Raw genomic sequence first — 71,315 nt, 5'->3', positions numbered from 1 at the left:
AGCTGGCCCTGCATGACGATCACACCTGTGGTCTTTCCCCATCACACCTAAGGGGGTCAAAGGAGCAACTCCCCATGTAATGGATGAGGTTATTCTGCCCTTGACTGCCGGAATGCTTCCCCAGCCAAGAGCAGGAAGCCCACATCTCAGCAGGCCTGGGTGAATAATGATTCCCATTTGGTGAGCATTTATTATAAGCCAGACATAGTGCCAAATGCTCTGCAATATTCTCTTTCCAAACTTTTGCCGAACTCCATGAAATAGGATTTTGAAGATCAACTTACAGGTGAAGAATGTCAGGCCAAGAGAAGCTCAGAAGCTTGCCCAAGGCCAGGGGGCTTGTTAAGAAAGGTCAGGGTTTGAATTCACAGCTCACTGACTGACTGACTCCAGGTGAATCTAAGGGCGATTAGAGGGCTGCCTGGCTTAGGGTGTCCACAGAGGCACTGGAGAGCAAGGACAAAACAACTTACAAGGGGACATGCTAAGAGACTAAACTCCAACTGGGAAGAGAGAGAGAGAAGGCTGAGAATTTGGCAGGTAAAGAAAAGGGTGGTGAGGGTTTTGCTGGAAAGGGTACAGTATCGTTCATCACTCTGCCTGCCCATGTCTTGTCCTGACTTCCAGGTAAGAAGAGGCGCTTCTTCTTTACTGAGACCAACTTAGGGGGCTACTAAGGAATTATCCAGAGAACATGGTCTGTGTGCATTGACACTCAGTGGGTATGGGGACTGGTCATGAGATGGAGTGCTTTGGGAATGGCCTAGATTCTAACTGAGCAAGGATGACTGGGGAGTTCCATGACCCAGATGTAGACCCATGGCAAGAAGCTCACAACTCTAGGAGACCTACTAGAAGGGCAGGAGCCCCCTTAGAAGGGACATAGGCATAACATCTGGCCAGAGAAGGCAAAGCCAAGTCCAGGGACTATAGGTGGGATATCCCTAATGATGAGAAAGGGCTGTGAGAGACCCAGGGAACTTCACACAAGACAAACACTAGTCATTGCAAGTGATCTTGAAGAAAGCCCATCAATGCCAAGTTGTATCTACAGCAGTCAAGTTAGACTTTGTCTGCTTCTTGTCTTTCCTTTTGCCTACCCGTCCACCTGAACCTGATAGAGGTGCTAGTGAGGAGATAACAGCATCTAGAGAACAGAGGTGGAGGTGCCCAATCCACCAAGGGGACCCTTAGAGGCCCCTGAGCTGGTTGCCACACCCCTTTGGGCATCGCACTCAGTTATTCCCTGTGATGCCAAGGGATAATCATTCAAAATGTTCATTTTCCTGTAGCAATAAAATATTCCACATCTGGAATGAGTTAGGCTATTTTTTTGTTTTATTTTGTTTTGTTTTTGTGAGGTTTCACTCTGTTATCCCTTTAAACATTGTCCTCCCTTTGCCTGGAATCAGGAGCAGGAGGTGCCTGTTGTTTAAAGCAACGTCTGGCTGCACCATGGCCACTCAGTTCCGTCCCTCACCTTCTATGAGCACAGATGTTCTTGAATGAAAAGCCCTGCTCTGGGCAGGAATTTCAACATGCTGATGACAGGAAGAGAAGGTGAGAGGTAGAACCCAACACTGAGCATCAGCTTTGTGCCAGGAACTTTCTCATATTCCTGTCGTTGAGGAATATGTTCTTCTGTGTATAAAGACATAAGGAGAAGTGATGCCCGGCTCCTGAGGCTGAGCTCATAGGTCTGTGAGGTCTCCAGGGCTTCTCACTGGCTTTGCATTTCTTGGGGTTCCCTGGTGTCAACCTGCTGGGTGACAACTGGGCTCAGGGGGACCATGCCAAGCTAACCAAGCCCAAGCCAAAGGAAGATTTCAAAATAAGCATCATTACTTTGGGTGCTTATTGCTTTGGATGGGGGTGGGAGGCATATTGCTCTTATAAAATATATTTTCATATTTGTATTTGTACTAATAACAAATACTTATTGGTAATAAATACTGTAGGCTAGGTACTGTGTTCCATTCTGTGAATAACTTGCATATTTAACAAGAGTCTTTTGGAAAAACACCATACACACACATTTACCTCACTAAATGTCAATTACCAAATACATTCCAATTTCAAAACATAACACAAAGAGCTCTGGAGGCTCTTGGTTGCGACTGCACTGGTGCCATCCTGCTCTCACCAGGCCTCTCTCCAGAGCTCTCTCACTGCACCTGTTCCCCCAGTCAGACCAGGAGCCAGTGCCAAAGCTGTCTGGAACTCTGGGGATCAAGTGCTCAGGACCCAGCCAAGGCCATTTGGCAAGCGCTGGATGACAGAAAAGGATGGGCTCGGTGTCTCCAGACAGCTCCTGTGACCACCTCAGTTTTTGCAAGTCATCCCTGAGCCCTTTCCCGTTGACACATCAGCTAGGATACCACAATGGATGACAGCAGAATTCCTCCTAAAATTTCTCTTTTTATTACTTAAGTCACATGTGGTCCTAGTTGAAAAACTATGGATAAGGCAAAAGTAAAATAGCTATAATTTCACCATCCAGAGCTAAGCACTTGTATTATTTTCATTTGTTGTATGAAAAACTGGCCCACCTTTACCCATCCTCCCAACACATACACATACACGCACACCACCCCACATACATGCACTCCCCACCCATTCCCCACAATACACACTCCTCACACACACATACCCAACCACACCACACATACACACCCCACGACATACATACCCCACAACTCCACGCACACCACACACCCCCACATGCCACACAATATACACACCACATAGATCCCCATACCACACCACACACACAAACCACACACACTCCCTGTACATACACCTCCCCCACACCGCACTATACACAGATACCCTACATCCCCACGTAAATACACATACCACATACATCACCCCCCCCATCACACACAAACACATACCCATCCCACATGTCCCCACACCACACCCAGGTATAACTCCATATACCCTCACACCACACCACACCCCTCACACACACTACATACATTACAATACACACATCCTGCCTACACACCACACCCACGCTCCACACACACACGGCACCGTACACATACACGTATTGCATGCAACACACCCACACTCCCCCATATACATCCCCACGTGCCACACACCACACATACACCCACACACGTCACACCACACACACATACCACACATATGTACCCTTATACTACAGCATACATACTATACACTCACACACCCTGGACCAGACAAACATATGCCACACTTACACACACCTGCATACCACATACCACACATACAAACCACACACACACCACGTACAACATGCCCCGCACCACATGCATCTGTATCCCCCATACCACAAAGATACACAGCCACACTCACAAACACACACACTATGAGAGCTAAAGAATAACATCCTTACAACATCCTTACAACATCCTTACAACAATGGTCATTCTGAAATATTCCTTTATTAGAGGGAAAGAACAAAGAGGCAGAAATTACGAAACCTTAACCAGCCTAAAAACAATCTAGAAATACCATTAACAGATTTCCGGTCTCACTCCAAGGATTCTGATTCAGCAGGTCTGGAGTAAGGCTCAGGCATTTTAGCAAGCACCCAGGTGACAGGGACACAGGAGCTGGGGTACCTCACCTACAGAGATGTATATTAAAGAATGATGGAGCACCTCTATTCTTCTGGGGGGCTCCCAGACAGAGCAGGCAATATACAAACCCCTGTCCACAGCCTGGAGTGGCAGGGCTTGCTGAACCCCAGCCTGCTTCTTAAATAAGAGCTGTTTCTTTTCAGTATTAATCCAGAAAGGTCAATGGTTAAAGACAAATGAATATGTATCGGAGAGGAAATCCTCCCCAGGGTTTCCCTTCAGGACACTGGGAAATGTCAAGACATGAACTCAAGCCCTGGATTTCTGAAGTCATTTCTCCCCAGCTGTTCTCTGGGAAATGGACGCTGACAAATATCAGCGGACTCAAGGCTGCCACTAGAAATTGTGTAGCTCCTGGGTGTTATGGTTTGAATGTTTGTGTTCCCTTCAAAATTCATATTGAAACTTACTTCTTAAAGTAACCGTCTTAAGAAATGGGGCCTTTAGAATTGATTATATCCTTACAAAAGAGCTGAGGGAACTAGCTGGGCCTATTTTGCCCTGGGCCCTTCCAGATGTGAGGACACAGCATTCCTCCCCACCAGGGGACGCAGCAACAAGGCACCATCAAGCAAGCAGAGATGAGGCCCTTACCAGACACCTGATTAGTCAGCACTTCCCAACCTCCCAAACTGTGAGAAATAAATTTCTATTACTTTATAAATTACCCAGTCTGTAGAATTTCGGTATAGCAACCCAAAAGGACTGAGACACCATGTGACAGCCCTGACTGGCCCACCTGTCGAGGGGAGGGCACTGGTTCTGACTGAAAGAGGCTGATATTGCCAGGTATTGGGGGTGCAGGGTGGATGGGTCCAGGAAGTGAGACCAGTTCCTCAGGTGGAGACTGGATTTCTGTGGGACTAGGATAGAGACTGCTGGAGAGACTTCTTGATTTTTTTATAGTATCACTCTGTCACCCTGGATAGAGTGCCATGGCATCACTGTGGCTCACAGCAACCTCAAACTTTTGGGCTCAAGTGATCCTCTTGCCTCAGCCTCCCAAGTAACTGGGCCTATAGGCACCTGCCACAACACCTGGTTAGTTTTTTTATATTTTTAGTAGATACGGGGTCTTGTTCTTGATTGGGCTGGTCTGGAACTCCTGAACTCAGATGATTCACTGGCCTTGGCCTCCCAGAGTGCTAGGATTACAGGTGTGAATCACATACCTATAATGGAGACACTTGAGAAAAGGCGGTGTCTTTCTCTTGGAGGAAGAGAGCTATGGCTCTCAGGACAAGAGAAGGGAGGCTGGAAACTGGGGTGTACCCTGAAGGGACTTCTCCCCTATGAGAGATCCCTGGGGTTTCCCTTTCTGTACCTGGAAACGTCAAGACAGTGTGAGCTTTAATCTTTCCCTGAGACATTGTAGCTCCTTTTATGATTGCCCCAATCCCCTGTGAAGAAAGGTTCATCCCCTTCCTAGTTGGCTGAATCTTAGAAAGACCAAAAGGACAGAGCAGTGAGCTCCTTCCTGTCTTTTCCAGGGCTTCTGTGGAGAAAGGTGGTCACCACTTCATGGAGGGGGCTGCAGCCCAGATCCCTGGGAGAAAGATAGGAGTGCTGCTGGGCAGACACTGCGAGAGAGACCAGAAGCCCAAGCCTCCTCTGACCCCTGCTTGTTTGGAAGAATTTCACTTTTGGAAGTGGGGGAGGAATATGTGGTGGGTAACCAGCCACCTGAAGCCCATCAGCTGCCTTGGTAGACATTAGAAAAAGGCACCCTTCTTCAAGACTCTAAACTTCCAGTGGACACAAATCATCATACTATTTTTAAGAAAACAAGCCCTTTACTTTTATCATAAGGAACTGTTTATAATGCCATAACTGTCGTAAGGAACATATTTAGTATTCCCATGCCACATGCTGCATGTGACGGTCCTACTAACTGGTGTCCGTGAATTTTACAGGTGAAGACATTGAACTGAGAGAGGATAAATAATTCAACCAGGGTCATGCAGCTGGTTAGGGGTGAATTCAGACCCAGTCATTGTGACTCTTCAGCCCAAACTCCTCACCTCTTCTGTGAGGCCTTCTTCCACCTCACCAAATCAAACGAGCCACTTTTCTCTCCGTTCCATGCTGCCCACTATTGTACTTGACACACATACAGACCTCTACTGAGGCCTTCCCCAACTGAAGGAATTTAGTAAGTTCCCAGTCTGTATCTACCCCCAGACTGTGAGCAAATTCCAGGGCTGTCAGGCTTGAGGCACAGGACCTGGCACAGAGAGGCAGCTTGGTAACGATGGATGAAAAGAACGGAAATGAATTTGCATATGAGGGGACTGGACCCAGTGTTCTCCCAGGACATGTTGAGCTCTGACCTTCATGGTTTCATAACAAAGGGTTTGATCCTTAGACCTCTGCCAATGCTGGGGGGCAGATGTCATAGTAACGTGGACCAGAGGGAGGCAGAATGAAGAGCGATTGCCGGGAAATGGCAATGACATCTGCTTAGAGGATGTCAGTGTGATTAGATGGGAATTAGTCTAGAAATTGTGGCGCTTCTTGGAAGGCTAATATGTGTCTATTAAGTCCCACCAAATGCCCAGGGGTTCCCCAGGCAGAGCCACTGAAGAAGCTGTCAAGGTCATCATCCACTTTGAAATCCCCCAGATGATCCTACATTAATAGGTTTTCAGGAAAGGAAGAAAAAAACAATGAGCTGTCATTCTGGAATTAGAGTGCATTAATAACACTCTCACTAGGAAAAGGCCTGGGGATTTTTGCCAATTTCAGTTGTATCCAAGGACACCCCATGTGTGCAGAACTAATGTAAGGAAGTGTGAGAATGAGCTCAGGGGAGTGACAAGGTGCAGCTAGTGAAGCCCCTGGTTCTATCCCTTTGTCTTCACTTTAACAAAACGTAACTGAGCTGGCACCATGGATGGGACCCAGAAACAGAGAAAAAGAGGAGGACCCCTCAGCTGCAGAACTCAGGTGAATCGCAAAAGGTCATTGCTGTCTTTTGCCACTGGGTCTTATTAAGACTGGGATCTACTGATTTGAGGCAGCTGATGTTGAACCTGGTTGGGTGGCAATGATATGCAATACCTGGCATTTGGTGTTGAATTTAATTTCTTTATAATTCTGTTTAATTAACTCATTATTTGAAAAAATAATTTCCAATATATCCAAAAGATTCAAAGTTGATCTCTCCTCTTCATTAATGAATTCAGTCATTCAATATATTCTTATTGAACATCTACCACATGCTCCTGGGCCAGCCCAACATCACCTTAACTCTGTCCTTTTCTTCATCTAGACTCTTGACCTTGGCAAGGTTGTCCTCACCCCCACCTGGAGTGAGCTCTCTGGACCATCCTAGGCCAGAGGTCCTGTTGCAATTTATTGGTGTTCTCTGTCCTGTCTGGACCAGAATCCAAGAATCAAGAGGGATCGTGTCATCCAGGTTCCAGAGAAGCTGATATTCAGCTGTTGCCTGGGCCCAAGGGGCTGCTTCCCCACATGACAGAACATCCAGGGCAGGGGAACACACATGGGGGCAGAAGTACCTTTAGACCTTTTGTCATTGTGCCAATAGATTATCAGTCCAGATTCGGTATCTTCATCCTAGCAGGGACATAGATAAGTAATAATAGCTGTTGTTCCTTAGAAAAAAATGAAGAAAAGATACACAGGAGATAGTAAAAATCCTCTATGATTCATCATCAAGAGATAATCACTTTTAAAATTCTGGTGTTGTTACTGCTTAACCAGGTTCATCTGCCTGCTGCTCAAGAGGAAACCAATAGCCAGAGTTTATAGGAGAGAACAAGTTTGTTCCGCATAGTGCTAAATGGGGAGATGGGAGGACTTTCTCAAATTCTCCTTCCAGAGAATTTGGGAGACAGAGTTTTTAAAAACACTTTGGTGGGTAGAGGATTAGGCAATCAAAGTCTGTTAGTTGGCTGCGTTTGGTGCAGAACCATCAGTCCCTTGGTATGGGTCACTGCCTGGGTGGGTCAGCCAAACTTTTGGAATGCAAGACCAGGTTCTTGAATTGGGGGCGGGGATCCACAAGACCAGTTGAGTCAGTTCCTTGATCTGGCTGCGTCAGCCAATCCACTGGAACATAGGGCCTGAAAGATCTCTTAGAAACTACCTTTAGTTTTCCAAAAGGTGGTTTTATCTACAGAGGAAAGTTAAGAATCTTTATAATCAACAACTGTGCTGTGGTACGTATATACCATGGAAAACTATTCAGCCATAAAAAGATGGAGACTTTACATCTTTTGTATTATCCTGGATGGAGTTGGAGAACATTCTCTTTAGAAAGTATCACAAGAATGGGAAAACAATTATCCAATGTATTCAATACTAATACGAAGCCAGGAGATGAACTAATACATGCCCACAAAAGAGAAAAATTCAATTTAATTCCAGTTGGGGGGAGGGAGAGAGGGGAGGAAGATTGGTGTGTTCTTACCCAATGGGCGCCATGTAAGGGTATATGGCACACCTCCTGGGTGAGGGGGACAACTATAACAGGACTTTACCTAACAAATGCAAACACAGTAACCTAATCTTTTGTACCCTCATATTAATCTGAAAAAAACAAAAGTAACTAACAACTATGTGGAGAAAATTAGGAATTGGTATGACCAACAGCTATGTGTGACTCCAGAGTAGGGATTGCAAAGAAGTAAGTAAGAGGATAGTGGCTGATTATTATCATTATTTTAGCTAAGCCAGTTCCTTCCCAGAGTTTTGGGGTCCTTATACTAGTCACGCCTTACACCCCTTCATCAATTTGTAAGGGCAGTTTCAGTATTGTAAAGGAAAATAAAAATTTCAAGACCATTACCGTCCCTAACTCTTTATGCAAAATGGAAGGTCAAGCCTGGAGGCTGAGTCATGCAACATCCCCATCTGAATGAATAACTGTTAATAACATTATGCATCAGCCAGATGCCTACAGAAAGGTAAAAGGCCCCAGGCATGGACAAAGGACTACCCTCACAGGTCATTCATAAGGAAATTCCCTCTAGGGCCTCCCATAAGCAAATACATGCAAAGTGTCACTTTGGGTCTGCAGGCTAAGTCTATCTTCTAAAAGTAAAGTCTATTGATGCCACACGAATATTGTAAGTTTATCTTCCCAGGTGTAGAACAGAGACAAGACAAGATCAATCATCTTCCACCGACCCAGGGACATGTACATAACTGATGCTTCCTTCCCTCTCTTTTTCTCTTCTAACAGTCCCCTCATCTTATGGAAAGTATAAATTTCCTGGGTTTCACAAGAACAAAACCATTTGTCTCACTGCCCCTCACCTGTTTCTTTCTGTGTGCTTTAAAACTCGATTTCCTAAATCCTTCTTCAGGAAAACAGTCACAGATGTGTCTGTGGCTTGTGTTTCCCTGGCATGTCCTCAGACTTGTGTTAAAGTGGAAAGCTCAGTAGACGCTCTGCACAGGATGAGAAAAGAATTTATCTAGAGCAAGATAAGAATATAACAGTATAAGTTTATTTTATCTTAGGGAGGGAGTGAGAGAAGAGATAGAGTGGGGGAAGAGAAAAGAGAGAGATGGCATGGGAGCCCAAAGAAAGAAAGAATACCTGCAGCTGGGACCAAGTGGCAGCTAAATTTAAGGGGGGCAAAGAGAAAAAAGTAATTGCAGCAATTTCACAAGGCACTGTGACTGTGAATGCTGTATGCATTTTTTTCTTTGGATAGGTTGAAGATAGACTTTATTCAGGTATTTCCGATCTTAAGGCCTGACGTTCCTATCCCTTTGTTCAGCCTTCTAGGATACCCAGAAAACCTTGAGGCTATAGAAAGAAATTCTCAATAACAGAGAGCTGGTGAAAGGTAAAGAGAAAGAACTTACATTTCCTTTCTGTCTGCTCTTTGCAGTGGTTTGTGAAAAGGGAACTCGGTAGTTGGGGGCGGGGGCAGTGTTTGCTAGTAAGTCTGCTAGACAGGTAGAGAGTGGGAAAGATTTTAGCCCTTACTGAAAACTGTACGTTAATAATTTGTCTATTATTTCACTATAATGACCAGGCATCCTTACACTGTGGCTTAATAAACCCCCATTGATTGAGATCTTTGCCTCAGTAATTTATTTTGGGTTGTCAGTGTTTATTATTTAAGTTTAAAAAAATTCATATATAGACACAAACATCTATTTTTATAAAAATGTAATTGTTCTGTCATTCTTTTCTATGATCCACTTTCAAAACAAATTATTGTACTTATCTCTCCATATCTTACGTTTTACAGTATCACCTAGTTTGGATTTAACAGTTTAACTTACCTCTCTGTTGACTTTTTATTTATAATTTTTTCTATTATGTAAAATGTGAATTGTTTAAAGAGATGGTGGGCATTTCCTGCTGACTCATTTTAGATCCTTCTCCCCTGGTTTTTCCTTCTGTTTTTCTTACCACCTACATATCAGCCAGAACTCTAGCATCATCCTTGACCTCTCCCTGTCTTTCATCCCTATAACCAGTCAGTCACAGAGCCTAGCTCAGACCTCATTTGTTCTCTCTGGACCATTACAAAGGGCTGGCCTCCTAGAGATTGCCCTCCAAATTCCTCTTCTCTCTGTTCCGAGTCAGCATGGAACCGGGATGATTTTCAATTTACACACCTACTGCCCTCAAGGGCAGAGAGAGAAGCCAAAAGCTCCAGTCTTGGCAGGGAGGAGAAGAGTGCTTAATGGGGGTCACTGTACTTGCGTTGTTAGGGGCCAGGTTTCAGGGAAATGGAAGAAATTGGTTACAAGGCATCAGAACTGAGAGGTTTAGGGGTAGAGTCCAGGTGCGGGTCTGTAAGAAGGAGAGGAGACCAGTCCAGGGATTAAGGAAAGGCTTTATTAGAAAAAAACAGAGTAGAGTCTGACCAGCTGTCAGCTCCCTTTCACACAGTTTCAAAAGACTTTTAATTAGTGTAGTTGGAATGCAGGTGGGGGTTGTGAGAGGTGACAGAAGTCATCTTTTTTCTGCAGAGTGAATGATGCTGTGTCAGGCACCACTCTTAGAATTACTCCTTTCCACAGAAGTGTTAATCTTGCGCTAGGGCCTTATCTCTAATGTCAGCCAGGACCAGGGTAGGAGATTGCTTATTCTAATGTTTCCTAGGAACACTGGCTCTGCAGCGTTCCAGGAGTGTGCTGTGGTCATGCCATTTGGCTTTTGACATGCTTTCTGTCAATAGCTGTCCTCCCAAGATGGCTGTACTTTTGTTGGGGTTGTGAAGATTTCTTCCCCACAAGAACAGGAAAAGATCTCTGTGTCCTTTGGGTGCTTAGTGGGAGTCCTCAGAAGCCCAGGCACTGTCTGACTGGCTCTGCTGCCAGGAGTTCAGATGCTGCCAGCAGCCCTTCCTTGGCCTTTCTCTAGCCTACACATTCTTTAACAGGTCTTTACTCAGATTGGAGGCCTGGGGCCAAGGCCCTCCCCAGGAAGCTTCAAATCTGATGCTAAGAGCTTAATTATGGGAAGATGAAGGCCTGCAGGCTCCTGGCAGGGAAGGATGTATGTGTTTAAGGCTGCCTGCCATAGCTCATAAAGGAGCTTAGGAAATTTCACTCCAAAATATGACTCCTTGGTAGAAAGAATGTTTCGAATTAAAGGTCCTTAGAGATCAATATGCATTGGAAGGGCTCTCCCTCAATCCGCATAAACCAGACAGACCCTTTGAAAAGAACAATTGAGTTCCCTTCTCTTCAATTGAGATAACAATTGAGTTATCTCAATATGTTGCAGGAAAGAAGATCAAGAATGCAACCAGACCTGGCTCAAATAATTTTAAACATAATACCTTTTTCTCAGGTTAATTTATATGTCAATCTATTTCCCTTGTCCTTTTATCTTCCATAGCAACCATTTAATGCCCCTAAATGGAATTACCCATATTCCTCATCTCCCCTCCCCTCTAAAAGGATGGTTTGTAAACTCCCGCACCCACCAGGATGTTGAATAATCATTCTGTGTTTCTCCTTGTGTGCAGGATTATTCATCTGCCTTAATTGTGAGTTGATCTTTCAGCAAACTTTTAGGGGAAAGGAGAACATATACAAATATATGCAAATCCCAATTTGCAAATCCCAATTGTGAGTTTTATAATAGTTTGGCTCATGATTTTTCTTTAGTCCTAAGATGTGGTACTGCCTTTTGGGTGCAGATGGGGAAAGATCAGATGTTTTCTTTCTGATCAGTATTAACTCAGAATTTCAAACCTAAGAAAGACCCAAAGGCTATTTATCAGGGTCGTGAATAAAAGGGTGGCACTTGACCAGCAGAGATCTCACAGACCACCAAGGCTTGTACAAAAGGTCTTTATTGGCGAGGGATGCTGCAGAGCAGCACCAAGGAGGAGAGAAAAGAGAGAGAGAGAGAGACCAAAAGAAAAGCGCACCTTTATATAGATTCAGTTAGGGAAGTCTCAGAATGGTGACGGGATGGTCGAATAGCCAATAAGGAGTTACTGCTCTGATGGGAAGAGCCATTAGGGGCAGGCTGTAAGTTTGAATTTTTCAGCAGGTAATTGGGTAAGTTTTGTGACTGGGAGATAAGGAGATGTCTAGTAGGCAACTCCCTGTGCTTGGAAAGGAACTGTAACTTTAAGAGTGAGACAGCTAGTCTTGGTCTGTTGAAAGCAGGAAGGGGCTTTCTAGGGAAGGGGCTTTTCTGGGGCAATTACCTAACAGTGAAGATTTCTTGGCTCTCCACTTAATGCTGAGAGTGTTCCAAACAAAGCCAGCTCCGCACATGCCCTTGCTTTCCAGGAAGTCTTTTCTGTCTTCACACCAATCTTTAGAAAGCTCTTTTTGGGATCTACCTTACACCATAAGGAGAGGATCTTTCTGCATCCATGCCTTTGCTTTGTAAGTCTGCTGTGTCCTTCCCCATCTTGTCCATCAGAGCATACTCCTTTTCCTTCTTCAAATCTTATTCCAAGGTCATTTCCCTAATGAACTCTTCCTTGTGTCCCATAGACAGACTTGATTCTATTTCTTCCTCCCCACCCCATCACTTCCATCATGGACACTCTTGAGGGTAGTACCCTGGCTGATTCATGTCTCCATCTCTAGTGCCTAGTCCAGGGCCCAGTCAAGAGAGTGTTAATGGAATTTCTTCCTCAGTAGGTCCTTGGTCTCAGGGATTCGAAGAATGAACCCACGGACCACAAATCAGTGGTAAGACAGGATTTTATTAAACAGAAAGGAATACAGAAGCAGTAAAAAGCACCAGAACCTCTGGCAAAGGGGAAGACCCAAGTTGGAAAATAATCACTCTCATGGGTGATTAGGTAATTGCCCTTTGTCCTGGGGTCTATATTGCTTGGAGAATTACATTTTGGCTAGCATTCTGTAGGTGGAAAAATATTTTTTCAAAGTTGAATGCAGTCCTGCCCCTGGGGCAAGGTCTTGGGTCTTCGCAGTTTTTGTCTCAGGGAAGGGATTAGGATGTGTGTTCCCTATTCAAGGTGGAACCACCCCCAAAATGTCTCAGGCTGCTTTTGTTCCTGATCTTGTTAGAGCCCAGAGGGTGTGGCCTGGAAAAGGCAGCCCATTTGTGCCTGGAAAAGGGGGTCTGATTTCTGAGCTCACCTGGGCCTAGAGAATGGGGGAATCCCTGTCCAGCCCTGAGTGGTGGAATCCTGTATCAATCCTCCCTCTCTGAATAGAAGCTCTAACTGCCGTTAGGGGAAAAGGGTGCTGACCACTCCAAACTGCTTCCTGCTGAAGATGGATGGTGATATAAGGGGGACAGTTAGAGGTTCCTAAGAGGAGGGCAACCCAGGGTTCACAGTAAATGTAAATCCAGGTTGATCCGTCTAGCTTGGGGCAAAATGTTAGGGTATATTTTTCAGGAAATTGCCCAGGCCCAGGAAACTGGGTCCCTTGTCCAGGCTTGAATGGGGGAACCCTGTATCAATGGAAGGGTTCAGTTAGGTTTTCCTGAGATGAAGGGTGATCCAGGAGTCCACAACAGAGTCAGGTCTTGGGCTGGAACCCTTTTCACTGTTTTTGGCCTGATGATGTCATCTCTTGCTGGCTTCTAAATAATAACTTCAAATCTTCTTTAGGCTCACAAGTGTAGGTGGGCTGTGGTTGATTCTCTTCATGGTCTGCTTCTGTAGAAGGTGATGGGTTCCAGGATTTTGCTGGTGAATGAGGTATCAAGGAATCTATTCTCATAACTTTAACAGCTGTAGAAGAAGACAAGATAACAGGAAAGGGACCCTCCCAAGTTGGGGTAATTAGGTGTCTTCCCAAAGTTAGTTTAATTGTCTCTGGAGTTAAGAGTGCTACAGCTGCTACAACTCTCAGACAGTGTGGCTATCCCTTGGCCATAGTGTCAATTTCTTCACTACAATAAGCTACAGATTGCAAAACTGGACACTGGCATTGAGTTAAGACCCCTAGAGCAATTCCAGTCCGCTCTGTAAAGTGCAGATTCAATTGTTGTCCGGTAGAAAAACTTAAAGCAGGGGCTTATAAAAGGGCATTTTTCAGCTGTTGGAATGCCTTATCTGCCTCTGATTCCCATTATAGAGTGATCAGGCTTCTTTGGGGGGCATTTTTAATTAAAGAATAGAGTGATCTAGCTATTTCACTATATCCAGGAATCCAAAGTCTGCAGAAGCCTTTAATTCCTAACAAGCTTCATAGCTGTCTGGGAGTCTGAGGTTTAGGGTGAGCCAATATTGGTTCTATTCTTTCTTTACTGACAGCTCTTTCCCTGTGAAAGTTGGAGACCCAAATAGTGCACTTCAGGCACACAAACCTGGGCTTTAACCTTGGAAACTTTGTACCCACAATCAGCCAGAAAGTTTAATAGAGCTTGGGTAGCTTTGTGCATTCCTCTGCATCTGGTGCTCCCCAAAGAAGGTCATCTACATACTGAGTAAGAGTCTCTGTGGGATATGAAAAATGACTCAAGTCTTGGGCTAAGGCTTGTCCATACAAGTGAGGGATGTTCCTAAATCCCTGAGTTATAATGAGATTTAAAAAAAAAACAACTTAATTTGGACCCATTGAGCATATTGTGCTCTTCTCATCTGTCCCTTGGTAGCCCCTACCGCTGTCTCTAATAAGGGAAGGCATAGTATATGTTCCTGTCCCATATTCAAATAAATGGTTGTTCCTGCTTTAGTTAATATGTCCCTTCCCAAAAGAGGAGCAGGACATTCAGACATGATTAGGAAGGCGTGAGAGAACAGCCAGTCACCCCAATTGCAGCTTAAAGGCTGAGAGAAGAATTTGGTTACTGGCATTCTAGATACCCCCTGTATAGTTACAGATTTAGGGGATAGAAGACCAGGGTCATACAGGAGTACAGAAAATGTTGCTCCAGTGTCCAGAAGAAATTCTGTCCCCTGGCCCTCCACTGTGAGGCAGACCCGGGGCTCTTGAGGGGTGATGACACAAGCTAGTGATAATCTGCCCTGGGCACCCTCAGGTCCAGTTTGGGGGCAGATGGAGTCACTGTCCCAGGATGCCTTCAACTCTGAGGACAGGCTGTCCTCCATTGATCACCCTTGCATTCTGGACAGGGGCCTGGTGGCTTGCCTGACAGATGATGTTGCCGGGAGCAATCTCTCTTGAAGTGGCCAGTCCAAGCACATTGGAAGCACTTGTTCTTAATTCCCCTGGCTTCCATCTGCTCCTGAATAGTGCCTGTTTGTTGGGGTGCTATTACTTGGGCTGTCATTCTTTTTTTATCCCTTCTTTCTTTTTTCTCCTCTTCCTCCTGATCTTGATTATAAAAGACCACTGTGGCCATTTTAAGAAGATTCTCCAGGTAATGATCTGGGCCTAGAGCCAATTTCTGGAGTATTCTTCAAATGTCTGGGGCCACCTGAATGATAAATTTATCTTTTAATATAATTTGGCCCTCTATAGAGTCATGTGTCAACTGGGTGTGTTTTCTCATCACCTCCCTAAGCCATTTAAGAAAGGCTGAGGGACATTTATTTTGCTCCTAGCAAACAGTAGACAACTTAGAATAATTCATAGGCTTTTTCTTCCATCAACGCAAACCTTCCATGATACATGTTCCACCAGTCACCTTGTTTCTCAGGGTCCCATTCAGGATCCTCAAAGGGAACTGCCCATCTTCCTGTGGGGTATCTGTCCCTTTCCTCAAAGGACATTCTGCTATCAGTATTGGCCATGAACCACAAATCACCCCACTTTTGCGACTTCATTTTTCTCATTTAAAGTTAAAGTTTGATCTAGTAGTAGCATTACATCTCTCCAAGAGAGGTCAAAGCTTTGTCCTAACCCTTGGAGAACATCTGTATACCTATGTGGGTCATCAGAACATTTTCCTAAATCAACCTTAATTTGTTTTAAATCTGCCAGAGAAAATGGAGTGAATACTCACGCAATTCCCTTCTCACCACCCGCAGTCTCAACCAAGGGAAACAAAGGATACAGTTGCTTTCTGTGGGTCCCAATAGGACCAGAAGAAATTCTTGGAACAGACTTCTTGGGTTTTCTAAATGCATGGAGGAAAGTATGGGAGAAGTAAATGGTGGGTCTGAACCAGGTGGTGATGGAATCCCTGGCCATTTGGGGACGTTACTACAGCCAGGAGAGCAGAATCTATCTCACAATTTTTACACAGTTGGGGGTTGTCTCTGAGAAGAAAGAAAGCTTGCACATAAGTAATTTAGATCATTTCCTCTCTTGTTTACCATAATTTAGAGTCCCCTCTGGTGGGGTTATTGTTCACCATTGGAGAGTCCATACAAGGGCCAGGCGTGGGTGCAGAAGAAAAGCATACGTTCTTTTGTCAGCCCGGGGATTGAACATGTCCTAACATAGGGTGTTCTGGCAGCACAGACCATAAAATCAGGTATCCGGGAGCCTGGTCCCACCTGATGAAAGTTCTCTTGGCAAGAGAACATGTACCTTAAGTGTTCTCTTAAGGTAGAGAACATTATCCATCTGTGGGAAAGGACAAACATCCAGTTTCATAATCAATCCCTCCTTGTGTTCCTGGGTTATCAAAGCATCCTCTGACCAACCTGGGAACCCTTCCAGCCAACAAAAGGAAGCGTCCCTCCAATGCTTGGGGAAGAATCTCTTGAGAGTGGCCTCCTCAGCCCCTGTACTTACCTGGATTTAGCCACAATTACCAGTATAGCACTTTGTCTCCACTGGTTCTCCTGTGCTTATTATTTGTGGGCAGCACAGCAGGAGAAATCAGGTATCAGGGAGCCTGGTCCCACCTGATGCAAGCTCTGCCCCTTTCTGTATCTGTTTTATACACAGTTGGGGGTCAAACATGGCCCAGTGCTTCAGAATACAGCCCAGTGGGGTGTTCCGGCAGCGGCAACAAAGGCCAAGAAATCAGGTATCCTGGAGCCTGGTCCCACCTGATGAATGTTCTCTTGGCAAGAGAACATGTTACTGGGTGTTCTCTTAGATAGGGAATGTTACCCATCTATGGGAAAGAGCAAAGTCCTGTGTCTTAAATCCCACCTTGTATTCTGGGTTGTCAAAGTGTCCTCTAACTGACCTAGGAAGCCTTCTAGCCAAACAAAAGGAAGTGTCCCTCCAATGCCTGGGAAAGAATCCCTGGGGAGAGTGGCCTACTTAGCCCCTGCGCTTGTCTGGACTTAGCCATTTTTACCAGTGTGGCACTTCGTACCCGCTGGCTCTCCTGTGCTTATTATTTGCTGGCAGCACAGCCTGAGAAATCAGGTATCCGGGAGCCTGGTCCTACCTGATGCAAGTTCTGCCTCTTTCTGTGCCTGTGGGGGTGAGCCTCGCCTTGGAGAAAATGGCTGTGCAGTGCTTGCACATTTAATACTTCATAACTTTTACAAACTTTTTCGAAATCCCCAGTAACAAAGAAAAGCAGGCTTTCTATCATAAGTGGGTCTTAAATGCTATGTTTTCCAACCTCCTTTCTTCCCCAAAAGTTGGCAAGGCAACAATGATTAAACTCAGGGTTGAGTTTAATCAACCTATTTAATCAATGCTATATACATGTTTTGCATTGGAATTATCTCCACTAGGTGAAGTCTTAGAGAAACCTAGAATTACTTTGAACCTTTCCATTTACACCAATAAACCAGAAAAAATCAAATATCCAGGATCATTCTCTTTGCCTTTCTTCATTTTTAAAGATTTTCTTTCTTTCCTCTTTTCTTTTAAAGAGACTAAAGTGTAGCCTAGGGTTTAGGGCCATACTTGCCTCAGGGAATTGCCCCGGGCTTCCCTTTGCCATTTTGCCCTTTGTTTGGAGCCAGTTTCTTGACCTCTTTAAACATTAACCTAGTTCAACTTTTTCTCAAATACTTAGAAAAGCCAATTGAATTTAATCTTGGAGGAAAAGGCAATGAAAAGGAAGTTTTGACTGAAAAATACCAGAAAGAACCAGTACCAATCCTTTATCAACATTCAAACAAAGTATGCAAACTACAGGGAGACAGAAAGCATCACATGTCTGTAGAGATAAGTAGAAGAGGTCTAGAACCCGGAAGCCATGAGCAGATAGTGAAAGAGCTGGGAGAGCACGTTTTTCAAAAGGCCCTCCAGTGCCATGGAGTCAGAACCATTGCTAAGTACCCGGGGACCTCTGCGCACTTCTTCTGTTCGGTTGACTTTCAAGCCTTCTAACATTTCCTTTGGCTCCTTTCTTTTGGAGTCAAGAGGAATTAGAAAGTTCATTCCCCAACAGCCTCTTTCCCATGACCTGGAGGTCAATAGTCACACTATGCACTTTTAGCGGCAAACAGGCATCTGAATTATTAGTCTCCATTATTATAATAATAGAGAAAAACAGGATACAGTTAAGTGATCCCATTGCTTACGACAGATCTTCAATCCCAGGTGACCCCCCAAAATATGTTGCCAGAATTTCTTCCTCAGTAGGTCCTTGGTCTCAGGGATTCGAAGAATGAACCCATGAACTACAGATCAGTGGTAAGACAGGATTTTATTAGACAGAAAGGTGGGGCCTGGAAAAGGCAGCCTGCTTGTGCCCGGGGTATGGGGGGGTCTGATTTTTGACTTCACCTGGGCCTAGAGAATGGGGGAATCCCTGTCCAGCCTGGAGTGGTAGAATCCTGTATTAAGAGGAGGCATGAGTGAATGGATGAATGAATGAATGAATGAGAAGGTAAGGAGTAAAGATCTCAGATCAGTTTATACAGCAATAGCTCCTGTGCCACCCATTGTTATCTGACCCACATCCCTGATTTTTCTAAGCCTTTCCCCATTTCTGATCTTACTGGATCCTTATGGCAGCCCCAATGTGGCTGGCACATAAGGAAGCTGAGGTCCCAAGAGGAGAAGTAACTTGCATAAGGCCACCTCAGAATTTCTTCAGGACACCGAGAACTGACTCCTTCCTTCTTCTCTTTCTCTTCCTTAGATCCTCCCACTGACTCATTTCCTTTGGGGTTATGGGAGTGGAGCTGGGATTCCTGATAGGATCTCGAATTTTGGAGTGCTGGAAGTAGCTCGGGGCCATGAGTTGTGTGGAGGGGGCATGTGCAGGCTAATCTATGTCTGTGTGTGTGTTGGGGAAGTTTGGCTCTGAGATATCTCGTATGTCCCTTTTCCATGTCCTATTCCTGAAAGAGAGATCCCATGTGTCCCCCAGTGTCAGGCAGATGTAGCCGTATCAGCAGAGTCAAGAGAGTGCTGTACCATGGCAGACATTCAGAAATAATTTGTTGAAACTGAATTTGAGCTTGCTCTGTGACCTTGGGTAAGTCACTTAACTTTCTGGACCTTGGGGTCTGGATCTAGAAAATCAGAAACTCAGCATCCGTAGAGGCCAAGGGAAAATTCCCCCTTCACGCTCTGAAGTTTCGCTGAGAAATCAACTCACAAGAGGCAGATAATATAAGAAATGGCACAGAAATTTATTAGCAAGGGGGAGAAGCATAGAGTGATGACCCCACCAAGCAGTAGAGATGGTTATATACCCCAGTTTAGAATAACAGCAGATGGGGAAGTGTGGATGATGTTACAAATGATCTTTAGTGGGATTCAACGGGATCAAAGAACATACAAACCATTTGTCCCATTGGCCTGGGGCAAAGTCTGTTTTAGGGAGAGTCAATGGGCTTGAGCAACATACAATCCCTTTGACCCTTCGGCCTGGAGCAAAATCTGCTGGACCCACAGAGCAGACAATTGATTGCGACAAAATCTGATCAGGTATTGACAGACTTCCCTTTCTTCCCGGAAAATAAATTTCGTTAATAAAAACTCAGGGAAAGAACTGGAGGTAATTGCTTTCTTCTCTGGCAGGTCTGGAATTTAAGCAAATAAGGAAACTCAGAGAACTTCATCCTGTGCTTTGGAAGAGACAGGATAGAGAGACAGGAGGCGAGGGAAGGTCAGAGAGACCTCGAGGCTTCTTCAGTCCATCATGTCAAATTGCCATATTTGGAGATATTGTTTCTGATCCCCAAAATGTCCTGCCCCTAGGAACTAGGGTTAGGGAAAGGATCGCTGTCTCCCAAGGTCTGCAGGACTGCCACAAGAAAAGGGAAGTCATACTTGTTTGTGTAGTCCAATGAAGGAAGGTGGAGAAAGGGGTGTAGATATGGGGTTCTTGGAAATGTTTAGTAATTTACTGAAAGTGAAAGCACCTCCAGAATGAAGGGGTGCTTTAGTAGGGAGTGAGCTCCCTATTACCAGAGGTAAGCAAGGAGGGGCAAAGTGGCCTTTTAGGGGTGTGATGTGGAGGACAGTGGAGTTGGACTGAATGACATGCGAAGTCCAGCTCAGAAAGCTATTATTTAATTTATTTATTTGGAGGCAAGGTCTTCTTCTTCTGCCAGGGCTAGAGTGCAGTGGCGTTATCATAGCTCACTGCAAACTCAAACTCAAGCAATTCTCCTGCATCAGCCTCCTAAGTACCTGGACCACAGGTATGTGCCACCATACCCAGATATAATTTTAGTTATCTTTGAAGGCCTCTCTGTGCCCAGCACAGTATTGCCCATGACAGCAAGATAGTGATGGCAAAAGCTCAGGAACAGAGCTGGGAGACCTGAGCGCTAGGTCTTGCTCAGGTATCTAATTTCAAAGAGACTTCATATAAGTGATTCCACCCTCTGGTGTACATTTTACTGTAAAATAGTAAATGATAATCTCTGTCCTGCTATATCTATGGTTATCAGACATAGATATCCTTGACTTACGATGGGGCTACGTCTCAACAAACCCATCATTAAGTCAAAAATTGTTAAGTGGACCCACTGTAAATTGGGAGCTGTCTGCACTTGTAAGTTTGGAAAGTCTATACATACAAATATCAAAGATTAGCCTGTAAGATAACTTTTTTGGTTGTCCCCTCCCCCTAAAGTAATATATATTTATCATAGCAAATATGGAAAATGCAGATGAGAGCAAAGAAGAAAATTTGTTTATTTATTTATTTATTTTTTGGAGACTAAGAGTCTCACTTTGTTAGTCTTGGTAGAGTGCTGTGGCATCACAGCTCACAGCAACTTCAAACTCTTGGGATCAAGTGATTCTCTTGCCTCAGCCACAACGCCTGGCAATTTTTAGAGAAGAGGATCTCACTCCGGCTAGGGTTCATCTCAAACTCCTGAGCGCAGGTAATCTGCCCATCTGGGCCTCCCAGAGTGCCGGGAATATAGGCACCAGCCACTGCACCTGGCCCAAAGAAGAAAATTTAAAACTACACATTATTTCACCATCCAGAGACAGCCTTTGTTAATGTTTTTGTGTATCTTCCTTTAGTGACTTTTTAATGCACATGCACATTTATATATAAGCCACATATGTATCAAGTGGTGATATGTATTATTTTATATCTTGCTTTCATTTCTACTTAAGATGTGTGTGTGAACTTTTTCTCTCATCTTCACTGAATTTTCATAAATTGAACTCATCTGTGTAACCAACGCCCAGAGCAGCAGACTATCACCACCCTTACAGAAGGCGCCTTCTGATCCTCTCCTAGCCACCACCTTACACCCAGGGATTTGCAGGTTCATTTATTTTGTTTAAAATGCTTATTTTGAAATAATTATAGATTACAGGAGGTTGCAAGAAAAGGTATAAAAAGGCCCTGAATACCCTTCATCCAGTTTCCACTAAAGGTGACACTTCCTATAACTATATCACAATATCAAAACCAAGAAATGGAAGTTCACCAGTTTTACATGTACTCATTCATGCCTGTGGGCGTGTGTGTGCTTCTATGCAACGTTGTCACTTGTACAGGTTCATGTAGTGATCACCACAACGAGAGACACAATTGTTCAACACCACAAGGCTCCCTGTGCTCTCCTTAGTCACCACAATCCCTCCCCGCCTCCCATCTTTAAGCCACCTCCACCCTGCAACTGATCATCTGCTCTCTCTCTTTATAATTTTGTTATTTCAAGGATATTATATAAATGGAATCAGACAGTCTGTAACATTTGGGATTGGATGGATTTCATAGTTCTTTTGAAGTATCAATAATTTGTTCCTCCTTATTGCTGCGTTGTATTCCACGGTATGGGTAGATCACCATTTGTATACTGTTCATCTGTTGGAGAACATTTGAGTTATTTTCTGGTTTTGGCTGTTACTAATTAGTATTATGAAAATTGGGGTACACATTCTGTGAGAATTTAAGATTTCATTTATCTGAGATAAATGCCTAAGAATGTGATTGCTGGGTCATCCGATGAGTGTATTTTTAACTTTTGTAATAAACTGTCAAACTGTTTTTCAGAGTGTCTATCCCTATTTGAATTTCCATCAGCAATGAACAAGTGATACAGTTTCTCCACATCTCGCCAGTAGTGATATCATTATTATTATTATTATTATTTTAGAGACAGAGTCTCACTCTGTTGCCCTCAGTACAGTGCCATGGTGTCACAGCTCACAGAAACCTCCAGCTCTTGGGCTTAGGCGATTCTCTTGCCTCAGCCTCCCGAGTAGCTGGGACTACAGGCACCTGCCACAATGCCCAGATATTTTTTTACTGTTGTTGCAGTTTGGCCAGGGCTGGGTTTGAACCTGCCACCCTCGATATATGGGGCGATGCCCTACTCACTGAGCCACAGGCGCCGCCTTTTTTTTTTTTTTTTTAATTTTTGCCATTCTCATGGGTATGTACTGATACATCATTATGGTTTTAATTTGCATTCAACCAATAGTCAAAAGATATTGAGCAATTTTTTTTTTTGTGGAGACAGAGTCTCACTGTACCGCCCTCAGGTAGAGTGCCGTGGCGTCACATGGCTCACAGCAACCTCTAACTCTTGGGCTTACGCGATTCTCTTGCCTCAGCCTCCCGAGTAGCTGGGACTACAGGCGCCCGCCACAACGCCCGGCTATTTTTTTTTGTTGTTGCAGTTTGGCCGGGGCTGGGTTTGAACCCGCCACCTTCGGCATATGGGGCCGGCGCCCTACTCACTGAGCCACAGGCGCTGCCCCGATATTGAGCATTTTTAAATGAACTTATTTGCCTTTGGTATATCTTTTTTTGGTAAAATATCTGTTCTTTTTTTTTTTTTTTTGAGAGAGAGAGCCTCAAGTTATCGCCCTGGGTAGAGTGCTGTGGCATCACAGCTCACAGCAATCTCAAACTCTTGGGCTTAAGCAATTCTCTTGCCTCAGCCTCCTGAGTAGCTGGGACTACAGGCACCTGCCACAATGCCTGGCTATTTTTTGGTTGTAGTTGTCATTGTTTGGCAGGCCTGGGTCGGATTCGAACCCGCCAGCTTTGGTGTATGTGGCTGGCACCTTAGCCACTTGAGCTACAGGCGCCACCCTAAAATGTCTGTTCTTTTTTGGTTCAATTCCAAATTAGGATATTTGGGGATATTTTTTGCTATTGAGTTTTGAGAATTCTTTATACATTCTAGATATAAGTTCTTGGTTGAATATGTGACATGCAACTGTTTTATCCCAGCCTGTTATCTTAACTTTTCATCCCCTTCACAAGGTCTTTCACAAGGAAAATTTTAAATTTTAGCCAGGTGTGGTGGCTCATGCCTGTAATCCCAGCACTTGGGAGGATGAGGCGGGTGGATTGCCTGAGCTAATAGGTTCAAGACCAGCCTGAGCCAGAGCGAGACCTTGTCTCTAAAAGTAGCCGGGTGTTGTGGCAAGCACCTGTAGCCCCAGCTACTTGAGAGGCTGAGGCAAGAGATCACTTAAGCTCAGGAGTTTGAGGTTGCTGTGAGCTATGACGCCACAGCACTCTACTAAGGGTGACAAACTGAGACAAAAAAAAAAAGAAAGAAAATTTTAAATTTTGATGAGTTCCAATTCATCAATTATTTTCTTTTGTGGATTCTACTTTTGAAATGAAGTCTAAAAACCTCATTGCTTACCCCTTGATCTAAAGATTTCCTTAATTTTTGTCCTAAAAGTTGTATAATTTTATATTTAGGTCTGTGATCCATTTGTGAGGTTTAGGTCAAGGTTTTTTAAATTTAATTTTTGTGTATGTGAAGCTAAAGTTTTAAAGTTTTCTCATACCCTTAGTTACTATCCTTAGACAATCAGCCACGATACTGATGAATCTTTAGATGGTTTTCAATATTTTTGCTCTTATAAATTAAAATAATGATATTCTTTTTTTTTTTTTTGGCTGGGGCTGGGTTTGAACCCGCCACCTCCAGCGTATGGGACCGGTGCCCTACCCGCTGAGCCACAGGCGCCGCCAAAATAATGAATATTCTTATAGCTAAATCTCTTACCTATACCTGATTGTTTCCTAAAAAGAGTACTGTAGAAGTGGAATTACTGTGGCAATTTTTAGGGTTTTGAGTAAGTATTTTTGGCCCATGTTTTTTCTGTTTCAGGCTAGGTATGAAATAGCTTACTTTTCTATTCCCTCCTCCAAGCTAGGGACCACCTCCTAAAAATAAAACAAAATACTCCACATGGTTTAAATATCACCTCACGATATTTAAATTTGTATTTTTTTGCTCACTAAGAGCAAGTATATGGGGGCAGCCACAAGCCCTGTGTCTCTCTGTGCTCCCACCTCAGGCCCTCCTTCCTGCTGTCTTCCCACCCACCTACTCTCACCAGGCCGGGGGTCAGGGACTGAGGATCTGCTTTTCTCTCTATCACTGACTGTGTGCCCCTGGATGAACCCTCTGTCTCCTCTCTGACTTCCTTTCCTTCATTTGTCAAGGGAGCTAACAAGCTAACCATGCAGCTTCCCCACACGTGTTTGTGGAGATCAAAGGTCTCTTGGACAAGCATTTGCTTTGAAACAGTGCTGTTCAGATGGTAGATAGTTGTTACTTGTTTTATTGTTACTTTTACAATAGTTCCTTCTCCTCCATCATTTTTGGCTACACTTTCCATTAGGTTAATTTGTTTCCTCAGCAACCCCCGCCAATGCCAATGAAATAATGACACGATCCCAGGCAGCGCCTGTGGCTCAGTGAGTAGGGCGTCGGCCCCATATACCGAGGGTGGTGGGTTCAAATCCAGCCCCGGCCAAACTGCAACAAAAAAATAGCCAGGCTTTGTGGCGGGCACCTGTAGTCCCAGCTGCTCGGGAGACTGAGGCAAAAGAATCACATAAGCCCAAGAGCTGGAGGTTGCTGTGAGCCGTGTGACACCATGGCACTCTACCAAGGGCAGTAAAGTGAGACTCTGTCTCTACAAAAAAAAAAAAAAAAAAAGACACGATCCCAACTTGGGCTGGGATTAGACCCTTACTATTAGGGACAGTAGAGAGAGAGTCAAAGGATTTAAGTACAAGAGGCACCAGTACCAACCTGTCAAAATGAACCCTGGGCCCTGTCCTGGGGTATGCTCCCAGAACCTCGGCCTTGGGAGGAAGGAGCCCCTCAGCGGGGTCCTGGGAGTCCCCAGATGGAGGCTCTACACTATCTCTTGGTAACTCTTTCAACGGGCTATGAGCTTATCGTAAATGGGTTCTGAACAATATTCATATCCACACTTCCGTGAGGAAACTGGAGCAGAGGGTCAAATGCCCTGGTGGAGTGATTCAGCTTGAAAGTTAACAGGAGAGACTGGAAGCCAAGGTGTCCCCAGATTTCCTTGCCACCCTAAGGCCCAGGTATCTCCATATAAACACAATTTTTCAGTTAAAGCTCTGAGGTCCCTGTTATGGGTCATTGCCAGTGACTCAGGAGGGGAATATGCTGTGCTGTCATCTGTCCTGAGCAGTGGCCATGGGATGTTCCTGGTTTTATTCTGTGCTGAGCAGGGCTTTGTGAGGGGCCTGGATGGAGACTTAAGCTTCTGGGAACTTTCTTGGAGGAGCTTCTGAGTCCTAGGGCAGCTGCCCTTGGCCAGGAGAGCAATCAAGCAGCTGAGACAAGTCGGCTGGTCGGGGCTGGATTCAGAATCAAAGTCCTTGGATGGCCAGTCTGCCGGGCCTTGAGTCCCTTCTGCAGTCCCTGCCAAACGCTTCTGTGAGTTTTAGAGCCAAGGAGGCTAATTAATGCTCTAAGATTGAACTCTGTAAGGTTGATGTTTTACTTTCTATTCTTCAGAAGTATTTTCATGGTTTCTGGAATCACACAGACTAGCTTTTAAAATCTAGAATCTGTCACTTTTCAGCTATGGGCCCTTGGGTAAGTTATTTAACCTCTCTGAGCCTCAGTTCTCTCCTCTGTAAAACAGCTTTATAATATAGTGAGGATGAAATAAATCGATACACATGGTCTGTACACCTCAGTGCCTGACACTTAGTAAACTTGCCTTTCATCAGCAAGTTTTATTTTATTTTGTTTTGTTACTCTAAAATAGATCCAATTCCCACATTTCTTCCTGTCTCCACTGCTACCACCATGTCACCATCATCTCTCTCCTGGTCTATGGCAACGACTTCCTCACAGGTCTCTCTGCTTCCACTCTGGCATTCACAGCCCTGGTGAACTCTGTGACACGTCCACTAGAGCCTGTCATGCCTCTAACTGGCCTCCCACCGCAGCTGGAGTAAAAGCCACGCCTCTGACCATGGCCGATCAGGCCAGCCTCCCTGACCTAAGTTCTCCTCTCAAACTCCTTGCTGTCTCACCATGGCCACCAGCCAGCATTTTGCCCTGCCTTGAATAAGCCAGGCCTAAGCATGCCCCAAAGTCTTTGCACTTGAAATTCCCTCTGCTGGACATGCTCACGCAGGTCCATGCAAGGTTGGCTTCTTCCTTCATTTGGGCCTCAGCTTAAACGTGAGTTCTGCCCACCCACGTCACCTCTGTTGGCACCACCGTCGCCTCCCCTGTGCTCCACTTTGCCCTCACCATCACCACCCTGTTTATACACCCAAGCATTCCCACTAGATGGCCACCTACATGAAGTCAGGGACCTTGTCTCTGGTCATGACTCTTTCCCCAGTCCTATCCCCTGGTCTGGGCGTAGGAGATACTCAAAACTATTTACTGAGTTTTAAAAACCTGAATAAATGTTAGTTTTAAAATCCCGTAAAACACAGAGGTTCAAAGTTCTTATATCAGAGGGGAAAGTGAGAAGGTGATGGGGTCCTTGGTGACTGCAGGAAGCCACAGTTCAGACTTCTGCATGAGTATGTCTTTTGTTTCCTTCCTGCGGAGAACCACCCTTCTCCAGCCCCAAGTCTGAATCTAGAAAGTCAAGCCAGGAACAGGGCAGGAAGAAAGGGTGCAAAGGGGCCCTCCAGAAAGAACAGCAAAGGCAGAGGCAATGCCCTCTGGTGGACACCAAGCTTCATAACAAGCCAGAGACTTGGGTTCCCTGTCTCCTCTCTGACTGCAACTCAATTCTTGGAAAATTTCCCCTAGTTTGCCTCTCTTGTCAGATGGGAATTCAAGTTTGGGTCCTGACTATGCAATCATTTGCTGCTTTGTATTGCAGCTGTCTGGCTTCTCCATGAGATGGGGAGCCACCAGGGTCAGGGCTGGCTTTAGTCCATCTCTGGGTGCCTCATGGCTAGGAATGGAGTGTCTCTGCCAAACACATGGCTTTAAAGTGTGTGTGAGCACCTATCCTGTGCACCGAGACCTGGGTGCCTAGGCTTCCCTAATCCTTTGAGTCACTCTCTCACCATCCCATTGCCTTTGTCCCAGAGTTTTATTATTCCTGTCATGTCTCACCCCATCCCCCAGGGAAAGGGCTTCCTACCAAATGATTTAACACCCTGCCAGGGCTAAGCAAGTTCCTTTGGCAGTTCTACCAATCAAGTAATTATATTCATCCTTTTTTTTTTTTTTTTTCTTCTTTCTTCTCTTTTCTTTTTTTCCTTTTTTGTCATTTCAACCCAAGTTACTCTGTGGAGAGTGAAAAGAGGACAGAGTTTAGAACGGGCCTCCAAGTACAAGTCCTAGGTTCTGCTGCCTACTCTCTGGGCATCCTTTTCCCCATCTGTGAAATGGGCTAATGATAAGCCCTGCCTGGCATTCCTCACAAGAAGTTTGCAAAGAGCATATGAGGTATGGGTACAAAATGTAAGATCTGTGTAAACTTGTAACGAACAGCAAGATCTGTGTAAGTGTTGTACAAACCTGATGATGTCATAGAATCATCTGGATTTGCTTGTTTTTAAAACTACAAACTACCACTGCCCCCGTTCCTCCCTCCGCACATGTGAAAGTTTAAAAATAATGTAACGTTAAAGTAAAATTCTGGGACATTGGGGGGAAATGAGATTTTGGGGGCATTTCTAGTACTTGGTGAAGGCTTGTGCCCTGAGTCTTCTTAGTAGTTTTCACAGGCCCTCTGAGCTGGAAGGAGCCTCGAGATCTCCTAGGCTGACTCATCTCTGAGCCTGCTGGGGAAGGAAGCAGGCTTCCCCCGTCATAGGCAGTGGGGCCAAGGTGGGCTGGGTGAGGTGGGGCAGAAGTCAGAGCAGGGGCAGGTCTGGGACGAGGAGCTGAAGAGGCAGGGTGGAACCTCCCCGGGAATTCCTGCCCCCTCCCACCTTTAGGCCTGTGGCTGCTGCCTGTGGCTCTTCATACTTGCCCCAAGGAGTTAAAAGAGAGGGAACAGGGAGGGAGATTCCCACGGAAGAGTAACTAGAACAAAAACTGGAAGTCTCAAGAGCTAGTTTCTGCCATGAGCTTGTTGTGCAGCCTTGGGAAAGCTACTGACCCTCTCTGGACCTCCTTATAACCATCAGTAAAATGGATCATTTATTGATTCAACAGATAGGTACTGACAGACCCTCTGAGGAGCCAGGCAGGTACAGTTCCCATCCCAGTGAAGAGTGGAAGCTGGAAAAATAAATATAAAACAAGTGTGATGAGGGTCACTCTGGAGGGAAGACCAGGTCCGATGCTGGCAGAGGAGGAGGGCAGAGGTGGTATGGAAGCTGAGGCAGGAAGGATGAGTGAGAATTACCCAGGCTGGTGGGTCTGAGGATAGGGGAGCATTTGTTTCCCGCCCCACCCCACCGCCCACCTCCCTGTTTCTGCCCCTTTGAGGGTCACCTTCTTTTGGAACATGTTAGCTAAGGGAAGTTCTATGTAAAGTCACTCCTGAGAGGTCTGTTTAGAACCCAGAATTACTCCCTCACCCCCATCCTGCCCGGTCTTGGCCTCACGATGTTGAATTTGACTGGCGGGTGGGGCAAGTCAAGGGAATTACAGTGTTTATGTCTGTGTGTGGGGAGAGTATTTAAAGCTTTTGCTAAGTATGACTTTGCCCACTGTGGGAAGTGCCCTAAAGCTATGCCTTTCCCAAGGACCCTTGGGAGTGATTCTCTGTTCCAGACTGGCCTCCCTTGCTCCAGCCTGAGTTCCCCTCCTATGAGTTCTTCGGTGTGAAGGAAACTCTGAGGGGAGGGGACAACATCTTAACAGGACAGTGAGTTCACTTCCCAGCCAGGGTGGAGAGAAGGAACCAGGGGACCTTCTGAGGGTAGAGGTGGATCTGTCTGGAGACCTGCAAATTATTTGTCTGGCCTGGGAGGGGGTTGGAGGAGAGTGTGAGGTAACAGGGAGGGGCCACGCCTGCTTACTAGTTGTGAGACAAAAATATGAGACAAACTCCCAGGCTGGGTGGCTCCCCCCCATCTTTTAATTAATTAATTAATGAAGACAGAGTCTTATTCTGTTGCCCTGGATAGAGTGCCTTGGCGTCAGGATAACTCATAGCAAACTCACACTCTAGGGCTCAAGCCATCCTACTGCCTCCTGAGTAGGTGGGACTATAGACGCCCACCACAAAGCCGGCTAGGTTTTCTATTTTTAGTAGAGGTGGGTCTCGCTCTTGTTCAGGCTGGTCTCAAACTCCTGAGCTAAGCAATTCACCTGCCTCAGACTCCCAGAATGGTAGGATTGTAGGTGTGAGCCACCACACTGGCCCCTCTTTGTCTTTTTTTTTTGTAGAGACAGAGTCTCACTTTATGGCCCTTGGTAGAGTGCCGTGGCCTCACACAGCTCACAGCAACCTCCAACTCCTGGGCTTAAGCGATTCTCTTGCCTCAGCCTCCCGAGTAGCTGTCCCCTCTTTGTCTTTAAAAACACCAGGTTCAGGCGTTTTGCTTCTACTGTTCCTCTCTGCCTGCTGTCTGGGACTGGCCCTCCTCAGGGAGGATGGATTTTCACTTGGCATGTTCTTTGCATCTTCAGCTGCTCATGCCCCATGGCTAGCATGTCCTAGGTTTAGCAAGAGGGGAGGAAAGGAGAGATGAGGCTGGAGGCTGGGACATTGGTTGCATTAGTTATTTATTGCTGTATGAGAAAGCACTCTAAAGCATGATGGCTAATAACAACCAGTTTGTTTGCTCACAATTCTGAAATTGAGGCTGGGATCAGCTGGTTGGTTCTGCTGGTTTGGTGGTGGTCACTCGTGAGCCTGAAGCTGGTGAGCAGGCCAGACTCTGAGATCTGAGGGGATATCTGGATGGTTGAGCTTTTCTTCTCTTCATGTAGTCTTAGGGCTCCTCCACATGGTCTCACCAGACTTTGTAGTGGCAGCTCAGAGCTCTCAAAATTGCAAAGCAAAAGTGGCCAGGCCTTCTTGAGACTTAGGTCTGGAACTGGCACAGAACCACTTCTGCATTGTGCTGATTAAAATCACAGGCCCAGCCCAGGTTCAAGAGCAGTGGGAACACACGCATGTGAATGCTAGAAGGCCTGCTTCATTGGGGCCTCTGCTGTAAAAGGACCTCACACCAGTTGGTACAGAAAGTGGCATGTACAAAAGGCCTGATTCCTCTTTATGGACCTCACAGTATTGCCTCTAGCATAATCTTAACAACTACTATATTGACATATTTATTACCTTAAAAATATTTTTTAGGGCATAACACATTTTAAGAACATGCTGAGGTACTGTTTGCATCCCATTAGCTAGTTAATGCCTCACTAATCCAGACATGTCATCTCCATCCTCCAATCATACTCTTGGTATCCTGAGTCCTTACCCATCTAGGAAGGATGTTGGACCACCATCGTAGCCTAAGCCAATGAGCAATGTGGAATTTCAGGCAGAGGGTGAGGCTGTTAGGAAGAGCAAGATGAATTGAAGGTTTTACCTTACTGTCTCAAATCACAACAGGTCAACCACTCCATTTGTGACTGCCAGGCCTGGGGACATGGTGGCAAACATGTCTCAGGAAAGGGGTATGAGAATATTTCTTAAGCACTGTGTCTTTAAGAGCATTGGGCCAGAAGGAAGCTGTGTGGCTGGGTAGTTTCAAAATATTCTAAGGCAGAGGGCAGAACTTCTTTTCCAATTCCTAAGCATAACTGACTTCCTGGATATAACCCTCTGGGAGCTGATGGCCTCTGAAGAAACCCTGCCTGAGAATATTTTGAACCATGGCAGGCTTGTAAATTTGACATAAAAAATTGTTTCAAAATAAAGGTAAATAATATTTCACATACATAGCACTTATACGCCAGACACTGTTCTAAGGGTTTTATGTCTGTTGATTCATTCCCCACAGTAGCCTTGCAAAGTGCCCACAGTATCTCCATTTTATAGAAGTGAGTTGGGGCTGAAAGAGAGGCCGAGTGTTTACTCCAAAACATTTAGCTGCCCAGGGCAGTGTCCGGCTTTGAGCCCAGGCAGCCTCCACTTGAGGCTTGTGCCCTGAGGACCAGTTTTGCTGTCTAAAGAAGCCCCTGCATGGGAGCCTTAATCTGATTAGAAAATATGGTGCCTTTTTCCCAGTAAAACATAGGCTCTTTGACCTTCCTTGCCTGAGCAGGAGAGTTGATGTCTCAATTCATTACTTACTTTTGGAAAAGTTATTGCTTCTAAGAATCAACTAATTAAAACATTGTTCCGGCTTGGCGCCTGTGGCTCAAGTGGCTAAGGCGCCAGCCACATATACCTGAGCTGGCAGGTTTGAATCCAGCCCGGGCCCGGCAAACAACAATGACAACTGCAACCAAAAAATAGCCGGGCGTTGTGGCAGGCGCCTGTAGTCCCAGCTACTTGGGAGGCGGAGGCAGGAGAATCACTTGAGCCCAGGAGTTGGAGGTTGCTGTGAGCTGTGATGCCACAGCACTCTACCCAGGGTGACAGCTTGAGGCTCTGTCTCAAAAAAAAAAAAAACTTGTTCCTAGGTTGTTGATATTTATATTATCAACTAGTTTCTCTTTTTCTATGGCTTCTTGTATTATGTATATAATACTTATATAATACATGTTATATATGTGTGTATATATCAAGAAACTTAAATGTACGTTTGTACTCTCAATTCAGAACATTTCAACTATGTAATGGGTATGCAAAATAAAAGAATAAATAGCGTTGGGAATAAAGAAACACAGAAGGAATTTCCCTCAAAGCTCAATAAACATGATAATCCCCGTAGACACAACTACTCATACTTAAACATATAAAAGATGATAAGTAAATAAAAGAGAAGAATAAACACAAGGATGTCACTTAACTGGATGGAAATTTGCTGCTGATGGAAGTTGAGCTATGGACTAACATTGGGTATTGTGTATTGATGTGCAGAGCACTTACAATTCCAATTAGCTCTCAGTGAACACTGGGCATTGATAGACTGTGGACATCCCCACCAGTGGCCATTTTTCATTTGTGAATATTTTCCATTAATGGAGGCTATCATTCCTATGAGAAACATCAGCTATAGATGAACATTTGCATTAGCCAACAAGGGACACTGAATATTGATGGGCAAGGCCATATTAGCCTCTGGTGACCTCTGTTGTTATAGACATTGCCCTTGGTGGACATTAGATATGAGTGGACTTTAGTACTGTGGACTTTTAAGTCTATAAATACATGAAGTAAGCAGAGGGTGGGTCTCTGCCCCATATTCCTGGCAGTCCTTGTCTAGAGAAATGTTCTATGAGTTGTATCTGCCTCTCATTGGCTCTTTCCCTCTGAAAGTCCTTTGGCCGTGGCAATTTGGGGAAACCAGGGGTCATGTGATAACCATAGAGGGAAATTCCTGCATTTGACTGGCACTGCCTAGGTGTTCACCTCTTCTTTCTGTATAGATGGGATGACCAAATCACAGCAGGGCTGGCTTCATGGGCAGCAAATGACCTTAGAATGACACTGTGCTTGGTTTAGTGCTCTGTTTTTATCACTTTGTTTGTTTGTTTGTTTTTTGTTTTTGAGACAGAGTCTCACTTTATCACCCTCAGGAGAGTGCTGTGACATCATAGCTCACAGCAACCTCCAGCTCTTGGGCTAGGGCGATTGTTTTACCTCAACCTCCCAAGTACCTGGGACTACAGGTGCCTGCCACAATGCCTGGCTATTTTTGTTGCAGTTGCCACTGCTGTTTTAGCTGGCCAGGGCTGGGTTCAAACCCGTCACCCTTGGTACATGGGGTCGGCACCCTACCCACTGAGCCACAGGCAACACCCTGTTCTTACCACTTTTAAGTTCTTAATATTTTTTGAAAAGAGGGCCCCACATTTTCACTTTGCACCAGGCCCTGTAAATTATGCAGCACAGTTCTGACCACTTGCCCTGGGAACTTGGGCTGCTCCTCTCTGGGTCTTAATCTCAGCATCTATGAAAAGGGGACAAGAGAGAAAGGACTTTGACTTTGGACTTTGGCCTTTGGCTTTTTATATTCTAGGATTTAGAATGAATGGTCTGATTGGAGATACCACGTATTTAGAGCAGCATACCTCCTCAATTAATTTAAAACAGAAAAATTAATGCAATCCCAGTGTTCTCTGGTTTCTCGGAATTCCTCTACCCTCTCTGATTCGTGGGATCTACACAGCTGGCCTGGCCCCTGAGATAGGACAGGCAAGAATAAGGGAACTGCCATCTGGCATAGGAAGATTTTCTCATCTATATAGTGACAAAAACACCTGGTGCAGTTGTGAGGAGGAAAGGACGGCACGTGCCCAAAGCATGAGTAATGGCACATGCTCAGTAAATGGCAGTGCGTCTCCATGAAATGCCAGGACGTGTTTGTGACCCTGCCTGACCATGATGGCAAACCAGGCCTCACTTGTTTCCTCCTCTCTACAAGTCAACTGGCATGGCTGAATGCCTATTCCACATTAGGCACATAAGAGCTTGCCATTGAACAAGCATGAAGCCTAATATTGAAGACTATTGTTCTGTGAGTCTATAATCCTAAACATTTAGGAAATTCTTCTGATGAATTACCAAATATGGTCAACTACATAATTCTGTGATTAAATGGAGGGAAAGGGCATTTATGGGGTGTTTATTTTGTGCCAGGCACTGTACTTGGTTCTCTATAATGCTATTTCATTTCTTTTTTATACTATCCTGTTGGGGGACATATTTGCATCCTTATTTTCCAGGCTCGAGAGGCAAAGCAACTTGGCTGAAGTCCCACAATTGGTTTGTGATGGACCCAAGACTTCAACTCTTTTCTGTGAATTCCAAAACGGAATCTTTGCACGAATTTGTGGTTTTGTGAGATTCTAACTCCCTTATTCTAGGTGCCAGGATTCCTGGAGGGCAGAGTCTGGCAGGATAAGGGCGATCTGCTGGGTAGAGGAGAAGGGCCCTGGGCCTTGCTCCAGGCGCAAGCCACGAGTGACCACGAGGTGGCGCTGCAGGCCGGAAACCTCCGTCCCCGACAGAGAGGAAGTGCGAACGCCCCAGTGGGCAGGGGCCACTACTCCGCGGGACTTTGGATCTCCATAAGGCAGCAGGACTGGGGAGTTGCAGGTACTGCCCCGCACCAGGAAGTATGAGCCCGCAGTGTGATGGCTTTGCACCCATCCTCCTTCCGAGTTTCTCCGTTGTCCTGTTCTGCAGATGAGAAAGCTGCACTCAGGGCAGAGGTGACCTGCTCCAGAGCTCACTCGTGCAGACCTTCTGCCTCCCCTTCTCAGCCTTCTGCATCCTTTGTCCCTGTGTTTAAGACCCTTGTGTTTCATGGCCTGCCCCCAAGGACTCCTTCCACAGGCAGTGCTTTGAGAAGATCCAGACCCACTGGGTGAAAGCATTGCGCTCCCTCCCCTACCCCTGCATTTGAAGCCTCTCTGTCCTAAATCAGCTAGGCTCCCCGACCCCCACCCTAGGCCCCATGCCCCAGCTCTTTCCTACACTGACTGGTGGGTGACATCCTTGGGTTCAGAACCTCTGGTTGATACTTCTCCCTGTGAAGGCCTGATTTACAAGATAGGCAAGCTCCCCACTGATGCACATGGCCTATATGTTCTGGGCTCTGGGTGCCATTGACTCTTCACCCACGACCTCCCCGGAGTGCCACCTCCCTTTGTCTTTGTCCACTGGGTGGATGAGCCTTGTCCAGGACACCTTCCTAACTTCTCCACAGGGCTCTCGGCCCCTGTACTGCTCTTACTCAGGTGTCTTCTGTGTGTTCTTTCCCCTCCCAGGAAAAATGAGTCTCCCTAGGGCAAAGACTGGGATGGACTCATCTTCCTGCCCTATGCAAGACCTGGCCTGGAGTACATATCAGAAATAGCTTGTCCTTGTTGGTGAAGATGGTGAATATTCCTTTGACCAGTTAGAGGGAAAAACTTGGTTACAGAAGAGCCACCCAGTTGAGCCAAAAGTGAGCTCCTGTCGCCGGAAGCATGCAAACAGGCATTAGGGTACCATGGCAGCTGAAATGCCAAGATGAACAAAGTACTGTTGGAGCTTAGGGGTGCGAGTGGAGAGTGGACCTCAGGGAAGCATCTGAGGAGGAACTAGGTTTACTGGGAAGTTCATGGCTATGGGCTGATCGATGGTGGGTAGAGTTGGGAAGGTTTGGAGAGTTGATGAGGATGGCAGCTAGGGTCCACCTCTGAGTAACTCCCTCCCTCCTATCACCGTACTCCCCAAATCCTGGGAGATTATTGAGCTTTTCAGGGAGAACAAACTGCCCAGGGCAGAGCCTAACCTAATTTGTCCTGTGGCTCCACAGCCTGCCCTCAGGATTGATGGTGGACACTGGTTGAATTACGGAAAGAACAATTCTTTATACAATGTTTATTAAACCAAGCACCAGTCAGCTGCTGGGTTGGATTGGTAGGGCAACACAGAGCTCTCATTGCCCGGTGGGCATCTCTGTGGGACCAGCCCTGCTGTGGGACGAGCCTCGGGCCGACTTTTGCCCAACACCCCCAACACATGACCAGGACACAACATTACAAAAGTGAACAAATGCAAACTTTTTCTTCTTTTACAAATGACATTATTTCCATCCCCTGCCGGCAGGGTTGGGGGTGGGGGTTGAAATTGACAGTCCATTAAAAATGCAACCACTTTTATCAAAGGAAGGCTAAGGAAAGAGCCCAGGGCTGGGAAGCTGAGATGCCACCCTGGGGTGGAGCATACACATGGGTAGGGAAGATCTACTCCGTCTCTGCTGCTACATCTGGGAGGGTGAGATATGCTGCTGGGCACTGCTGGCTCAGTGGGACTAAATCCAGGAGGCCCTCAGGGGCTCCAGCACTACATCAACTCTGCCGGGGAAAACAGGCACATTTCCAGTCTTGATGCAGGAAGATTTTACCCCAGAGTGAGAAACTAGCAGGGTTGGGGCTGACATATCCTAAGCCTCCAGAGGCTGTCAGAGGTGAAACGACCATCATGCAACATGGCTGGTCACTGGGCCCAGCATCCCTCTTCTGAGGTCCTTGCCTGTCCTGCTGCTGCTTCTGGGCATGACTACGAAAGGGTACAAATGACAGCAAGAGGGGAGCCTAGGAAGGGGGGACACTTATTAGAGAAGACAGGAAAGTGCAAAGGGCCTGGGCTAGAAGGCAAGAGACTGTATCCTCCCTCTGCCCTGGAGGAATCAGGTTAGCATTTTACCTTCTCTAGGCCTCAATTTCCCCATCTGGATTTGGTTTTCTTTCCAGTTGCTTCTATAATAATGGTTCTACCCAGGGTTCCAGGGGGAGAGAAAAGGATGAAGTGGGCCTCATGGCAAAGGGCAAAGAAGGTCACTATATCATAAAAGAAACCCATGCCTCTGAGTGACTGGCCTATGGGCCCAAAGGGGACACTCAGTGGGCCTGAATTCTGCCCCACAGTCGCTCCAAACCTACCTTCTTCCTGCTGTGGGTCAGGTCGGGCCAGGCATGAGGGAAGGCACTTGAGGGAAAAGTGGGGAAGAGCAGCAGGGAGGTACCAGAGTCTGGTTTGGCATCAGAGTTCCTTTGCTCATGGTTGGGGGGCCAATAAAGACAAAGGGGAAGACTTTGCTCCTAGGTGTTGGTCCCAGGTCCAAAGCCTCTCCTAGGTCCACAGCTCCTGCCTGCAGTGACGCCGCCACACAGACCTGCAGATTCCCCACTGGCACTGGCATATTAAAATATAAGTTACTTGGGACTTGAGCAAGCCCAGGCAGCAGTCTGTCATGCGGCCCTGGGCCACAACATTCGTCACAAGATATCGGGGCTCCTGGCAGCAGATTCCCGGGTATCTATACAGTGCAGAGCCACCTTGGGGCTGGAGCCAGGCTGCCGGGGGTAGATGCCCTCCCTTACCAGGCGCCGGCACTGCACATCCTGGCCCACAGTGACGCTCTGCAATGCTGGGAGATGGAGGAGCAGCATCTCAGGCACGGGTACCAAGCCAGTGCCTGAAAGGTCCAGCTCCTGCAGGGAGCCCAGGCCTGAGAACACCTCAGTTCCGGCCCACTTGAGCTTGGGGTTGCCAGATAGGTCCAGGACTTGCAGGCCCCGTAGCTCACGAAAGCTATAGGGCGCCAGCTGGGGGAGCCTTTGCAGGCTGGCCAGCGACAGGTGAGTAAGGCCTGCCAGCCCCATGAAGGCACCTGGGCCGATGGCAGCCAGGGGATTCCCATCTAGGCTCAGGTAACGCAGGGGCAAGTCTCGGAAGTCGGGCACAGTGCGGAGCTGGTTCCAGGCCAGGTTCAGGCTCTGAATGGAAGGGGAGGGCAGAGCAGCCTGAGCCAAGTGAGGCACGAGATGGTGAATAAGGTTGTGGGAGAGGTCCACATGCAGTGTCCGGCCCTGGTTGTAGGTAGTGAAGGTGGACACTGCGACCTCCCGGAGCCGGTTGTGGCTAAGGTTCACGTCACTCAGGGGTGAACTGGTGAAGCTGTTGGCTGGCAGGGCCGCCAAGCCATTGTGGCTGAGGTCGAGCGACTCCAGGTAGCGCAGGCGGGAGAAGGTGGTGGGTGAGATGCTGGTCAGCAGGTTGTGGCTGAGATCCAGGCCAGCCAGGGTGGTGTAGCCTGGCCCTGCCAACACTGACTCATTCACTGTCTCCAGCCGGTTGGAGGACAGGTCCAGGTGGGCTGTGTCCAGAGGGATAGACACTGGCACAATGTGGGGGCCGAGGCCGCTGCAATCCACCCGAGTCAGGCTGAAGCTGTCGAAGAGGCCGAAGGTCTCCACCTCACACTGGCACCCGGGGAAGCATGGCCGGGTTGTCTGTGCTCCACTCACGAACAGCAATAGCAGCAGGGACCACGGCATGGTGAGGGCTAGAAAGATGGCCACAGGTGAGGTGCGAATGTACCAGGTGGTTCTAACCCCACCCCTCAAGACAGCCAGTGTGTCTGTCTACACACAGCTGGGGAAGCTGCCAGTCCCCGTCCTCCTGTAGTGCTTCCTGGAATCCTGTTCCTCACAATTCCTAGACCCTGGGGCTCTCAGGCCTCAGTTTCCTCATCCGTATGGTAAAAAGGGTTAGATGGGTAGAATTTACACTGGATGCAGCAGAATACTTTCCCAAATAAAACCAGCAGATGAAGGCAGGCCTGCTCTCCAGGGAGTGAGGGGACCTAGAGCCTTCCATGTCTGCTCACCATCCTGCCATAGGGTATTAAGGAACCCAGTTGGAAACCCACTGGACTGGATGGTTTCTCGAGCTGGCCCAGCCCCAGGCCCCAGCAAGGAGGGGCTCGTGTTGTAGGGGTTGGGGTTGGGGTTAGGGTTGGTGTAGGGTTAGGACATGCTGAGCATGTCCTATGGGGTGGGTGCTGTGCCAGCTGCCTCATGGCACGGTTTCATTTAACCCTCACAACTGTCCTATAAAGCAGGAATTTTTTTCTCCATTGCCCTAAAGGAACTGAGCCTTAGGTTAAGAAATTTTTTCACAGTAACACAGCTAAGTGGAGTGGCACTGGGTGGGGAACAGACAGGTAGTGTGGCCCACTGCTGCATTCTGGGCCACACTCCAGCCTTCTAGTCCAGGGCTTTCACCTGGCAATGGGACCTGCAGGGACTATCCCACCTCCTTCTCACCACCCTCTCCCAGGCTTTGTCCTCCAGATTTCAAATGGGGACCTTGTGTCTAGATGCTCAAATGGGCTCTGGAGACACCTAAGTCCCTTTTCCCCTTGCCCTGCCCCCTACCCCTAGCTGGTATAGCTTATTATACCTCTTTGGCCTGTTCTTTAACCTTGGGCAGCCAGCTGGGCTGATTCCCCCATTACATAGATGAAGAAACAGAGGCTCAGAGAGGAAAAGGGCCTTATCCCAAACTAGCAAAAAGCAGGCCAGGATTAGAAACCAGGTCCACTCAATTCCAATTCCTCTGTTCACATCTGGCCCCTCCAGCAGGCCTGGTAGGGTGCTGCTGGAGGGGCAGGGTGCAGGAGGAGCTTTTCTCACTGTCACAAGCAGGGACACAAGTCACTTCCTCTTCCTGAATCTCAGTTTCCCTCTCTGTATAATTACAATGGTAGCTACCAAAGATGCCAGGTACCATGTCTATGTTGTCACATCTAAAGGTCACAGCCAACCGCAACTCTGTTGGACTCAAAACCTGTGTCCAGGGCGGCGCCTGTGGCTCAAAGGAGTAGGGCACCGGCCCCATATGCCAGAGGTGGTGGGTTCAAACCCAGCCCCAGCAGGCCAGGATTAGAAACCAGGTCCAAAAACCCAGCCAAAAACTGCCAAAAAAAAAAAAAAAAAACCTGTGTCCACATCTGCTGTATGTAGTACTTCCTTTGACAGTGATGCTCAGTGGTACCAGCATGAAGATGAAAGGGCTGAGCAGTGGGGCTTCAGAATGGACAACGTAGAGTGTGTGGTTACCCTTCCCCTGCATGTCAGCCCCACAGCCTGGGAGGTGGGAGAGGGCAGTAAGCTTCTGTCCAGCAGGGCTCTCCATCTGGTAGGCGAGCTCTGTGCCCCTCCCTTCCTCCCACTGGCATTCAGGGCGGTGAGCTGGGAAAAGGGAGGGGGTGGGCTAGGGAGCTGCCACTTTCTGGAAAGGGGTGGGGTGGGGGGTAGGGAGCAGCAGGATAGCATTACCAGCCCTACATGAAATTTTAAAGAACTAGCCACTTGATCTGTACTCCGGCTCTGCCACAAGACAGGGAGAAGTGGGGCTCTTTTCTCCTTCTCTCCCCATGTGGGCCCCTCCTCTTCCACCCCTTTCTTTTGTAGAGGCCAATTTGAGGATTAAACCCGGCCCAGGTGCATCCTGGGCTTGGTCCCAGCTGAGGCAGGACAGAGTGTTCCAATGTCTGGAACCAAAAGGAAACTATTAAGTTGCTTCAGCCCCCTTTGTTCCCCTGGGTGAGTTCCTCACCACAGGGTTCATTACCACCAAAGGCCCCACCTCCCCTGCTAAGCAGATCTGGATCTGCTTTTACCCACCCTTCCTGGGGTTTAAACAAACACCACAAAGGCACCGAAATTACCCTTTGGTTCCCAGAGGTGATTTATACAAAGGGTCTGTGAAATGCCAACGCCTCTCACAAGCTCTGCTTATGTAACTGGCAGTCCAAGTCCAGCCCAAATGCTGTTCCGCCAGAGGGAACCTCTCACTGCCCCTCTCTAGGCCTCAGCCTTCTCCCTTGCACCACAGGGTGGCAATTTCTGCCTGGCCCTCCTCACTTAATTGGTTAGCCATCACTGAAATGCACTGCCAACTGTGCTGTGCACACATACAGGGTGGCTTTCCCTGGGCAGCCCCCAGATCTGGAGTGGAGGCAGTGGTGGTAGCAACTTGTGTCCAGGGGGCGAGTGTAAGTGGGGACCTACCTGGATAACTGCACGTAATGCCTCCCCCAGGGCACTGGACCAGCATCCCTGCTCAGTCTTACAGGTGGACACCTCTTCTGGGGCCCTTGCTCAGTGCCAGACCTGCGTGTAGGGCGTGGCCTTCACAGTGGGAAGTGCTGGCAGTGACAGAGCCAGGCCTCGCTGCTGTGCTAGTGCTGGACACACTTTCTCTCGTTCAGTCCCTGAGGCCAGGAGCCTCATACCCATTTCAGAGTAGAGGAACTGAGGATCAGAGAAGGGTCACTTGGTAAACTGTGCAGCTCTGGGAAGATATGGGTGAGTTAAAATGGAGAAGACAACTCTATCCTCAAGGAGTCACTGTGAGGATTAAAGGCCGCATGTATGAGATGCCTCATACAGCGCCAGGACACTGACAAGACGCACAGTCAATGGGTAGGTGGTTCTCCCAGATAGGGAATGCAAGGGCCACTCACCACCTCCTTTACCACACTCCACACAGCAGCACTGGCAGGGAGGTGGCAGGACATGGTGACAAGTCCTGGGGGCAGTCAGGAGCTCTAGGTCATAGTCTCTCCTTGCTCTGCCGTGAACTGTTCCCATCTCTGGACAAGTCCCTTCCTCTCTTTGAGCCTCACTTTCTCCAACTTCACAATTAAGGAAGTTTAGTTTAGATAATGCAACTCCAGATTTTCAGGATTTTAAAATTTAGCAAAAACACTTACTAAACCTCTACTAAGTATATGCAAAGCACTAGGCTAGGGCACATGAGGGCATGCTGGGGGTGAGAAGATGGATACCAGGGCCCCTGTCCTCTGGGGCTTACGGACCAACAATGGGAACAAAAGACCAGCTCACCACAAGAACATCAGCCCTGCACTCAGGAGAGTGGGACTCTAGTCCCAGGTCTGCCACCATCTGTGTGGCCTTTGCAGTTTTATTTTTTTGAGCCTCTGGGACCTATGCTCTACTCTTGGGAAAAAGGGAAAGGAAGACCGATGGCCACTAAAGAAGGCTGAGGGAGAAGAGGGATCTCTGAGCCAAGATTCATCACTTTTTTCCAAACCATGACCTGCAGACAGAAGAGATCCACTGACCTACCAGGTTACAGAACACAAGGACAGGAAGACCAGGGCTTAGAAACTACGTCCACCTGTGGTTTGGGGTGCCATGAGTTATGTACCTTTGGGCCCAAGGACCAAAGAATAAATGGTGTGGCCCTAATAGGCTCCAGATAGGTCTCCCCACATGACACCCCAGACCCTGCTATGAGATACCTCTCTAAACAGCTTTGGCCACATCACTCCCCTCATCAAAAACCTCTCAGGTTCTGCTTATACCTACAGAAATGGCATTTTCCTGGGCATGGAGGCCCTCAGTCCACCATCTGAGTTTGAACTTTCTGTGGTAGTCAGAGTGGAAACACCCTTTACTTTGATGACCTCTCAGCCTCTGCTCATGCTTCTCTAAACTTGGAGGGTTCCAGAGCTAAAGAGCTGGCAGGCCCCTTGGAGAACATGGTGACTGGGGCCCACAGAGGGGCAGTGAGGGCAAGGAATGGCAGACCAGGGCCTAGGACCTGGGACCTGAGGCCTCACACTGCTGCCAGCACCGCATGCACACACCCAGCCCACCCTGGCCCCACTAGAAGAACAAAGCCTGGTCTGTCCACTCAGGTTCCTGGGCCACCCCTCCTCCTGGCCTGTTGTACCACAGACTATCGGCGCACCTCCTTCAGATGCATACCGAGTAATTCTCTGCAGTGATTTACCTGCCTATGTCCCGACTGGTGTGCACAGGTTGGGACAGTGCCCTGCCTTCTCACCCTGCACGCTTTCCTCTGCCTGTGATCAGAGCCAGGCCTGGCCAGCGCCTGCATAGAGGAGAACCAGATAAAGGGAGAGTCCAGTGCCTCAGGGTCAACACTGGCCTCAGACCTGGGTGTGAATCCTGCTCTGTACCAATTAGCCTTGGACAAGTCTCAACCTCATTGCATCTCATTGTCCTCAGCAGGAATAAGAACTCAGCGTTGTCAAAAGGATTAAATGACAGAATGCGAAGCACTCCGTTGGCTATCTGCAACATGTTAAGGGCTCCGTGTATGGTAGACAATGATGGTAATGATTTATTAAGCTTCCTGAAAGCAATGACCATGTGATTCTTCATGTCCCTTCCCACCCAATATCCTGGTGCTGTGGCAGGCACCCAGCAGATCTGAGACTGCTATGCTAACACTCTCTCATCACTGCTGGGGTTCGGAGCCTTCTGGCCTCAGCTGCCTGCTGCCCCCGTGGTGCTGTACCACAACATCTCAGGCCCATAGACTTTTTCAGCTCCTACCTGCCCTAACTTCAACAGGAAGCCCCTGGCATAGAGCCCCGGCACCTACCTGAGACAGACCTTTGCCTTGACCAGCTGCACCCCAGCGCTGAGCTGTTTCCCACCCTGCTCCCTCAGTCATGAGCTCACTCAGGCTGACGCCAACAAAATCCCCAGGTGGAAGTTTCATAAATGTCCTGCCCTCCAACCACTTAGTCAGCTCTGGAAACGCAAGGCAGAAAGAATTTCAAGGCCAGACTCCCCGAGCCTTGAGGGCCGGCTCTCCCAGTAGAGAGATGTGTGGCTAATGCCGCACATCTGTACAAACACATCAGCTCACCATGTACCTCTCCACCAGTATCTCATTTCTGCCTCACCACATCCTTCACTGCAGGGATTACTGTCCTTATTTTGCAAACAAGGAAACGGCTATTATTCAGTGGGGTAGCAGAGGACCCAGGACTCAACCCCAGATGTCTGAGCTCTAAATCTACTCTGCTTCAACTTACAAATAGGTATGTATAGTGACAGCTTTGACCAGGTTATGCCAGACTGTAGTTATGAGTTTACCTGCCCGTCCTTCTGTGAGTGGGGATGAAGTTAGATTCATTTTTATGCTCTTGGTTAGCTGAGCACTGGGCCTGGCGCAGAGCAGGGGCTATGAAGATACAGCAAACATTTGGAATACAGCCACCCCCCCACCAAAGGATACTTCTCAACCCTTCCCATGTTTCCCCAACTATTCTTTAATCTATTCAGTCATCCTGCAAGATCAGCAGGTTAGATGGCATCAAATCTACATTACAGCTGTGTAAAGAAGCCCAGAGAAGTTCACTGATCTGTCCAGTCATACAGCCAGTGAGGACAAGGACTGGACTCAGGTATTCTGACACCCAGAGCCGGTCTTCTCCATGACACGATCCCTGGTGTAGGTGGGAGGATGCAAACTTCACCAGGGGAGGATGATCTATAGGGAGACCCCAATACTGTTTGCTCCTTCCAAGATAACTTATTCCTGAAGATTTTCAAGTTCCCATAAATTTGAGGTAGCATGGATGGATACATGGAGAGGAGGTATGGGACAGAGGAAAGGGTTTTGTAGCCGGCCAGAATGGTCTCCAATCCTATAGGGCCTCAACCACTGTGAGGCTTAAGTGTGCCCTCACCCCCAAGTCCAAGTCTCCATCTGTTCCATGGCAATAATCCTAGCTTGTTCCTAGTGGATCACTGTGATGATTACATGAGGAAAGTGAAGACTCAGCCCTGGACCTGGCACATGCTGGCTCACTGAATGTTGGTTTCTCCTCCCTAATGGATGAGGGAAGAAAAGGTACAGTGACACCAGCAGATCCCAAGGCAAGGCAGGGGCAGAAGATGGAGAAGAACCTACAATTCATCCCCAGAGGCCTTAGATTCCTTCACAAGGCACCATCCCAGGTCTCAATCGATTCCCAGGTGCTGACCAGGACCACCTCCTAGGGAATTGGGAAGGAGATCACCAAAGCTTACAGAGGCCAAAGTAGGCTGAGGCAGTTGTGTTGTCTATAACAGAATGAGGGCTTGGTGTCAAATTAGCAGCTCTCCTTGGACAGGTGTGGTTACTGGCTTCCCTCCTCCTCATCCCCAAGCTGAGCAGTCACCTCACCCAGCCAATGGGTTTAGGAGGCCTGCTTTGACACCCTCACTCTGGCCCCTGCCTCTAGCTGCTAGCCATGCAGTCTTCCCAAGAGAAGACTGGGATGCTCCCTCTTTAAAACTCATTCCACAAAGACAGCTTTCCAGTCTAGAGGCCGATCACTCTCCTAGAGCAACCTGTCTTTGCATGGGCAGTTCCCTCTAAAGATGACAAAAATGCCCTTCTTTTCTTTGTCTACCATGCAAACTCACTCATTTGATTCAAAAGCCACTTCCTCTGTGAGGTTTTCCCAGTGTAACCTGCCCCTCTTTCAGCAAAGGGTTTCCCTCCCTCTGGGTTCCCATGGTCCCTGAGCTGCCCCTGTCACAGTACCAACCAACTTTGCGGACTGTGGCCATCTGCAAATCTGTGCCTAGCTCCTTGCCTGTACAAGACCTGGCCATGTGAAGGGTGATAGATGAGATGACTGAAATGTTTCCTTCTGTTTCAGCGACAGCATAACAATTGGCCAACCTTATAGGACCCTTAGGGCTTTGCCAGGTAATGAAATGAGATTTAGGGCCAGAGTAGATGCTGTCTCTGCCTTCTAGTGTCAGTACAATCCAACAAACATCTACACAATGTAATACACACTACAAACCCCTTCTCATTTATTAGCACATGTAATTAATTGTCCTTTTCACAACAGAACAGTAGAGCAGGAACTGATATCCTCATTTCAAGGATGAGTAGACCGAGAATCTGAGAGGTAAAGTTACTTGCCCCATGCCCCAGAGGTAGGAAGCAATGGAGTGGGAGTATAATCTAGGTCCTTCTACTCTAAGAGGCTGAACACTCAGCCCCCAGATTGACCTCCCAGGCTTTAGCCCCACCAGTAAGCAGAGAAGGGTTTCTTAGAATTTACCCACCCCACCCTCCTGTGCCTGTTTAAAACTTTCAGCAGCTCTTAACTGAGTACAAGTTCAAATCCCAGCTCCTAGGCCTGGCATTCAAAACCTTGATGATATGGCCCCTGGCTTCCCTCTCAAGCCTCAAGTTCAATTCCATTCCCCACCCTCAAGACTTTGTACCTGACAATTCACGATGCTGAATACCTGTGCTGTTTTCATGACAGATCTTACACATGCTGCTCCCTCTGTGGGAGACTCTTCCGGTTCCCCTGTGTACTCACTGATCTCAAAACCCCGAATAAAAGTAACGTTCTCTGTCAGGCCCCTCTCTTAGAATTTGCTTGGCCAGGGCCAGGGGGCTTGTGGTGGGGCCCTAGCCCATCTCAGGAATTATCCTCAGTGCCCAGACCAGGCTTGTCCTGAGAAAGGATGAATGGAACTTTCAAGCATGTCTCTTGCTTAGAATCAGAAGTTATGATTAGGAAGAAAATTAACCTAGGCTCTACTCACCCACAATCTGTCATTTAGAAGATAAGGGGGAAAAACGTCGATCTGTTCCCTTCTCTACACTTTTGACTCACTCATCAGCTTTTGTCTTTCAGCCTGGTGTTGGAGAAAGGTAGGTGGGAGCCCTGTGGACTCCCCAGCCTTCCCTTACTGAAGCAAATTAGTGTCTAGGACTTGGTCAAGTCAGGATGGATTTTGTTAAACATCAAAGTGACCCAGCCAGAAGAGGAAGGAACTAGATGGGCTGTCAATAGTGACCAGTCTAGAAGGGAAACTGAGGCTGGAGAGAAATAAAGTGCCCATGGCTGCCTCCTTTCCAGATTAGTGGCTCCTGTGCCCCTCCCTGGTGTCTGCAGCATCTGGCAAAGTTCTAGTTTAAAGATTGGTGTGATACTCAGGAGGCTTAGGTGGGAGAATCGCTGGAGGCCAGAAGTTCAATTTTTCAGTGAACAATAATTGTGCCATTGCATTCCAGCCTAGACTGGCAGAGCAAAGCTTTAAAACAAAAATGGGAAGGGAGGTGAAGAGGAAGTATTTAGGCTTATCTTTACATCTTGCCACCCAGGCTCAAAACCCCAGTAGGCTCCAGCCGCTCAGAACGCTCCCTCTTGAGTCCTCCCTCCCGTGTCAGTCCCCAGCTCTGCAAGTCTAGACTTATCCAAAAGCTAGGAAGGAAGGATGGAAGAAGCTCCTGAGTCACCTCCTCGCCAGGCCAAGTGTGGGCGGGCGCCGCTCTCCGCCCTGCTCTCGCAGTGCTGTCTGTCCCTACCGCACGTTCCTTGAAGCAAGGGCATTCTCACCCCATCCGTGACAGGGTGATCCCCACTTAACAATCCTGAGCAACTTGCCAGGGCCAGGCAGTGGGCGGGTGGCCACCCCATTTGAACCTAGTGTGTGCGAGGTCCCACTCCCTGCAGTCCAGTTGGGCGTCCTTCGAGTTGGCGTCGCTGGCAGGCCCAGATCTGGACTAGCCGTTGCTTTCTCACCTACCAGATCTGAGGGCTGGTCTCCCTACCCCAGGGGCTGGATGCAAATGGAGTCAGAAGCTGGAGCTGATCTCTCAGCCAAGCAGACACTTCTCTCTGGGTCACACACTCTCCTTCCAAGAAGCGCTGGGAGAGCAAAGCCACCGCCCTCCCCACTTCTGTCCCCTCCTCTCCAGCCCCGGACCAGACCTCAGGACCAGCCACTTCCCTCCCCCTCCTACTCGGGGTCGGCGGAGGTGTCCCCACGCTCCGCCCAGCCCTGGCCACGGCCAGTCCCCAGACCCACAATCCTATCGCATCGCATCCTCTAGCGGCCCAAGGACCTCGGGAGGTACAAGAGAAGGGAGGGCTGCCCGCGCCTCCCGCCTGGCTGCAGTGGGGAGGTAGGGGCTGTTGCCGGAGGAACCCGGAGAAAAGTTTGGAGCCAAGTGGGCGGCCCGGGTGGACAGAAGGGGAGCGAGGAGTTGGGGCGGCGTCTCGGCGCGCACATACTCCACAGACATCCAATCCAGACACGTCGACAGGCACAGACCACGTACGCGGACACACAACGATGCGCCCATCGACACCCACAGCCAAACATGGACACAGGCTCAAAACAACCACGCAAAGACACGGACACACAAAAGCACAGGTAGATGTACGTCCCCAAACCAAAAGCCGCAAAGACCCACAAACGTGAGATGCACGTGTCCGCACAAAGACCCCAGAGGCGCTGCCCTACGGTCCCCAGGCACAGCCTTTGTCTCCGGAAATCCCTCTCCCCGGGGTCCAGGTCCCCCGCTCCTGCCGAGCTCCCGGCGTCCGGCGTCTGCTGCCGTCGCCCTGTTTCCAGGAAAAGTTGAGGGGCCTCGGCGGGACCCAGCCCCGCCCCTGCGCCCGGCGCCCCCGCCCGCCCGCCGGCCGGGGCGGCAAGGTTGGGGTCGGAGGCTCGGGACCTTCGCCCGCAGTGCGGGCTCCCTCCGCCCTGGGACCCGCACCCACCTGGAAGCCTGCGCCGCTGCCGCCTCGGCACGCTCACCCAGGCGGCCCGGCCGCGGGCCCTGTGGCCAGCGCTTTTCTCAGCACCGCGCGACCCGCCCCCAGATCCCCGCCCGCCGCTGGGCTCCCCCACTGCCCGGAGCCCGCTGGCTGCTCAGGCCGGCCGCCCGGCGACTCAGGGAGTGTCGACAAAGTGCCGGCCTTTCCCGACGCGCGCGCCCCGCCCCCCGCCCGCCGGCCGAGCCCGCGCGGAGCCCGGGTTCCACCCTAGGGAGCGTCTCGAAAGTGCGCAGCTCCCGCTCACTCCAGTCGGCCTTTCTCACAGCCTCCTTTCCCCTCCCCCTGCTCGCTGAGCAGCCGCGGCTGATGCCCGCACGGTCGGGAACATCTGGAGGGAGTGTGTGTGTGTGTGTGTGTGTGTGTGTGTGTGTATTAGTTGTTGGTAAGAAAGAAAGAAATTGGGTGGGTGAAGGTTTCCTCTTCCTCTCTCCCCACCTCCCTACAATTTTTTAAAAGAGTCAAAGAGGTTTCAAAACGTTAGAGAGAGACCAAGAATCTGAAAAAGAAAAAGGCTGAAAGATGAACCCACAGAGAGGCGACAGGCGGGCTTGGGCAACACAAGTTGGCAAGGGAGAAAGTCAACAGACTTTCTGGAGCACACCCCCATCTGCTGGGTAGAGTTGTAAGAAGGGAAACTGCTGTTTAGGCAGCGGTTTAAGTCCCTCAGCAGGCCATCTCCTCTCATCCCTCTTTATACTAAAAAAGACAAGTATCCAAAACACTTTTTAAATAAGGGTTGTGGGAAGAAATGACCTGGTGTATGTGTTCCCTAGGAGGGGAGGGTGTGTCTGTGGCTCCCAGACTACACACCTAGACAATGCCTACCTTGAGATGAGGGCAGCTCTCAGGCACCTGAGAGACCAGCCAGGGGAAGGGGTGGAGGGAAGCTTTGGTCTCCTGGGACCTTCCAAGAACTTCATACCCACTTTGGAGAGGGTCTAAATTGGAGATTGGACAGTATTCCTCTTGCAGTGGCTGGGACTTGTTACACCCAGTCTTTTTGCTCTTTCTTTCTATATTACTTTTTATTTTTATTTCTATTTTTTATATTACATTATTTTAATTAAACAAATAAGTTGCTGGGCCGTGCCTATGGCTCAGTGAGTAGGGCGCTGGCCCCATATACCAAGGGTGGTAGGTTCAAACCTGGCCTGGCCAAACTGCAACAAAGAAATAGCAGGGCATTGTGGCCTATGCCTGTAGTCCCAGCTACTCGGGAGGCTGAGGCAAGAGAATTGCCTAAGCCCAGGAGTTGGAGGTTGCTGTAAGCTGTGACACCACATCACTCTACTGAGGGTGATAAAGTGAGACTCTGTCTCTACACAAACACACAAAATAAATAAGTTGCTTGGGTGTGCGTATGTGTCAGCCTATCTGCCTGGATGAGAAGGGAGACAAGAAGGGTGATGAGGCAGGAGTAGAGGCCACTACCCCAGGCCAGCATTACTGCATCTGCTGCCCAGAGAACAAAGTGCTCTTGCAGGTCATCCTCCTGCACTCAAAGTCATGTGTGGTCTTAGAGCCTCTTTGGACTGAGACCCATGGCCCCTGCCAGTTAGGGAGGTACAGAGACAAGGCTGGGAGCCTGGCCTTATCTTTCTGAGAGCAGGGAGAGCTCCCCTCTGCCCATCATCTTCTCCCAGTTAGAATCCTGGGTTCCAAAACTAGAAGACCTTCCAGATTATTAGCTCAGACTCCTCATCCAATGGTCTTCAAAACAGTGATGCCATAAGCCCCTTTGTATCCAGTATCTTACTCACAGTTTAGCTCAATAAAGTGGCTGCTGGGATTCAACTTTGCACCTTCTGGGGCCCTCAGGAAGAGTCAGAACTCTCCTATTCCCCACCCTTCCACCCTCAAGTCTCCCTGCCTGCCATCAGCATCTGGTGAGAGCCAAGCCTGAACAGGGTTCAGTTTCCAGCTCTGCTATTTACCAGCTCTGGGTAACCTTAGGCAGGTTATCTAAGCTGAGACTCTGGTTCTCAGCTGTAAGAAGTAAACTAGGTAATTTAGGTATAGCTTTAGTCTGGCTCTCAAGAACCTCGACTGTGTGGTTGTTATTGCTAAAATGTCTCCTGTCAGGGAAGGGGACAGGGAAAGAACCACCCTATTCTTTAGCCTATGTGCCTGCTATGCTGCTTCCTCACCTCCTATTTTTTTTTTTTTAAGGAATCACCCCCTGCCCTGGCCTAAGATGATCTCTGTCTACCTTTCCCTCTCTGTGGAGTTGTGGAGTCTCAAGCTCAGCATCCCAGAAATGGAAATAGCATTGCTCAATTTACCCCACAACTCCCAACACAGGGTGCTAACTCCCACTGCCCTTTGTATGCAGGGTCTAGCCAGCTGGGCTGGAGGCTCCACATCTCCCTAAAGGGCCTCTTACTTAACATAAATGTGATATGCAACCCTTCACACCTTAGTTAGTAGCTAGTAGCACTTTCTGAGCACTTGCACATTCCTCATTTCCCTTGATCTCCCCAGACTAGGAGGTGTTCCCACGGGGTCTCAGCTGGGGAATCTCCATCAGCTTTACTCACCTCCCCCCTCACCTCTTACTGACCTCCACCACTCTGTGCTTTTCTGCCTCTAATCTCCCTCCTCCTGTCTGCTGTCTATGCTGCAACAAGAGGGACTTTTCCAAACTGCAATTCTGCAGAATGGATCACAACCCTTGATTGCTTAAAACCTTTCAGTGGCAAAAGCCAAACTCCTTGGCTTGGTATTTAAGGCCCGTGTGACATGCCTTCCTCACTCTTCCTCTTCAGTGTCAGTTCTGGCCACCCCCTCTTACACATTCCAAGCTCTGGTGGCATAGAGGGGAGGGAAGTGAGGGAGGTCATGTCTCTAAATTCTTCAAGTTTCTGTCCAGTGTGCTCTTGCCCAGGAAGTCCTGTCTGTTTAAGTTGACCCCTCCTTTTATGATGTTAACATGCCCTTTGTACATAAGCACTGTCATTTTCACTGTTCTCTTCATCCTTCTTCTGGTCATTCTGGCTACTGTGGCATGCCATGAACTGTGCTGGATACTTTTACGATCATTATATTGATATATTTAATCTTGACAACAATAACTGTAGATTGACAGTGGCAAGGCCCAGAAGAGGCAGCAGATCTATTTGGAGGTACATAGCATGTTCCCCACAGAGCTAGGACAACAGAGAGCTTCCAGTGCACTTTCTGCTACCTTAAAATCTCCACAAAGAGCAGAGTGTGGTGTTGCAGAGAAGCCTTGGAACTTAAGGGTCCTAGAAGCAAATTGTTGCTGTATCCCTAGCTAACTGTAGACATTGGGCAAGTCATTTTCTCCCATGAGCTTCAATTTCCTTACCTGTAAAATGGGGATAAATAAGAAGCCCTACCACACAGGGATATTAGGAAGATCAAACAAGTCAGTGCAGATGCAAATGTGTTATAAGCTGTAGGTGCTGTGTGCTTTTAATTGACTTACTTGCTCTGGCTCACTGTGGCTGCGAGTGATAGCTTGAGGATCTCTTTTCTCAAAGAACTCTTGGATGGAGGCCAAAAAGCACCATTACCCTTTGACTGCTTTGCTCGTTTCCCGCGTTTGAGAAAGATCTTTCACTTTCTCTCCCTTATCATAGCTGTCAAGCTCTGACCAGAAAACTCTTCAGATCCAGTGTATCTCCATAAGCCTCCAGCATCTCTATTTTTCTTGCTGTATTTTCTTTTTACCAGCTGTCAAAGCTGGCAGGTCTAAAGTTAATAGAGCATCAGGACCAGTGAGAAAATAGTAGAAATGAAGAGCAGGAAGGAAAAGAATGTGTCTCCAACCCCTACTCTGATTCTGTAGACCTGCGTTGGTATGTGGCAGGCTGTGTTTTTAAAAAGCTCTTTTGGTGATTCTGAGTCAGTATGAGGACTGGGGAACATGACAGATGCCTTAGGGTTGGTGAAGACCTTCCACACAAGTTCTCCATTTTGTTTTTTTGTTGTTTTTTGGCCGGGGCTGGGTTTGAACCACCACCTCCAGCATATGGAGCCGGTGCCTTACTCCTTTGAGCCACGGGCGCCGCCCCAAGTTCTCTGTTTTAATCCTCTGGGCAAGCTTAGGTAGATGATTATCACCTCCATTTGACAGGTGTGGAAACGGACACAGAAGTGACTCATCCAGGGTCACACAGTTGGGACTTAAAACTGGCTCACTGACGTAACTCCAGCCATTCCTCTGCAGGGTAGAATTCTGTGCACAGGCTTTGGTGGTGTCTCAGCAGCCCCTGCATGATGAATGCGCCTCCCCTCCTGCCAAATCGAATGCTTCTCTAAGTATTTCTCTCCCACCTCCAAGCTTTTCCCCCTGCCTGGAATGCCTTTCTCAGCCCAATCTACCAGCTGCAGTCCTCTCTGTCCTCCAAGCCCTGCCACCTCCTTCACAAAGACATTTTCATTTCCTACAGTTTCTCTTCCTTTGAGCCTGGAAGCACTGGCTTGTGCCTCAGTACAAGCATCTCTCCGCTCCCGCCTCCTTTCTTGACATGGTGCTCTAGCATCCCTAGCTGCTGGGATTTCCTAGATATTCTGGCAGATCCTTGCCACCTCCAAGTCTTTGCTTCTCTTTGTCTCCTACAGAAATGCCCCTTGTTCTCCCCATCTCTTACTTACCCTGTTTCCCTGAAAATAAGACATCCTCCAAAAATAAGACCTACTTACAGGAAAGATAAGACGTCCCCTGAAAATAAGACCTAGCGCATCTTTGGGAGCACACCATAAAATAAGACACTGTCTTATTTTCAGGGAAACAGGGTATTATTCAACATTCAGCTCAGGTATCACTTCTTCCAGGAAACCACTCATGAATTCCCAATCTCTAATTTTACTGTTGGAAGTCCTTCCTCTGTTCTGCCATGGTATACTGAAGATACCTCTGTTATGAACAAATTATTCATTTGTTCATCCATTCATTTACTGTGAAAAGGTACAGACCTTGAAGTCAAACCTCAGGTTTGAATCCTAGTGTCAGAGTGGGTAAGCTCTTAAACCTCTCTCTTTCTGCCTTACTTTTCTTATCTGTAAAATAAGGGACACAATAGTCCCTACTTCAAAGGTTATCATAAGCTTAAATTAATTAATCTATTTAGAATGTGTATAACACTGTCTGGAACATAGTAAGTAAGCATTTCATGAATGTTGGCTACTGATTTTTATAACTTATTCATTCATTTGACAACATAGGAAAAACATTTGTAAAACTGAACAGAGAAGCAGATTCTGGGAAGATGGCAGGGAGCAGGAAGCATTGGAATCTGTCTCTCCACATAGACAACCATTGCACTGCCAGAATCTGTCTGATATAACTGTTCTAGAACTCTGGAGTCTATTGAAGGGATGAAACTTTCAGGGGAAGGCTGGGATAATAAACTGTGGTTAATTTCAGTCCTTAACACAGAAGTAGCTATACCTACTCTAGTCCTACGTCAGGCAGGTATGCATGTGTTCCTGGAATAACCTGCACAGAACTTGTGAGAGACAGGGTGGGCCAAAAGGACTCTGCACTAAACATTGGAGATCTGAGATTGGATCACTGATTATTGCTTCTAATCAAAGAGATGCAGAAAAAAAAAAGCAGGTGGCCACTGTTCTTGCACACGTCCTCCCCCCCTTCCCCTTGTTTCAAGATCCTTCTCTTCTGGCTGAAGTAACTTCTAGAAGATTTAAAGGGATGTTATACCTCCTCTTCCCTTTCTTTTTCTCCCCCCCACCCATGAGTCAGACATTAAAAAGACTAGGACATTCAAAAGCAACTGCATAAACAGGGAAAATTAGAAAGTGATCAGACATATCCAAGGAAATACGCAGACTCAGAAAAGATCCAAGAAGACCTTAAGTTTATAACCTTAGGCTAATCTCTGGCATAGAGACAGCCTACAACAATAATAATAACAGAAAAAGCAATTTAAAAACTCCCAGGAAAACCCAAGGAAAGAGGAGAATCTGATTTTCATAGCTACTGTATCTCTAGATTCAAATATCCAATTTGTACAATCCATTTGAAATTAAAACAAAATCATGAGAAACTGTCCCTGAAAAAGATCTGATGGCAGATCTACCAAAGACTTTAAAAGAACTCTGTTAAAGATGTTCAAAGATCTAACAGAATATGTAGAGAAAGTCAAGAAAATGATGTATGAACAAAATGGAAATATCAACAAAGAGATTGAAGACCTAAAAAGAACTCAAAAAGAAATCCTGGAGCTGAAAAGTACAATAACTGAAATGAAAAATTCACTATAGAGATTTAAAAGCATGTTTGAGAGACAAAGAATCAGATAATTTGCAGATAGGACAATAAAAATGATCAATTATGAGAAACAGAAAGAAAAAAATTGAAGAAACATGAATAGAGCCTAAGGAACCTGTAGGACTCCATCAAGTGAACAAACATATGAATTATAAAAGGAGGAAGGGGAGGAGAAAGAAGAGGAAGAAGAAGAAGGAGAAAGGGCAGGCAGAAAGAATATTTTAAAAAATAATGGCTGAAAAAATTTCAAATTACATGAAAAACATAAATATAAACATCCAAGAAGCTCAATGAGCTCCAAGTGAGACAAACTCAAAGAGACCTACACTAAGAAACATTATAATCAAACTGTCAAAAGCCAAAGATACAGAATCTTGAATGCAGCAAGAGAGAAGTAACTCATTATGTATAGAAGCTCCTCAATATGATTACCAGTAGATTTCTCATCAGAAAGTTTGGAGGTCAAAAGGCAATGTACTAATATATCCAAAGTGTTAAAAGATTAAAAAAAAAAAGAAGAAGAAGAAGAAAGAAAGAAAAAAGCCTGTCAACAAGGATCCTATATCAGCAAAACTGTACTTTAAAGATGAGGAAGAAATTAAGACATTCCCAGATAAACAAAAACTGAGGGAGTTCATTACTACTAGACTGCCCTGCAAGAAATGCCCAAGAAAGTCCTGCAGGGTGAAATAAAAGGACACTAGACACTTCTACAACTTGGACTTTACCTTACAAATGCAAGCAATGTAACCTCTTCCCATATATCCTTATATTAATCCAAAACAAAACAACAAAGGACATTAGACAATAGCTTGAAGCCATATGAAGAAGTAAAGATCTCAAAAAATATAAATACATGGGCAATTGTAAAAACTGGTGTGATGTAGCAATGATTTATAACTTCACTTTTTTGTTTTCTACGTAATTTAAGAGACTAATCACTTAAAAGAATTATTCATTTATGTTTGGGAGCATACTTTAAAGATGCAATTTTATGACAATGATTACCGAAAGTGATGAGGAGCTTAGGCTCCCATTCAAGGACTGCTTTTATCTCTCTGCACTGCCACTATCACTTTGTATTCCCTGTCTCCTGTCCTGTCCTTCCATCCATCTGTCCTACTGTCTTTATTCTCTGTCTGTCCATTCAACAGATGTGTACCTACTAAGCCTCTGACACATGTTGGATCTTATGCTGGGCTCCAGGAGCTTCAAGTTGGGGTGGGCATACTGACATAGATGTATGTTAGGTCCTAAAGAGCTTGGATGCCCACTAGAAATCTGTGCAGAGGACTCAGAGCAGAAAGGGGCCAGGTGCTAGCCAGAGCATCATGAAAGGTGTCATTAGGGATGGTGTGGTTGAGGGTCCCTGTTGGGCATAGAGTGATGGGGAGTGTGGGCTTAGTGACGAAGTTAAGGGCAGTCCAGGCAGGAGTAGCATGACCAAAGACCAGAGGGAAGCACATGGAGCAGCACAACTTGGGGATAGGGAATGAGGGGCAGTGAAGGATGGGTCAGAGGGAAGGGGAACAAGTCATGGGAGTGTTGAGGGCAGGCTGAGGTGACAGGTTTTGATGCCACATGCATGGAGCCACAGTGAAGGGTACCCAGGGAGGAAGGCAAGGTGCTAGTGGAGGAGAGGGGACACAGTCCCCCTCTTGTTAAGCCTATTGGCCTCTTCCTGAGACATAACAACTGTCCTTTGCCTTCCATACCCTCCCCACACATGCACATGTACTCATTCCCTCACCTTTCTGTCTGTCCTTTGTCCATCCCTCTCTCCTTTTAGCCTGTCAGTTCTTGCCAATTACCCAGGCCCTCCCCTGTTTCTCCTTTGTCATTTCTCCCACAGGGACCAGTTTGTATCACCACTATACTTTGCAAACACAGAGCCCCAGTTGGAGAGCAGGATAGGACACGGAGCCAGTCCTGTTTTTGCTGCCAACTGATCTGGGCAAGAAGAGTTTATTCATAACAACATATTTGCAGGGCGAGTTCAGCTGACAACCCCTTCTGACTTGTTGCCTTGTTAGCTCTCACTAGAGCACCCTTATAGGGAAGATGTCACTGTGGCCCAGAAGCCTCCTGATCAGGTCAAGATTCCCCAAGGGCCAATGAACTGCAGGGAACTTTGTTATCACACTCGGGTTGTGTTATTACATTATTGAGTGCAAAGGGCTGTGTGCTCAATTTATTACCTTCTGTCCCAGGACAAACAGAACTCTAGAATAATACCCCCATGGAAAGTTGCTCTCTAAGAACATTAGAATCAATCAGTCCTGGCCATTAAGCAAACAAGTTCTATCGAGAAGTTTCCAGATTTTTTTTTGATGACAGCCCAGAGTAAGAAATACATGTTATCACACAACTGGGGAAACAGATCTATTGTATGAAACAAGAGTTTGACAGACATTACTTACCCTTACCACGTGTAATATGGTCCACTATTTCCCCTTCCATACTGATAATGGTCACAACCCTATAAATTGATTTCACATCTCATTAGCAGGCTACAATAGGAAGTTTGAAAACCTCTCTTTTTGTATCTCTGATGTTAGAACCAGACAAAGCCTACCTCCTCCAGCCCATGCTGCTGTGCATTCACTGTGCACTGTCTCCTCAGCCCTTTCTCTGACACATCTGCCTAGAATGTTTACAGAGCGTTTCAGCTGAACTTCTGGAATGGCGGTCTAGATTCATCGTTTCCACTTTCTCACCTCCCATTTTCTCTCTCAGAAAACCAAAAACTCATCTCTCCACAGCCAAGCTTTTGTCACATCAGATCCTCTTTTGCTTCGTTACCCTCTTCATTTTCTTGCTGCTCCTCAGTTGTCCCAGGGATGCTGAAGGACAGCACATCTGTATCTCCAGCTGGAACCTCTCACAGGATTTGAATCTTGGCTCTGCTACTGCCTGGCAAGCCCATTAGAGACTATGTCCTTTAACAAAATTACTACTGTGTAAGGTAGTGGAAGGGATTTAATGGAATCATCTACGTAAAGGGGTTCACACAATTCTGGATACATAGTAGTTTGTCAGTAAATGTTGATTATTATCAAGAATAATAATCTCTAACAACAAAAATCATAGAGGCACATCTTCGGTAAAGCCTAGTGAACTGAAGGTGGCTGAATTCACACAGCCGTCCCCAGGGCTGGACCTGAAGTATAAGGAGTGGGTAGAGGAAGGGACTAGTATTTATTGAGCTCCTGCTGTAGGCCAGGCATTGTGAAAATGTCACAGCTGTCAGCCAGTATTGCCTCTGTGAGTGCTCACAACAAAGTAGGGACAATTATTAGTCTGAAATCTCATTTCATAGACTGGGGTACTGCAGCTCAGAGAGGGGAAGGTGCTTTGGCCAAAGCTGTATAGTCTGAGAATGGCCAAACAGAGATTTACACCTATGGCTGTCCCAGATGCCCTGACAGCTCCTGAGCACCCTCCATGACTGCCTATTCCCTGCCTCTGCTGAGAAGTCTTTGTGCCACACCTTGTATTGTGCCATACTGGACTCTGTGCGTTGACCCCGGCCCCAAGGAGAACACTGACCACCAGGGCATTGTCCCATGGCCCCTGCCAGCCTCAACCCCTCTATATTCTTGAAGACTATGAGGTGAGGTCACCTGCCCATCTAGCCTCACTTCACACCACACATCGGCCCACTCCCCAACTCAGCCAATTATCGCCCCTACCAAGTGACAGGCCCCCAAACACTGCAGTGCTGTTCATCCTCTAAGCCTTTGTCTTGGCTCTTTCTGCTACTCAGAATGCCCATTACTCATATCTCCAAATTTTAAAATCCTGAGTATCTCCAGTTAAAGACGTAGGTCAAGGTCCACCCTCAAAACCAGGCCCTGAGAGGAGGAAGAGGGACGGCCTAAGTTTGCGGAGGCAGGAAGCAGTGAATGGAAACTGAAAGAAGAGGGGGATGGGGAAGAAGGAGGAGAGAGGGTGAAAGGGCAAGGGCAGGGCTGTGCAGTTACATAAGGGCGCATGCCCGAGGTGACCTGCCAGGGGTAGAGAAAGTTCACCAGCCATGGATTTTGTGTTATCAAAGCAGTCATCCCAGGAACAATTTTGTAAATGAGGAATAACTAAGCCCATGACAATCAGTCAGGGTCAGTGAACCACTCATGGCCAAAACTTTCATTTCGATTTCCTGTGGTCATTACAGGAGTGAAACACTCTTAGAGCGTTTCCTGGTTTTCATGCTGTGGCCACATCTGATGCTCACACTGACCCTGGGAGGTGGGGCTCATGCCCCTCATTTTACAGACGGCAGCGCTGAGAGGGGAAGTGGTTGTCCAAGGCCACACAGTGAGAAAGATGGGACGTGAAGTTAGTTTCTGTGCTATTGGCACTTGTGACAGTGACCCCAGTAAATAAAACAAAATTAAACTTAGCTGAGGCTTACAACAGGCAAGATACAGTTCTTGTTTAAACTCTTATAATCTTTGCCTATGTGGAAGGCACTACTGTTATCATCCCCACTTGACAGAGAGGAAAACTGAGGCATAGATAGAGACAGTAACTTTCTCAACTCACAGAGCTAGTATGTAGTAGATTTGAATCCAGGCCCTCTGGTTTCAGAGTCGGTGCTTTTAACTGCTTCACTTACATGGGAACTCAGAATGGAGAAAGTTCCAATTATGTCACTTGGCCCCTCCCATCTCATCCATGGGTAGGGGCCCATCCAGGTCCTGTGGTCGACAGTACAGTTAGCTGGCCTAGACTTGGACAGGCAGGTGTGTGAGGCATCTGCTCCCAGGGGTGTCTACCAGCCTCACCCAGGCCAGCCCAGGTCAGGTTAGAGGTACCCTGGGGTACTCTGCTGCCCTGTTTTGGGCTTCCTCATCTCTGGGAGAAACCAGCAGACCGAGAGGCTGTTGAAATTATGTATAACATCATGGAGTGAAGCAATGGGCAGGCATGGGAGGGTTGTTGTGATAAGGTCATGGCACTTGGGCAGATGGGATCAGGGAGGCTGGAGCCTGATCTCCAGCTCTGACTCTGGCCCACCTCACTACATAAACCTGGGGAAATCCTTGGCTCCTGGGTATGAGTTTTCCTAAATGTACAGTAAGAGGCGTAGGGAGCATAATTTCCCAGGCCCCTCCTGGGCTTGAATCCTCTGCTCTGCGTTTGAACTCCATGGACATGGGTTCTCTTTTTCAAAGGAAGGAGGCTCCAACTTCTCAAGTTCACTCCAGGTTGGGAAAAGTTTCTGGCACAGTTTTTACATTTCTACCAGATAATTCTAGCTTTCCACAATGGTCCTAATCCCCCAAAGAAGTGACTGATGAAAGAGAATAGGGCTGTGTTCAGACAGTATGTGTTGGAACAGCTTTACTAGTTGCAAAATATTGGTTGGGAAATAGCCACTTCCTTGGCTTGCCCTGGTATTCCCTCCTCTGCCTGGGCACCCAGCAATTAAATGGTTAATGCCTTGTAGCCCTCTGCTCAGAGTGCCCACAACTTCTTGGTCCTGCCACCATAATCCTGTGCCATGGTGCATTGATCTAGTCACTGTAGGAAGAGCAGCAGTGGGCAGTGGACAAGATCAGACACTCTTGAACTTGTGCCCTGCCATAGCTGCTGGCTCCCTGTGTGCACCCGGGGTGCTTCCCTTCTCTAAGCCTCATTTCTTCATAGCACCCACCTGTCAGCACCATAGTTTATTTAGATAGAGTAACGGGGCAAGCCCTCTGGTATAGAGTAGACCCTCAGACCTGTTGGCTCCCTTTGGAGCAGGCCAGTGAGAAATATTTGGGTTCAGGGGAGAAGGAGAAGGGTAACGTGATGTGACAGAAAGAGGAGGGTTTTGAGCAAAAAAGGCCCAAGTTCAAAGTCTAGCTCTGCTACTTATTCATTATTATAGGCTGAATTTTTGTACTCCACCCACCAAATTCATCTGTTGAAGTAGTGACCTCCAGTACCTCAGAAAGTGACTGTATTTGGAGATAGGGCCTTTAGAGAGGTAATCAAGTTTAAGATGAGGTCGTCAGGCTGGCCCCTCATCCAATATGACTGATGTCCTTCTAAGAAGAAGGAATTTGGACACAGACACATGTGAACATAAAGATGGCTATCACCACCCTGCTGATGCCTTGATCTCAGACTTCCAGCTGTGGAACCGTGAGGAAGACATTCCTGTTGTTTAAGCCACCCAGTCTGTGGGCCTTTGTTATGGGAGCCCTAGCAAACCAGTATGCTCTGGCCAATGTCAGGCTAGCGACTTAATCTCCCTGTGCTTTGTGTGGTGGATTAAGTGAGATAACACCTGAGAAAGCACCAAGCCATGGTGAGCCCTCAGCGGCTGCCAGCTGTGACGCCCCTGCAAGCATAGGTACAGCAGCTGGCTCTCTCCGGGCAGGGAGTGGAGATGCAAGTCATCCTGCCTCAGCATGAACCCAGGATACCTGACCCTCAGCCTGCCCTCATCTTTCCCCAAACTGGCAATCCTGCCCTAGCCCCACCCCTTTCTGTCTGCCAGGCTGAGGTAAGCAGAGTTCACAGCCACCCTGCCTCTGACCAAGCTCACCTGCCATGGGTGGTTGACCAACTTGGCACAGGCATAGACACCACGGAGGCTGGGAGAGCAGGGAAGAAAATCAGGAGAAGAGGACCTGGGGCGCTGGTCTCAGGTGCAGTGGCTAGTGCGGTGATCTTTTCTATAATACGGGCACGCTGAACTTCATCTGATGCTCACAGCAGCCCTCTCAGCTGGGCTGCCATAACAGGCTCCTCTTGAAAGACAGAAGCTGAGGTCCAGAGGAGTTAAGGGACTCTCACTCAGCAAACCTGTCCTAGAATTAGGACCCTAGCATCCAGACCCAGGCCCTGGCTTCTTTACCACTGGCCCACTGGTCTGCCTAGGAGATTGTAGGGTGTAGGGGGAAGCACATGGACCCAAGAGTCATCAGGTTCAAATCCCAGCTGGGCTTTGGGCCAGCTGTGTGCCCCTGGGCTCTCCTTCAGTAGGAACTAATCATGTCCTGCCAGGCCCAGAGAGATAGGGAGGGCAGCTCCACCCCGGGACTCTCAAGGCCCTTGATAAATGGCAGTTATTGTGACTGTTTCATAATTAACTGCTCAGTAACTGTTGCTGAATCAAATTCTTGGAGAGCCAGGAAATGTGTCTATGAGTGGGGAGATGTCTGGCACTTCCAGAGGCCTCTAAGGCTTTCTTCCCACGTGCCTGTCTCCCCCAGCACCTGGCAGCCCTTGAGACGGAAAGTAAGGGAGGAGCCGGAACTTACCCACCTCCAGCCCCATGTACCTGTCAGAAACCTTGGTCTCCCTGTCTGAAGTTCTCAGTTCAGAAACACGGTTTTATTTTCTTTGTAGTATGCAACTAATAGTCACTGCTCAAACTTAGACTATGAGTTTTCCACTCTCGCTCTGGGGGCACAGAATCACAATCACATAGCACTCCTCTCTTTCACACCCTGAAGAGTCCGCCTGGTACAGAACAGGGGTTTGCCTGTCAGTATTTGTGGAAGGAAGGAGGGAAGGAGGCTAAGAAAGGAGTTTGTGAATCCTTTGTGGTCAGCCCTTGGTGATATTTGGGGATGTTGCCTTTAGTCACAGCCCCATGCTGCCTTCTAGAGGCTTCCAGTCTGGTGGAGGAGGCAGACACCGAGGCAGCTGGGGATGGCTGATGTGACCTGCACTGTAAGGGAGGGAAGGAGGCACCTGGGCGGGGGGAGCCAGAGCAGGTGGGATTGGGGCCACCTCTCACAGAAGCCTCAGCTGAGAAACACAAGGTGAGTGAGAGTCAGAGGGACAAAGGAGGAGACATACTCCAGGCAGAGCAAACAGGTACCCAGAGGCACGAAGGCATGAAAGATGGCGCTGAGTCAGAGGTGTGTGCTGGCGACTACAGGGGCTGGGAGGATGGATGCTGCCGGTGGGAGGGCGCCCCTCAGGGAATGGTGGGGTCTCACAGCAGGCAGCAAATCTGGGCTGTTTCTTCTCCCAGTTCTCAAAGTCTTTCTGCCTGTGGAGAGCCAGGGCTGCCAAGCGGCTGCCAGCTGTTTGCCAGTGGCTGCAGATGTCTCCTCCCTGCTTCCTGGACTGTGCCAGATGAGCACAATCTCCTCTCTGAGCTGGTGTCTCTGCCTTTGTCGTCTCCTAAAAGGCCTGGCCTGGCCAGGGTGGCCATGGGATCCTTGAGCAGCCACTCCCCTTTCCAAGCCTGGTTTCCTCCTCACATTGGGTGGGTAATCAGGGCCTTGCAGGCCTCTCTCCAGGCTGGTGTTTAGGCAGAGGAAGCAGAGTCAGGACAGCATGTGGCAGCTTTTCCAGCCAGGAGATACTGCCAGGAAGGATCCATTCCAGACTTGCTAGGATTGGGGCCAGGCTTCTGGCCCTTCTCCTCTAGCATAAAATTCCACAGCCCAGGTGTTTGTGGGGGAACCCTGGAGCCAGAGAGATGGGTTCTGGTCACAGACTAGAAAGTCTGCTGACCTAACCAAATTTCTGTCCCTTTCTGGGTCTCAGTTGTCTCTTTTATACAATAGTTATAACAGTACCAGTCCTCTCTTTGCAGAGACAGGGGACCTTCTCCTTGTGCTGGATTCAGCAATCACTCACCTTGGCAAGTCCATTCCCTTTTGGGCCTCAGTCTCCCCATCTTCATGTTGAGGAGTTGGACTTCAAAGGCTCTAAGGGACTTTCCAATTTAAACATTCTCCACAGGCTCATAGATTCAGTGGATCTAATTGGTTCTTGGTGATCACACCACTGCCCAGTATATGATCAGCTTCTGCTTGAGTGCTTCCAGGGAATTCACCACACCCCACAGCCTCCTTCCACCTTTGGAGAGTGCTACAGAAAGGGCTTCCTCGCACTGATCTTTTCTCCTATGTCACCAATCTCTGGGGTCAGTTCTGCCTGCAGGGGCTACAGAACTCTGTATAATTCAATAGAGTGTAGGTACTGAACACCCAGCCAGGCTTGTGCTAGACTCCTGGGGCATGGAGGAGCCAGTGTTGTCCAGCAAGGAAGGGAGAGACACGGACAAATCCACTGGCTCTGTCTGACCCCAGACAAAATGATCCCAGCTGCCATCTATAGCTCCTTCTGGGTGCCATGACCTTTTGCCTCATTGAATACCCTCTGTATCTATCTTATTGAATCCCCATAGCAACTCTGCCAGATAGTAAGTCTTATCCCCATTTTATAGATGAGAAAACTGAGACCCAGAGCAATCCAATGTCTTCCCAAAGTTCACAGTATTTTTGGATCTTGATTGATCTGACTAAATGCCTCTCAACGTGACCATGGTGCCTCTTGTTAGACCATCTGTCCCTGTCATGACCAGATTTGGGGTCGGCTCCCTTCCAGGGCCTCCTCAGAATCATCTGTGCATGCTTGTGCTTGAGTGAGCCTGGGTGGGAGGATGGCATGGAGGGTGGAGACTGTGGTCTTGAACTCAGAGTCAGGGGCCTTATCACCTAGGGCTTATGACCTGTACCCTCTGGAGGGGTTCCAGGCATTGCCAGCAGCTTCTTACCATTGTGTGGTGAGAAGAAGCTCTTCCCATCACCCTCATATTATCCCTTCAAGTCAGTGTGACCTTGGGTGGGGTGCTTTCTCTTTGAGTCTTCAGATTCCCTACTTGCAGATATGAAGAAGGGAGAAGATCTCCAAGTGATATGCAGTAACTGTAACAGAAACTATCTTGGTCAGATCTACAGGGACAAGTGTGGTTCATTCAGAATAGTCCTCCCTTACCCTCTCCCCAAACCCCTCCCAAATCTCTCGGCTGCTCCAGCTACGTCCAAACTATACGCAAGAGGAATGTCCTCTCATTTAGGAAGGGAGTTTCTGCAGACAGGCAGTATGGGACGGGAGGGGCTCTGGAAGGGATGAGATCAGTGTGGCGCAGCGGCCTGCTGCATAGTGAACAAAGTGTCCCTGGGCCAGATGGATCATGAACAAGCTGTGTGACCTTGGGCAGAGTGCTCGACCTGTCTGAATTTCAGTTTCCATATCTGTAAAATTATGATAATACTAGTATCTTCTTTGGGGGGTTATTCATAGTGAGGATAAAATAAGAATTAAGGGGAAGTATGTCTATAAAACACTTGGCACAGAGCCTGGTAGTCAACACTCAAAAACTGTGGCCTTGGAACAGCATTGATGATGGTGATGATGGCAGTGAGGGGGGAGAAGGATGATGAAAGCAATGTGTCGGGTACTTTCATGTTTCCAGGCTTTGCACTTGCCATTTCTTCTCCCTGGCTGTTGTTGTGCAAGACTTCCTCCACTAGCGCAAACGCACCCTGAGTAACTGAGGGGCCTGGTCACTGAGTCACCAGCCCTGTGGATCTGAGCCCAGATGAAGCCCAGTGCCTAGCCCCAAGGCAGATCAGCACCCAGTGGCTGTGCCTTGGGCGTGGTGGGAGCATCAGCTTTGGAGGAATTAACCGAAGACTTCCCAGGGGAGGCAGAGCTTAGCTGGAGTCTTGATGGAGGAACAGGAATTGGCTGAAAGAAGAGAATAGGATTTCTTTTTTCCATTTAAAGCATTCCAGGCAGATGAAATAACATGTGCAAAAGCAGAGAGGTGAGAAATAGCATGTTGAGCTTGGGAAACTGCAAGAAGCACAATATGGTTAGAAAGTTGGGTGCAAGTGGGGAGCTAAAAGCAGAATGGAGAGGATGTTTGGGGCAGATCATGAAGACCCATGTGCTGCATCAGACATTCAAAATTTATCTCAAAGGGAATGGGGAGTTATTCTTTCCCTCAGGTGATAAGCATTCCTGAGGAATGTTTCCTAAGGTGAGGGAGCCAGGGCAGAGGATCCCAGCACCTTTGTAGTGAGTGGGCATTGTGGTGCTGCCTAGATGCCTGTGTCCCCACCCCCAGTTCCCTGGCTGCTAGGAGTGCTGACAGCAGGCAGCTTGCCGTTGAGGCTCCCCCCTGCCATTGCCTCCTTGCATAGAGTCATGCCCCTTCCCAGGGCCAGCCTGCATGCAGCAATTGGTTCACATGGGCATATAAAGGCTGGCCCCCAACTCAATTTGGGATAATGATGAAGAGTCATTCCAGCTCATCCCTGAAAGGCTGGCTGAGGCCTCAGCTCATCCCTGAAAGGCTGGCTGAGGCCTCAGCTCATCCCTAAAAGGCTGGCTGAGGCCTCCATAGAGTCTGCATTGCAGCCCAATTTGTCCTTCTCCCAGTCCTGCTTCCGTCACTCCCTCAAGTGTTGATCTTGAAAGTACTCACCAGTAAACCTCCCGCAAGCAAATCTTCATCTCAGAATCTCCTGCCCTGGAACCCAACCTCCAACAACCATCACTGAGGGATGTCAGTGATGACTGACACTCTACTGAGGGGGTCAATGAGATACCTCCTTTTGGAAAGTAGCTGTGTCCACTGTGTGAGAATGAAATGGAAGCATCCATTGGAGTTCACAGGCCAGTGATTGGGTGATTGTTTTAAAATAATGTGGGTATGAGGTAGGTGGGGCAGGAAGGAGGGACAGATCTGGGTGAATTAGAAGAAACAGTAACCAGACAGGGGAGAGACTGCCTCAGAAAGGGGTCTCCCAGGGTTGTCTGCCTGAAGCAGCTGGGCAGAGGAGGAGCCAATCCCTGGGATGAGTTTAGCAGGAAAAAACTGGGTTTAGTTTGGGATGGGTGAGAGTGCATTGCCCATGAGGCTTCCACATGTAGGGCCCAAGAGGTGGGTAAACATCCATGTTCTGGAGGTGGATCTGAACTAAAGGAGTGGCTCTGGGGTTAAGCAGCACTGTGAAATTTACAGACCATTTACTCACACCCATTTAGTTCAATACAGGTACCAACCAGTCAGAAGGCTCACCAGGGACCTGGACACCATGCTAGGCTAGATGTTAATTTTCTGGTTGCTCAATCATGGTGGGGGGTGCGGGGCTGAGTGGAAGGGCACTCAGGGATGCCTGAACAGTGGCTATTTCCCAAGCAGTAAGTTAGAATTTTTTTTTGAGACAGAGTCTCACTCTCTTGCCCAGGCTAGAGTGGTGAGGCATCAGCCTAGCTCACAGCAACCACAAACTCCTGGACTCAAGCAATCCTCTTGCCTCAGGCTCCCAAGGAGCTGGGACTACAGTTGTCCATGTGATGCCTGGCTAATTTTTCTATTTTCAGTAGAAACAGTCTTGCTCTTGCTCAGTCTGATCTCAAACTCCTGAGCTCTAGAGATCCTCCTGCCTTGGCCTCTCAGAGTGCTGGGATTATAAGCATGGGCCACTGCACCCGGCAGGTAGATTAGAATCTTATGATGGAGCTGAGCACCAGCTCTGCAGGTTCCTCATAGGATCCTCAGGAGAACCTGTTGAGGTAGATACTATAATCCCTTCTCAAAAAGAAGAAACCAGGGCTCAGCATGGTAAGTAACTTGCCTGAAAACAGAGAGCTCTTAAAGAGCAGAGCTGGAGTTGAACCCAGGTCCATCCAGCCCTGCATCCTGTGCCTGCAATTGTTGGAGCGAGAACAAGAGCCCAGGATTCTTGGCTGCTTTAATCAGGGACCTTTCCTCTCACTCTTAACAGCCACTTCCTGTAGTGAATTCCCGAACTTCTGATCATAAGCCAACTTGTCCTTCCAAGAAGTGGTGCTGAGAATGATCAGCTCTATGGGGGAGTGGGTGGAATTGGACAAGCCCAGTAGGAATTTCCAGGCCCAGGGATCCCCCAGCTCCTGGTTTGGAGCCCAGTCATGTATGGGAAGGTTCTGGGTAGCAGTGGCCTCTCCAATGAATGGCACCTCCCCAGTGTCAGAAGGAAAGCTGGGGGCAGCTATCCCTGCCTCAGCCTGAGCCCACCACCTCCTACATGTTCCCTTTAGGAAAATAGACTGTCTTTGAAATAGTGAGTATAAATGTTCCTGTGGAGCCCAGCTATTCATTCATTTGTTCATCCATTCATTTAACATGGGACAACTATTTAGAAAGTGCCTGCTGTTCCCTGTGCCATCGAAGTCCTGCCTCACTGGGGTCCAGCCTCACCTGGGTCTGGGCAGATGGAGGAATTGGGTGCTAAATGGTCAGAAACATCCAGTGAGACAGACTGGGGAAGGTGCAGGACTGTTCAGTTCATGTCTGTGTTACTCCATGCCAGCACTTGCCAGGCCAGCACACAGGTGCCATTGGATGAATGGATAAAGGAAGGAAGGGCTAGACAAAAAGAAGGGGTCCCTGACTGCCCTGAGAGAGAGCCCTGCAGGGGGCATTAGGGATGGAGCAGCACCCCTACCCCTAGAGAGTGCCAGCCTTTGCCCTGCAGGGTGTGACAGCTATCCATCTGGAGGCAGGAAGCTGGACCCAGAGACACCAGGGTTTTCCCAGATCTGAAATCTTCAGATTATGGCTCCGGGTGGTATCCAGCTGCCAGAAGGATATTCTGGCTGTTTGATCAGTTGTGACCCAGAACACATGGAGCTGACTTTCTCGCTGATTTCTGCTCAGGGAGTCTGGGAGAGTGTTGGCAGGAGTGAGTGGAAGAGGGAGAAGCTGGTCTGCAGTGCCCTGGTCTCCTGTTCCAGAACCTACCAGAAGTCTTAGGCATAACCTGAGAGTGTTGCACTATCTGGTTTTTTGAAAAATGGTCTTTTTATTTATTTTTGCCTTTTAACTTTTTTTTTTTTATTTTGAGACAGAGCCTCAAGCTGTTGCCCTGGGTAGAGTGTTGTGGCATCACAGCTCATAGCAACCTCCAACTCCTGGACTCAAGCGATTCTCCTGCCTCCGCCTCCCAAGTAACTGGGACTACAGGCATCCACCACAACGCTTGGCTATTTTTTGCTTGCAGCCGTCATTCTTGTTTGATGGCCCTGGGCTGGATTCAAACCTGCCAGCTCAGGTGTATGTGGCTGGCACCTTAGCTGCTTGAGCCACAGGTGCCGAGACGCCTTTCAACTTTTTAAGCTTCTCTGAGGAGATAATTTTAGAAGCCAGCTGCTCACCTCTCTCTCATCTCTCAGTCACACTTTCAGCTTCATGTAATCAGGGAAAAGACAGATTCCCCTGTGGCCACCCCTAGAAGAAGTGAGTGTGTGAAGAGGGGAAGGAGAGGGAGAACACCAAGCATTAGTGAGCACCTACTACGTTCCAGGCCTAATGCAAGGTACTTTGTATATATTTTCCATTATTTTGGATGGGAGACTGAGAGATAAAGTAATATGCATAAGAGTACTAATATGCATAGTTGATAATGATTATGCTAATACTAATAAAAAAGATAATTATTAGGTGGAACCTTACTTGAAAAACTGACAATTCCCTATGGTTCGACCTACTACATGTCATTCAGGCCTGCTACGTGCCTGGCACAACCCAAGATATTCTCTCTATATTCTCATAAGAACTACGCCAGGAAGGAGTTATTAGTTTAATTTCAAAGCCAGGGAATTTGAGGCTGAGAGAGATCAGGTGAACTTCCAATTGTCCCTAGCAGGTCACCAGTGGGGCTAGACCTTGAACCCAGGTCAGTTTTCAAAGCCCCTCAATTCCCTAGCCTCAAGCCATGAACCATTTTAGCCTCTGGGCCTGTGTTTGTCTTCTTCTTTGTAGCTCATGCTGACTCAGGAGGTGGAAAGACACAGGACCGTGGTTGGGAAACCCAGGCTGGAACAGGCTGTGCTCCAAAGCCCTGGATGGCCTTGGGCAGGTCATGCCCCTCTCTGGGTTTCACTGTCCATGCTTGTAAAGTGAGGGGTTGAACACAACCATCTTCCTCTGTGCTCCTCTGGGTGTGTGGTATGGGAGGGACCACTTCTGACTTGTCTGTGCTCCCAGGGCCTAGGGCACCCCTTGGCTCACAGGGGGCCTCCATGAACTTCCCTGGCCTGTGGGGGTAGGAATGGGCATGTGAGTCTGTTCTGGGTGCTAGCGCCATGTAAGGGCACAAGAAAGTGGGCAGAGAGTCCAGGACTGCTCCTTGGCATGGGGAGAGGCAGGCTTCCCAGTGGCAGGGTAAGTTCTTCTTGCCCAAGCTTCAGACAGGCCTAATGGGGGATTTAGGGTCCCTTTCAGCCTCGTGAACCTATGGGGACTCATGATCCAGAAGGCACCTCAACAGGAAGGCTTGTGGTCTCTTGGGCTTCATTTCCTGGAGCTCCTGGAAAAGCAGATTGGAAGGCTATGAAAGGCTACAATGTTGAGCATGCCCCTGGACCACCATAGTCACGTATGTTGGTAAGTGCTCAGCTGTGGTCCCCACATTCCCACTCTAGGATGGGAAAGCCAAGATCAGGGCACCCCCCAAAAGGAGGCAACTAGAGCTGTCCATCTACCTGCCCCAAACCCCCCGCCCCCACTCCAGCTCAGGGGAAAGGAGAGAGAACAAAACCAGAGCTTCCCAAAACCAGGCTCGGGGAAGGGTGGGGAAAGCCTGGTGGTCATGAAGGGAAGAGCCCAGAGCTATTTTATGCCACTATCTGGGGTGACCTTCTCACTCATGAACTTTAGGTGGCTCGAGCTGAGGGAGACTCAAACTAAGAGAGATGCTATGGGCCTTCATCTTATCACCTGGCCAGCCAGCTGCAGTAGCAGCCGCAGCCATTTATTGAGCACTTACTGTGTTCCAAACAAGATGCTCAGCTCAACACTTATCATCACAATTTGATTCTCACTGCAATCCTGTAAAGCCTTTTAATTCCCATTTTATAGCTAAGAAAATGAAATCTTAGAAACATTGCTCAACTTGCCCTAATTCCTACATCTAGGTAGAAGTGGTCAAGCTAACCTGCAAATCCAGGCTGCAAAACGGGGCTCTTAACCACTACATCATACTAGTTCCTTCCATCTGTATCAGACAGGAAAGCAGATTTACATTTAACTGGAATAGTTCAAGGTGGGCTTGATAAAGGGACTATTTATAAAAATGATGATGGGAGTGCTATGAAGGTCCCTGCTACTTCCCTAGAGTTAGGAGCACTGAAGAGTCGGGAGAGACAGCCAAGTGAAGAGACAACCTGATGGGAGTGGTGTCCTTGTCAAGGGACGTGTCCAGGCTGAGGCACCACATGGAGAGGGAACCCAGGAATAAGTACCCCTGCTTTCTTCCCTCCTTCCCTTCTTTCTTTCTATCCCCGGCTGGGCTTCTCTTTGGCTTGATCCAACCAGAAACCTTTAAAGGGCACAGGAGCCCACTGATGTCATCCCTGTAGGTCAGTGTTTGGCAGCAAGGCAGACGGGGAAGGATAAAGAACAGACTTAGAGGGACAAAGGAAAGACGTTCTGTACCCCACACCTAAGCTTCCACCCTACAAATCTCCCTTGGTGTTGTTACTATTCAGGCTGTGATGCTGGTATAAGGATATGATTCCAGGCAAACAGACACATTTGATGCTTTCATCTCTTCTGTGAGAAGCTCTGCACTGGGTGCTGGGGACCCAGATGCTGCCCTTGAATTGCACATGAACTATTGATTGATCATGCCACCAACTGATGGTTCTGGGGTGTGGTCTGGGCTGCCTGCCTCCTTGTCTGGGTCTGGACAGTCAGATGAGATAGAAGCAGCCCAACCAGCAGAAAATCTATCTGCTGAGTTTTACAAATGTATCCAGTTATCCTTAAGATTTGTCTTTTGGGGATGGAAATTGTAGTCATGGGAATGAAGGGTCTTGCCTGGGTCAAGGTGGGACTCAGTGACTTGGTCTCATTAACATCACTGTCTTAAGATGAAGAAACAAAGCCCCAGCCACGGGGGAGTTGGTCACAGCTCTAGATCTTCCAGGACTCCTGAGGTGCAGGGGGAGATGGGCAGAGGACCAGGCTTCAATTCCAGCTCAGCTG

At 47.8% G+C, this 71,315-nt stretch overlaps 1 protein-coding gene across 6 annotated transcripts; it reads right to left on the bottom strand.

Annotated features, from left to right (window-relative positions):
* Positions 1–26,016: 26,016 nt before the first annotated feature.
* TSKU (tsukushi, small leucine rich proteoglycan) lies at positions 26,017–48,369 on the bottom strand. 6 transcript variants are annotated; one of them, XR_008374204.1, is made up of 3 exons: positions 43,784–47,895; positions 36,998–38,403; positions 26,017–27,832 (listed from the first exon to the last, which is right to left on the bottom strand). XR_008374204.1 is itself a non-coding variant. In XM_053561326.1 (2 exons), exon 2 carries the CDS (start codon positions 38,393–38,395, stop codon positions 37,334–37,336), a length of 1,062 nt encoding a protein of 353 aa, XP_053417301.1. In that variant the 5' UTR covers positions 38,396–38,403; positions 48,217–48,369; the 3' UTR covers positions 36,092–37,333. The 6 variants fall into 6 exon arrangements, 4 of the variants coding, with proteins under 4 accessions (XP_053417301.1, XP_053417303.1, XP_053417300.1 ...); XR_008374205.1 differs by lacking the exon at positions 26,017–27,832 and adding an exon at positions 30,213–34,745; XM_053561326.1 differs by lacking the exons at positions 26,017–27,832; positions 43,784–47,895 and adding an exon at positions 48,217–48,369 and having other exon boundaries at positions 36,092–38,403.
* Positions 48,370–71,315: the final 22,946 nt, after the last annotated feature.

Source organism: Nycticebus coucang, chromosome 14, assembly GCF_027406575.1.
Source record: "Nycticebus coucang isolate mNycCou1 chromosome 14, mNycCou1.pri, whole genome shotgun sequence".
NCBI lineage: Eukaryota > Metazoa > Chordata > Mammalia > Primates > Lorisidae > Nycticebus > Nycticebus coucang.
The sequence above is the reverse complement of the archived record's forward strand: the minus strand, read 5'-3'. Positions and strand labels throughout refer to the sequence as shown.

Bases quoted from the DNA above. Each gene is read 5' to 3' on its own strand.
- TSKU (XM_053561325.1), bottom strand. From the start codon at position 43,823: ATGAATCTAACTTCATCCCCACTCACAGAAGGACGGGCAG. The intron at 38,404-43,783 runs GTAAACTCATAA...CCATCTTTCTAG, and splicing joins ACTCACAGAAGGACGGGCAG to CCCTCACCATGCCGTGGTCC.